Source organism: Abrus precatorius, unplaced genomic scaffold (genome assembly GCF_003935025.1).
Source record: "Abrus precatorius isolate BTA unplaced genomic scaffold, Abrus_2018 Scaffold8, whole genome shotgun sequence".
NCBI lineage: Eukaryota > Viridiplantae > Streptophyta > Magnoliopsida > Fabales > Fabaceae > Abrus > Abrus precatorius.
Window position 1 is genome coordinate 8948113 of NW_020874428.1, and position 72089 is coordinate 9020201.

At 33.4% G+C, this 72089-nt stretch overlaps 2 protein-coding genes across 2 annotated transcripts; both read right to left on the minus strand.

The window, feature by feature from the left end:
- Positions 1-3141: 3141 nt before the first annotated feature.
- On the minus strand, positions 3142-4788 carry LOC113846021 (2-alkenal reductase (NADP(+)-dependent)-like). The gene is made up of 5 exons (XM_027473814.1): positions 4504-4788; positions 4218-4395; positions 3843-4009; positions 3670-3752; positions 3142-3588 (listed from the first exon to the last, which is right to left on the minus strand). Exons 1-5 carry the CDS (start codon positions 4726-4728, stop codon positions 3210-3212), a joined length of 1032 nt encoding a protein of 343 aa, XP_027329615.1. The 5' UTR covers positions 4729-4788; the 3' UTR covers positions 3142-3209.
- Positions 4789-13658: 8870 nt separating this feature from the next.
- LOC113845890 (nuclear pore complex protein NUP205) lies at positions 13659-59295 on the minus strand. The gene is made up of 44 exons (XM_027473569.1): positions 59051-59295; positions 58866-58961; positions 57676-57750; positions 57248-57352; positions 57041-57151; positions 56200-56359; positions 55956-56041; positions 49834-49956; positions 49510-49737; positions 47266-47355; positions 45938-46099; positions 45487-45603; positions 45183-45389; positions 44826-44927; positions 44546-44689; positions 39519-39649; positions 39313-39432; positions 38927-39050; positions 38194-38391; positions 30713-30831; positions 30435-30585; positions 30230-30342; positions 30071-30152; positions 29844-29930; positions 29652-29729; positions 28577-28780; positions 26147-26239; positions 25888-26001; positions 25541-25767; positions 25372-25444; positions 25056-25246; positions 23825-23951; positions 23654-23731; positions 19229-19393; positions 18296-18460; positions 18082-18219; positions 17728-17871; positions 17303-17425; positions 17096-17191; positions 16834-16971; positions 16639-16736; positions 14382-14501; positions 14020-14152; positions 13659-13835 (listed from the first exon to the last, which is right to left on the minus strand). The coding sequence occupies exons 1-44, from the start codon at positions 59189-59191 to the stop codon at positions 13752-13754; spliced, it is 5661 nt and encodes a 1886-aa protein (XP_027329370.1). The 5' UTR covers positions 59192-59295; the 3' UTR covers positions 13659-13751.
- Between the last annotated feature and the right edge of the window lie 12794 nt (positions 59296-72089).

The window sequence follows — 72089 nt, forward strand, 5'->3', positions numbered from 1 at the left end:
CATAGATCAATGTGTCATACAACATGAGTCTTGACGTATAACTTAATGTATTAGAATACATGTATTATGAGTATATCATTTGATGTACCACAATACCTGTATCATAATCCCATCCATCAATCTATTCTATCTCACGTATTATAATTACATTTCTCATAATTTCACCATCATGTCATATCATTTTATTTCCTACACAGAACTCTTTCTTCATTTATGAATAGTCAAACACTTTTCATCAATAACATAGTTTCACTTATTTTGACATACTTTAGCTATCAAACAACATATATATTCATTATATCATTTAATAGGGAAATATCATCAAACAATTTCATACTACACAAGCTAATACAATGTGTCAAAGGTCGAACACCTCTAAACTCAACCCAATCGTACAATCCAACATACACACTTTCTCAGTAATAACAAAGTCATCTATCCTAAAGTCTGGCATCACCCAATATTCACTGTAAATTTATTATTCTGAAAATGTAAAATAGTAATCTTACTACCTCTGAACCATGTTCCTTAGTAAAATCCTAATATTCTCAAAATGTTTCTTTTTAGAGCTTTTGCTACAATTTATATTTAGTTAGTTCTGAAAATAATCATAGGTTTTTCATGTCCAGCTCCCTATTTCTACACTTTAGATTTTAAGAAAATATTAGGGTTCTAGTAGAAAACTTAGTGTTTTCAAATTAAAATGCCAAAGAGAAGTTAGGGTTCGGGGATAGCCTTTACCTGGAAATGGGTCTCTCAGATCGAGTTTTCTCAGAGATCCAAGGGAGAGGCACAACGTCCCGGTAGAGAATATTGTCTTAAGGGTTAAAGTTTTCTTAAGTATCACAAAGTACAAAACTTTAGATCGGATAAAATAAAGAAATAAGAATAAAGTTGGAGAACTAATCTCCAAGAAATTTATTTGGATCTGAATGGTGAAACTCCCAAGCCCAGATTCAAAGGAAGATTGAAGTTTAGAGGAGAATTTCTAAGAAGGGGGAGTGAGAGGTCGGAGAGAATAGAGGAGGGGTCAAAACTTTGGATTGTAATCCAAGTTTTCTAGGTTGAAAGCCTTTAAATACTCCTCAACTCGTGATATTTTTGCTACAATGAGCTATCTCTCGCTACAGTGAAAAATTAGACAAAATTTTTCTTTGCTATCTGTCATGCTAGCTATAGCAAGAGTCTCTCGCTATAGATAGATACCCTACACCAAAATCCCTATTTTTCCATACAATGGTAGCAAAATTGAGGGTTAGCGAGATACCCTGCACCAAAATTCCTATTTTTCCATACAATGACAGCAAAATTGAGGGTGTTACATTAAGGAAATCATGTTTTATTGTAACTGAAAACCCTTTTTTCAACCAATTGTCCAACACTTAATAGGTTACATTTCATCCCTGGTACAAACAACACACTTTCAATTACTGTTGCTTGGCATCCTTCTTTTTATCACAATATTCCCAACACTTTCAACGGCCAAAGTCTTACTATAAGCTAAATTGACCTTAGTCTTTCTGCTAGTGTCAAGATCAATGAGAAATTCTTTGTGACTTGCTATGTGATCAGAGCATCCAATATTTAAATACCAAGATTCAGAAGGAGAGTTTCCTTCATCGATTGTAACCATAAGAAGAATTGGATCTAAATCATCGTGTGCCACATTTACCTCTTGACCATTCATCTTTTGTTTCTCTTTTCCTTTTCTCTTTCCATGCCAACACTCATCAACATAATGCCCTCATTTTCCATAGTTGAAGCATTGAATCTTCCTCTTATGTTGCTTCTTTTTGCTACTTTTGTTACCAGATCCCTTCTTCTATTTGAAGATTCGGGTTTATCTTCAACCTTAGATTTGTCTTTGTTAGAACCTCAACTCCCTTTGTACAATTTTCTCTTTGCTTTCTTTCCTTTCCACTTTTCAAAACCTTTTTTCACCTGTGATTGCAGAGCTTGATCTGCTTGCCTCACTTGAGTCCTCTGAATTAACTTCATTTCTTGTGCCTATAAAGAACCTTGAAATTCTTCAATCTTCATATCCTCTACATCTTTAAAATCCTCTATAGCAACCAGATGTGATCAAAATTTTGATTCAAAGTACGCATGATCTTATCAATTATCATCCCATTTTTTATCAGCTCACTGCATCCTTTCATCAAATTTGTGAGACTGAGTACCCTATTGAAATAACCTGCTACCCTTTTACATCTTCCATTTGTAACAAACTATATTGTCTTCTCAAGAACTAGAGACACACCTTCCTAATCTTTTCTCCACTAGTAAAGAATCTCTATAATATGTCCCAAGCTTTTTTCACTGTGGATAATTTAAAAATTTAATCAAAAATGCTTGCATCCACATTGTGATGAATCATGAATAGTGCTTTGTTATTTCTCTTCATTGCATCCTTGTAAGTTGTAACCAACCCTCTAAGCCTCACTGGGATTCTCACCCAATTATTGATAGCTAGACTGCATGATATCAAGCACATCTTAAAATTTAAATAAAACCTTCATCTACACAATACATCTTTCCCAATTCTTGCCATCGGAAATCTTGCATTCTCAATCATGGTTGTTAATCTCAATTTCCCAGAACCTCACAAGGCTTTAATGTCAAATCTGTTGGAATAAAGACGCACACAATATGAATTAACTGTAAAGAACAGAGGGAGAGAGTGATAAATTAAAATGTTTATTGAATCACGTACACGTAAAGAATACAAGTGTTCTTAGCTATTTTATATATGGAGTTGTACATCACATAACTAACAACCAAAACTAAGTAGCAAATCTAATTCATACTTTGAATTAGTCTACAACAAAATCTAATCTTTAAAAAGAACGCTGACACAAAAAATTATTTGCTCCTTCTCTTCGTTAAGCTAAATATTATGGTCCACATTGCGGATGAAAAAGTATAGAACTGTGGATTGTGTTAAGGATAAGAGTGTAAAGCATATTTGGAATTGTGTTTCAACATATTTCAAAATATAAATCTATAATTATTCAAATGTAAATTCAAACTAACACACCTGTAATTTCAAAGCATTTTCAATCAATTCATATAGATTTAAAACATATTTCATTAAATCCAGTTTGGCAAACAACACAATATTAAGTTCATCGATCGCACACTTTTAATTTGCAGACACGAAATAAATAAAATTTTAGATATTATTACTCATCACCCGTTTTACTCCTTGTTTACTCTTCTGCTAATTTTACAATTTTCTTTCCAACATTATCGCCATTGAAAAGTGCAACAAAAGCAGAAGGGATGCTCTCCACACCCGTTGATATGTCTTCAATAACCTTTAACTTGCCAGTACGAAGGTAATGTGATGCTTTTGCCAAAAAATCAGGAAAAGAATTGATGAAGTCAGATACTAAAAATCCTTTGATGGTGATTCTCTTATACACAATATCCAGCATGTTTGGAGATGCTCTCTTTCCAGCATTAGTATATTCAGATATTACTCGACAAGCAACCACTCTTCCAAATGCTTTCATATTAGCAACTGCTGCCTCTAACATCTCACCCCCAACATTGTCAAAATATATATCAATTCCATCAGGAAAGTACCTGAGACAATATAAAACAAAACAAGCTATTTAAATTCAGAAATAGGCTCATGAGTTTTATGATCTGCCATCACTAGCAAACCTTGTAAGAGTGGAATTGAGGTCTGTTTCTTCCTTGTAGTTGAATGCCTCATCAAATCCTAGCTTTTCTTTGAGCAATGCCACCTATGACAAATTACTCATGGATTAGGCGTTTTTGTTGAGAATTAAGCCCAAGTTAGGTTCCAAAGGGCTGTAAATTCCTAAAAACCTCACCTTCTTTTGGCTGCCAGCACAACCAACAACATAGCAACCCAAAACTTTTGCAAATTGGCCTACCAAATTTCCAACTGATCCAGAGGCTGCTGAAACAAAAACCTTTTCACCCTTTTGGGGTCTGCACACTTCGAAAAGACCAACATAGGCTGTCAGTCCACTAATCCCTGCATTCAAAGAAGGGCAATTTAGGTACTGTCACTGATGTTTACTTATTAAAATCAGAAATTAACTTTGACCTTAAAAGAACATGGGTAGCCTTCCTATTAAAGGGTAGATTTGTCTCTTTTTTGTTCATCGGGACTAAATAAATTGCATTGGCATTTGATAAATATCCTTTGCCTCATGATGCAAAATGATAACTGTTATAATTACCCAAAACTCCAAGATGATAAGAGAGTGGAAATTCAGACGACTCTATTTTGTTTATTATGCTTCCTTCTCTAACCAAACTGTACTCTGCCCAAGTGAAACTTCCCATAACCAAATCATCCTTCTTAAATTTAGCGTTCCCAGAAGCCACAACTTTGCCAATAACAGCGCCTTTAATTGGCTGGAAAGTGAATAAACAAATGCTTACATAATAAATTCAATGAACATAAACTTAGTAGTACCAATTACTTAGCATATACTTGGTGAAAAAATAATTCTACATTGCTACCTCTCCTGGATTTATGCTCGCTATAACATTCTGGGAAGGGCTTTTGCTCTTCATGCGGTTAATTTGATACGGGTCAACAGAGATATACAGATTCTTCACTATGATGTCATCAGATCCTGCCGCAATTGACAGAGAAAAAGCCTCAGTTTTTAATTCAAAATTGGATAAACCTGGTGCTCCTTCAATGTGACGCTTTATCACTGCGTATTTGTTGCCCACTTCCATTTTTCACCTTCCTCAGTTCTTCTGCTATTCTACCTCCCAGTGTTGTGTAAGCAAAGGGAAGAGGAAGAGGAAGAGGAATAAAACGACAAAGCAATGCCACCACAATAATATTAACAACAAATGAAAAGTTTTCGTTGAGGCTCTTTCTTCCGTACATCACAGTAAATTGAAAAAAAAAATCAAATTCGTTATTCTTTTTCTTGTGAACAATGATTAGTCACGAGATTAAAGCCAATAACAAATTTTTTTTTTAATTTTAAATAGAGATATATGAAAAAGGTTGAATCAATTTTATTCATTGATTATAGGAGTATAAAAAAAATGATTTAGAAGAATTTTGAATACAATTATACTACTGAAAGAGTCTAAAATAGATTATTAACTTATCTATGATTAATATATATAAAGTGAGTATGCGTTGATAAAATACTAATTATTATCTGATAAGAGTGTGACATCAATCTTTAATTCATATAATCATAATTATTTATGCTAACGGTTATAATGATAAAAAAAAAATTTAATGGCAAACAAATATATAACTAAAAGGTACAGAGGAATCTAAAATATAACTCATAAATTTGTTTTAGCCATAAAACTCTTCGTATAATAATAAAAAAAAGTCTCTTAATAGTAGTGTTTACGTAAGATTAAGATGGAAATTGAAGAAGTTTTAAAATTCTATTAGGCCTTTCTAAAATAATGTCATTTCTACGTAGCGATATTAACTGTAAAATAGTAAATCAAATAGTATATTATGTCAAATTTACCTTTTTGGATAAGTGTATTTCATCGTATAGAAAATGATCTTTACTTTTTTTTTCGAGAATAGATATCACTCCTAATCATGCATAATAACCATGGATGTCAGAATCAAACCAGACCAGTTGGTTTAATTGGAAAACAGCGAACTAGTTTAGTGACCAATCTATATGGACTTAGAGAGCTATCTACATACAAAACCAGTCAAAAACTGTTAAAATCGGCCCAAATGGTAATTGGCAGTCCTCTGGTTATAAATGCTTTTTTAGCATAAATAATTTGTTGTTTGATTATTTGATATTTGACTATGAATCTATTGACAAAGTTGATTTTTGGGTAACTGAAGAAGCACCTCCTAAGTTTGGTATTGATGATATTGAGATTAAGAATGTTATTTATATAGATAATGTAGTTTCAATATTCGGTGAATCATAAAAAAAAAATAATGAAAGTTATAATTGTATTCAATATGCTTCATATTGTAAAATATCGTACATTTATATTAGAACTAAGTTTTTTTTCCTTGTTAGATGCAAGTGATTTTCAATTTGGAAGTAGAAGCGGTGGTGGATCTAGTGATACTAACATATTGAAATTTAATGAATTCAACCTTAATAAATATTATGATGATTGAGTATAATGTTTGATTATTTTTTATTTTAAATATTTTTATCATTAGTGGATATTGTTTTTTAATATTAAACTAAGATAATGTTTACTTTATGTATAATTTGTAACGTTCTTAATTTTTTATTTGAAAATATATATAATTTTTTATGAGGCATAATAATAAAATAAATTTATCATAAATTAGGTATTTTGAATATACAATAACATTCAAACTTTCTTGTAACTAAGTTCATACACAAAATTTATCAAGGTATTAAAAATAAGGAAAGATAAATTGTACCTTAACGATCACACTTATACTGAAATAATAGAAAGTATACAAGTACTGAATTTAATTTATGTGCAAAAGTTTAATATTTACAAATGGTTAATAAAAGTACATTAGGACTTAGAATACATTATTACAAGGTCAAAATAAATTAAGTCTTAAGAGCAATCTTTATCTATGTCCAAAACACTGAGGATTTGGTCCTAACCATCATCCTGAACCAACCCTCTATCTCTATTTGTTCTTCTGCAGTCAAGTCCTCATATTCTTTGAGGTCTTGAGAATCAGCCACAACTTCGATGCCAATCTCCAACTCCCGGTTAAAGGTACGTGGTCTACCCATTTGGTCATGATCATGAAAGGTATACACGTAATTCACCACGTCTAGCATTTGGACTGTTCCTCGATATATATATATATATATATACACACACACACACAAGTTAAGCATATGATTAATCCTACTACTAGCTGGGTAATCAAAAGGGATACTATACCCTATATTCATCTCTAAGGTAAATACATCACCAAGTTTATTATTTACAATAAATTTATAGTGATACAACCGTTGTCACTCTCTAAATACATAATTAAGTCTATTATCTACAAAACACCAACCTAATGGTTCTCTGCAAGTCTATCATTCTTGTTCCCTAAAAATATTTGTGTGGATAAGTTCCTTCCCCATCCCTAAGTAAGGTTTAAGGGAGATTTTACGAGGGAAAAGAGTGAGAAATTAGAGAAAATGACAAGAATTTCGTAACTTAGATTGTAACTCAAGTTTTCTAGGTTGAAAATTCTTAAATAGCCATCAACTTACGACATTCTCATTACAGCAAGCTATCTCTTACTACAAGGAGCCATTTTCTCATTACAGCGAAAAATTAAACAATATTTTTTTGTTACTGTCTGTCATTCTGGCTATAGCGAGAATTACTAGCTACAACGAGAATCTCTCGCTGCAGAGAGAGGGTTGTTGAATCCTCTTTATCCACTTCTTACTACAAGGAAAACGCTCAAAAGAACCTGGATGATTTGTCTCGCTGTAACGAGAGATCCTACAGCTCTCACGTTTAAAACTCTCCTAATTTCAAATAATATGCATAAATAACTAATATAAAATGCAATATTAATAAATAACAAAAGTAAGAGTATTACATAATTTTGAATGTTTAAAACTTATAATGATGTGTAATTTTTAATTTTTAATATGTAGTCACAAATATTATGTTTTTTAAGTTATTATTTATTTAAATTAACAATATTATTTAAATATCACCAGTTCAACCATTGTTCAACTTTAGTTGAACCATTGAACCTTGAACCAGTCTACTGACCGATTCAATATCCAGTCTAATTTTAAAACATTGATAATAAAATATTTATAAGTATTTATAATGAAAGAGTCAAAAATAAATTATTAACTTATTTATGATTAATATATACAAATAAAGTGAGTCTGCGTTGATAAATTACTAATTATTATCGAGTAAAAGTGTCATTAATCTTTAATTATTGTATCTGTTAATCATTATTATTTACGCTAATGGTTTAATGATAAAAAAAAGTAAAAATTTAATTATTATATCAATTATTAACTGATGAAATTATAATTATTTGCACTAATAGTTATAATGATAAAAAGTCTTTTTTCAGTGGCAAACAAAATATATAATTAAAGGTATAGTGGTATCCAAACTTTTACAAACAAAATACAACTCATAAAACTGACTCATAAAACCGCTTATATTTATGGGGGATCCCATAATTTTAGCATTTATCTAAGACTAAGTTAAAAATTGAACAAGTTTTAAAATTCTACTCAGCTTTCCTGAAATTAATGTTAGTCTGACACAAATAGAAATTATTTCACTTTTTCACAAGTATGCTAATATCATTTGAAAAATAAAAAGTTAGCTGAAAAAATACTCACGAATCACTATTAGAGACACTCCGAGTGAAAACAACACATGTACAAATTATTTAGTTAAATTGATAGTTTTTTTATATTGTAATTTCCAAAATTGGGTTTTATATAACACCTTATAATTATAATTTCTAAATAAAATGAGTTTCGTAAAACTGTTAACAAAATAGAGGTTTTCATTCAAAAAGTAGTTCAAAAACTCAATTTCATAAAGTGGTTCTTAAAAGGAAATGATTACAAGTTTGTTTCATAGCTTGGTACAGGACTCAAATATACATTAAAACTTCCAAAATAAACTTCTAAGTCCTATAGTAGTATCATTCATCCTTCCTTCAGGGGGCCCGGTGCTAATCGTCTTGGTTACCTGAAAAATAAGCGTAAGGGTGAGTCCTCTACTCTAGCATAAGCACACAAATAAGCATAAGACTCACCTGAACTATCTCACTTAAGGCACACACAACAATCACATGCAGGTGCACTCACTGCACCGACAACCAATTACAAATACATGCATTTACACAAACACACGTGCGCTCACTGCACGTAGCCACGCTCACTATGGCACTGTGATCACAGATTCCTGATGCCCTCAACCTCAGGGACTTACTTAGTTATGCTATGGATGGTCGCCCGAATAGCTCCCGCTCCATGGATACAACATGTACGAGTTAGGAGGAGAGTGTGTGGCCTATGGTGCACACACGCTCACTGTTGGTGTCACCACCACTCCCTCCCTCTTCCCCAAGGTATTACTACCGTCCCCATCTTCCACACCCCCAGTGTTTCTCTGAACCAGTCATAGTTCAAACACTCAAACACATCATCATTCATTCAACATGCCATCCACACTCATTTTCAACCATTCACATTATTCAAATTTCAATCTAGGGCATGCCAACACAATTTTATTCATATTACAACCAACCATTTCATCACAATCGTCACACATCATGCTCAACCTATTCACAATCACATTTCTATCATACACACATCATTTCCTTGCATCCAATGGCAACCAACACAAGCATATCACTCAATTCCACACAATATGCCAGAGGTCAGGCACCTCTAGACTCAACCCAATTCGTACAATTTATCAATACACATAACCTAATCTTCTATTTCTATCACATTACTATATTCATTCAAATAAACTCATTCCTAACAAAGATAACTAGAGTAAAGTACTCCCCTTACCTCAAAAATGAAGATCCAACGTGATACAATAGTAGAATCGGCTCCCCACACGAATTTCGTCCCTAAAACACACAGAAATTCCAAGGAAACTTAAGGAAAACCTCAGGAAATGAAAGGGAGGGACGAAAATTGAAACCCTAGCCATAGAACTTACCTCCAAGAGCTCCAAACACTTTCCCCGATCCTCAATCTAGCTTCCAACCGGTCTTGGAGGGGTCCCAAACGGTCGGAATAAGCTGGGTGGAGAGAATCGGGAAGGAGAGAGAGGGAAATCATGAAAATAACCCCCTCCTCGAATCCTAACCCTTCAAATACTCCTCTGGTCGCGATACGCCCTCTCGCTACAGCGAAAAACTTAGACATTTCTGCACTCTGGTTTCCTCAAAATCTTGCTACAACGAGACTCTCTCGCTACAGCGAGACTGCACCCAGAAATGCACCATAAATTGTCGCTTTGTCGCTACAACGAGACGTCTCTCGCTACAGCGAGAAGGCGATAGTCACATGCCTTCCTCCCAGGAACCTCTAGCTAGCGAGGATTATCTCACTACAGCGAGATTGCTCTGCACCAGGACTTAACCTATTTATTTCAATCCAAATTTCAATCACACACACACACACACACACACACACACACACACACATATATATATATATATATACATTTGTATATATCTGTATTCACACACATTCTTATTAAACTAAGGCACATCCTTACATCCCTATCACCATCAAATCAGTCAACACACCACAAAATAAAAATAAAAATATATATATAAATACACGATTAATTAATAATACAAAACTCGGGGCGTTACATTTTACCTCTTATAGATTTGAGATTACTTCTTCAAGTTGAAGTCTCATATTTTATATTGTAATTTTTTCTTTTTTTTTTCTTTTTTTTCTTTTCCTTTAAAAAAAATTGCAACCTTATGGTTGGTTTTTGAGTAAAAAAAAAAAGATAGTAATATTTTATTTAAAAAATTATTTATTATATAAAAATATTATAGTATAAAGAATATTGGTTACTAAATTAATCATCGTTTAACCTCTCTCTGTCCTAACCATTAAATTTGATCATAAATAGTTAAAATTAAAATATTATGCTATGTAACATTTTAAAATAATCATGTGACAAGAAATTAAATTATTTGAAAAGTATTGGTATAAATTGATTTGTGTCACTTATTTTAATTTATTTTTTGAACAATCTTTTGCTTATCATTTAAGGTGTATGTAATTTAGTTTGAATAAATCGAAGTAAAAAGTCATATGATGATATTAAAGAATAATATTAAAATCAAACCAATGCATTTTTTTTTTAATTTTGATTAGACTAGTTATCTCAAATTTTTAAAGGGAAAACACATTTATTTTATTTTACTTTATTTATCTAACAACCATTAAATTTCAATAACTAGAATACAAATAAAGTTCAAACAAGTACATAAATTTCTTAGATTACTACATTTGCATACGTGTTTTGTATATATATATATATATATATATATATATATATATATATATGTAAGGAACATTTTAAATGAGAGAAATTTGTTATTATGAGAGGTGAGAGGCATTAATAATGGCAAGAGGCAAGAGATAGAAGAAAGTGGATAGTGGAGTAACAATATCAAATTTAAGCTCTTTATTTGATACAATGACCATTATTAATATCTCTCACATCTCATAATAATAAATTCTCACTTGAAATGCTCCTATATATTTGCCTCGGACCTATTCTAAAAAATTTTAGGCATTTCGAATTGTATGTTAATATAGACAAAGTTAAGGAAAACTTCTAAGATTCTTTTTATATTGGACCTTGGACATATCATAGTTCCGAATCGAATTTCTTCAGAAAGATCTTTTGTGTAATGGTAGCCTGCTCCAATTCTCTTACGAAAATTTTGTTATTGGGTTAGCCATACACTTCACATGTTTCTAGCAATTCACATAGCATTATCAAATGATATAAGTCTTGGATAAGAATATTATATATATATATATATGAACAAGATCTTCTCACACTAGTGTAAGTTTTTAGACTTACACTCAATCTGAGCCTTTCATTTAGCTTATATTTAATGTGTTATAATTTATTACTTCACTGACTATTAGATGTAGCAAAAGACAGATTTATTGCTTCTCTTCAACCTTTATTTGCCCAAAAGGTCATACAAAATTCAGAATACAAATTTATGGGAGGGACAATCCTTTATGAGTAATTGACTTATGGTCAAATACATAATATAATAGTTGAAACTTATTAAAAATATGTACAATACAAAATCAATTATGAGAAGAGAAACTAGTTCATCAAAGAATAATGGACTCTCTTGCCATAACTTAGGTTTTCAACCCAAATAAAGCACTTAGCAAATGAAATAGAAAGGTTAGAAAAATATTTAACAAGAAATCCAATTATTTAAATAGGCAAAAGCCACAAAAGTATTATCACAAACAACAAAATTAAAATTATCAAAATAAAAATCAATAAAAAAATTGTTGAAAATATGCAAAATCATGTCACATTGTTGAGAATTGTTGAGTTCAACAAAAAATTAATTCTTTAGAAGATAAAGAATTAAGATTAGCTCTAATGATTGGTTGATAACCAAATTTATCAAGTAGACAACTTTTCATAAACTAGCTCTAAAAACAATAAGATTTTTTCTAGTATTAAGATTGTGCTATTGCAATGATTGCAATACTCCACAAATTAATATATTAATATAAGATCAAATAGAAATTCTAATATATATTATGGATAGATAATAAGACTTTCCATTAAGAACATAATTCATTAGCAAACTTAATAAATTAGTGCAAAAATGGAATAAATTTATAAAAAATTCAAATCAACATAAATGAAAGAAATAAATTATAGGTTCAAATACAAATAACCTTAGAATCAAGTAATTATAAAAGATTGAAGATATATTACATCTTTTTTTGTGTTGCAGTATTGTAGCATATGATATTTGAATGATTTAGTGTCAATTTATGTTTACCTAAAAATTTGCATAAGACATTACTAAGCATGTGTGAAATTCAATGTAAAAAAAAATTGAAAAAAGATATAATAGTATAATTTACAATAATATAGATAATTTAACTTTAACAGAATAATATTCTTTTCAATAATAACGTGTTAAATGCTAATAAAATGTTTAATTCTATTAAATATCGTTATTGAAAATAATTTGAAGCAAAATTTTTATAAAAACTAATTAAATATTTGAATAGAATTAATAATCTCTTATAATTCTCTTTAGAGTTATAACGAATTAAAGTATCCCATACTCTAAATTTATCTTTAACAAAATGTGGATGTTTAGCTAAAAAAAAAATAACTAAAATATTTACAAAATAAAATTAAAATTCTAAAATTACTCTAAAGTATAAATTAATTTCTTTAGAAGGAAAATAATTAATAGAGCAATAATCTAATCTAGCATAAGAAAAAGAACAAAATATTTTTCAAATGCAATTAATAAGTTTGATCACAATACATAAGTGGTGGTGTGAGTTAACCTTAGTAGTGAAAAAAATGAAAAATTTAAATCCAATGCACAAACGGAATGCTTTAAAAATACTACATAAACGGTAACTAGTGTTAATAACAGCAAAATGATAGTTAACTACAAATTGACTAATACAAAGATTCACCAAGATAAAATGTTTTACAACATTCTTTGTAATAATAAAAAATGAGTAACCAAATAATTTTAGGCACGCTATTTTTAACATTATTATATTCTCATATTACTAACATAAGGCTTACTAAACAAGTAGTTTCAGTAGTCATATTAGTAACGTTATTATATTCTCATATTAATACATCTTTTTGACTTTTAACTTTCAATAGTCAACTTTCCCACTTTTACATATAATTAATTTAAATAAATTTTATAAAATACAATTTACAGTCAATATCTTATTTCCATTTTTAACATCATATAATTATCAGATGTCAAATTCTTATATATAATTAATTTAAATATATTTTTTAAATACAATTCAAATTTTTATATATTTTTTTCCATTTACATTTCATAGCCATTATATAAATTTTAGCAATTAAATTCAATCCATTATAATTAAATTTTCTCTTATTTTTTATAAATTATAATAATTATAAATAAATTATAATTTAAATTCATATATAGTTAAGTGATGTAAATCATTTCATAATATTTTCCAGTGAATTTTATATAGATACACTTAATATATTTACAAAATCAAATTTTCAATTGCAAGCTCTTTGGTAGAAGTCGCTAATCTGCGGAATACTTTGAGATTGTGCCCCACTTTCTCCTGAAAAGAAAAAAGCAACTGATGAGCATCTTCTAGTCTCCGATGAAATTTTGCAAGCATACTAACAATATTCATCTAAGGAAAACTTGATCTCAGCTGAATACATAACAATGTTGCAGATAGAAGTTAGAACTGACATAACCATTGAAATGTTAACAAAAATTAGTTATTATGAGACCCATACCTCACTCAGCAACTCCAGTCTTTCAAGAGTAGGAACTAATTTTCCACATAACAAAGCAACGTCCTGTTGAACATTATACTTTGCACCATTTGTCATTGTTTTTGTAGACAAGGTAGAATCAAGTGCATCAGAGCTGCCGAAAGATAGATAGATTAGCCTAAAAGAGGAAGAAAAAGAAAAGGGATACATGTAATGACAACACCACAGTTCATTTTCTACATTAAGATTGCATCTGGTTTCCTTTTTTCCTTGGTTTGGCCATATAATACGTTAACATTCAGGAACAAACTACGGCTCTATATGGATTTTAGCTCCAATAACAATAACATTCTTATTACCTCTCCTGAAACTTAATGCCCTACCTCTCTCGAAGATGGATAAGGATGATATTTAGCACATGCTCAGACAGTGAGAGTAATAAAATGATAAGCTGATCCCTACTAGCAACAACTCGACACATTTCTACCATTGCAATGTATCTCCTGTAACACATTTTAAAAACCATAAAAGACGTTATCAAAAAAGGAGAAAGATATTAGAAATTAGGAAAAATATGGTAATATACAATATATATGAGCAGATGTACGAAGCAAATAATCATTGGAGCTCTAAAACTAAAGACTTCAGACAAATGAAATAAATATTGGTTTATAAAATCAGCAAGTTACGTGATCTACAGCTGAATCATAATGTTAGAAATCAATATATGAAAACTATCCAATAGTATCTTGATTATTTCATAGAATATCCTTATCTTTTAGCATCGGTATCTTATTCTTAGGGATTTTATCATATCTTAAGGAAGTTGTTTGCTTTTTAGGATTAAGAGTCTAGTATCAGTATAAAGTGTTTCATATTGTATCATCACAATGTAATACATTAACTCACGTGAATGATATTCAAATTCTCTCCTCTCTCTCCTTTCCCTCCCTCTATACCTAAAGCCCTATCATTTCAGCATGGTATTGATGATATAAATTAAATTATCTTATTTTAGGATTTGATTTTCATAAAAAAGGTTTCTAATTTAGGATTATCTTAGATTTTGTAATTTTTAGTTAATTGGATTATCTTAAATTTTATTTTAAGATTTGTTATATTTTGTTAGGATCTTATCTGCCCGATAAATTGACCTTCATAAACTGTTGACAAATTTTGAATAATAATTATCTTCTATTTCTCTTTTTGTGAGTTAAGTACCTTCCCTAGAGCAGTGCATTAAGTTTAATCAAGGGAGTACCATTGGGATTACAGTTCTACATCAATTACCCATCTTTTTATAACTAACCTATTCAACCATTATTCTACATTTACCTAAAATTCAAAGCTCCAATTTGCTTCAATGCCTTTTATTTCCTCAAAACCTAGTGGTTTCTTGAGTGTTTCCACTTCGGGTTTGACTATTCTAGGAGGCAAACTCTATAGACTGAGGTCCCCTGTCTTCAATTTTTCCAGCATTAGTGATTTCACACCTAGTCAGATTTTTCTGACCTAGGTGTGTGATATTTTGGTTGTTGGCTTATTGCCCTCTCCAGTGTCTAAGCTACACTTGCTGCCTTGCCAGCATCAACTCTCCTCAACTTTGGTCTACAGCTGTTTGTCAGCTCCTCCTGATTATGTTTTTCCCAGGTTTAGTTCTTGGGTATGAAATACTACCACCACATCCTTCGAGATGTCCAGCAGCCTCAGCAACTTCCCCCTACCTCAGGTGACATTTTGTTCAACTGCCAGTTAGGAAAGAAAACTGACTTATAGAGCACCAATGTGGGTTGCAGTACAATCAACATACAGGGGCAACTGTATTTTTGGTGTTTTTACCCAATATGGATACAATATTCATACAGAAACCATTTGACCATATCAGTGGATCACAGCTCTTGAGATACAACATCGGTACGAGTAATGACATGAACAAAGTAACTATTCACCAAATTATAGACATTCCCAATGCACGAGTTCCAATACTAGTGCACGTGAATCTGGATTCAAAGCACATGTAAAAAATGTGTTCTTTTCTAACTAGCCCTCTAAAGCTGGTGCATATATGTTATAAGCACCAAATGTGTCACAAATAAATTGAACATGGGGAACCCTAACAGATTTAGTAAATATATCTGCTAATAGATTGTTTGAGCTGACAAAACCAATTGTGCTTTCTCCTAAAAGAACTTTCTCTTTTATTTAACGGTAGTCAATTTCTGAGTTTGGTTCTACCATGAAGAACAGGATTAAAGGCAACATGTAGAACAGCTTGATTATCATAAATTAGTTTCTTGCTCTTGATGATACCTAGTTGAAGCAATTGTTTTAGCCACAAAACATGTTGCCTACACTACCTGGGCACTAGATGCAGTAATAATGTTCTGCTTCTAGCTTCTCCATGAGATTAAGTTTCCTCCCACAGACACAATATCTTGAAGATAATCTGATGATGATCCTACCCTATCATCATTAGAGTATCCAACAATTTCAGCATTGCCATTTATTCAGATAAAGTAACCCTTTTCCTTGTGCATTCTTAAGGCCAGTACCATTTTCAATTTTTATATTTCTTTTAGTTTCACTCTCAAGGTTATGTTCATTGCTGGATTTCTAGAAATACAAAGCATTGTGAATAACCTTTTCTGTATGTTATCCGAAGAAACAGAGTCTTGCTGGACGCACATATTGATGATTTCATCCACTTCCTGCCTTGATAATTCATTCACATCTCGAATCTGCAAAACCACATAAATGATGTTGCTTCCGCATCCATATTAAACAAACAATAACGTAACCAAAGCAGAATGGAGAAGATAGAGGTTCCATTTTCACCTTATTCAGTAACAAGGATTTCTCCTCAGCTGCCCTTTCAAGTGCAGTTGTAACAGAAGTAAGAAGAGAATTAAGCAAACTCAATGTGGGTTGTTGAAGTTCGACAGAAGTAGGGTAACTTGAGGAGCCATCTGAAGACTGAGATAGCATATTACAGAGGGAAAAGCTGTTAAACAAACGAGGAAAAAATTGCAAATACGCAAGATGAAGAGGGCAATTGCTTGAAGTCAAGAAAAAACTGCCTTCTTTATATATAATATACCTGTAATCTCAGGGATTTCTTTGTAACTAGAAAATACAAGTAAGAGCTCAAGTTGTGGCATAAATTAAACATCTGAAGTTCTGAATTCCTCCAATTCTGATCATTCATCAGGCAATATCACAAGATTAGGTTCATCATTGTGTAAACATAATACCAGAACATTCTTTTCCAAAACCTACATGTGAATTAAGCAAACTGCAAACTCACCTCAGGTGATATTCTTGATCGAACAAAACTCAAAACCTTCGAGTCACACGAGAAGAGAGCATGCATCATACCAAAAAGCCCTTGAACAAAGCCATACTCATCCCTCTCTTCATATGGCCAAACCTATAGCAAATAAAAATCAAAATGTAAAGCAGCATAAAAGAAACATCCCCAGTTCACCTCCATGTTGCATTAAAGTCAGTAATGAGTGTTTTAGAAGCCTAATTGGAAGTAGGCCATCATTGTGCATAGAATAAAAATTATTCTAAACCTGACAAATGAAAGGCAAAGTTCTCAAAACATTTGATTTATCTAGAAGCATAGCATCATTTGATTTCACCTATACTTACTTGAGGCAGAGAAGCCAGCTATCACACATCGAGTCAAGTTTTTAAATCCAGAGAAGGAACTTGATTGAACAATACCTTGCTAAGAATACCAACAACTAAATTGATCTGCTCCATTCTTAGTTCATCTGCTTCAGCAATGTCTAAATGGAGAACTTGATCAAATAGTGATTGATGCCCTTTGACAAAGTCAATTACTTCACGAACAATTTTATTTTTCACCTGGTATTATACATGAGTCAAAAAGACATATCACAATCTCTGTCAATGCAACAAAAATTGGTTTGTCCATTAAATAGAATTAAATCACAATTGAAATTTGAAATACCCATAAAACCAATAGGGAATCTGTTAAAACAATTTGCTAGCAGGGGGGCAAGGAAAATTCATAGAAGAGATAATATTTAAAATTTTGCAAGGACACAAGCGAACCTCCAAAAAGTCTGATGTATCAACCAAGGAAGTTAGTGAAAAGACTAATCTCAGGACTGGAGTTATAATCATTCGTTGTCTATCACCAACCACAGCCATATCTCTTCTAAGTCTGGTCTCAACCCACCTTAAACCTCCCTGTAGATTCATTAGCTTCAGTAAAAGTTAGTTGAAATGGAAATAGATGGACGTTAACCAGGAAAAACTCCCTCACCTGTATACTAACTGCCCTGCCAGAAGCAAGATGCTCCAATATACCCATGGAAAATAGTACCTGGGCTCCAGACTTCCCATACTTGTGACTTATCCTCAGTAGTACAGCAAGTTCAGCCTCAAAGGCACATGCCCTCTGCAATGAGTCCAGGGAAAGACTACCATCCTTGAACAAAACAGATAAAAGGAAGATGTATTATCATATCAATGAGATAGGAAAGTTTAATGAATATAAACATCAAGACTCTGCATTTTATTTTTGCTAGAAACATAAGACTGAATTTCAATCCATCAATGATGAAAACCCTTATCTATATCCAGGCAATAAAGAACAAGATGTAGTATAGCTACATTGGAGTCCCTTGGCATCAGCTTAAGCGTTTTGTAGAACTAGTAATCCAGTCTGCTATTGGAGTCCTCTTAAAGCTTTACTGCCACAAAGCCTTTCAACAACTACCAATTCTTTTAGAGACAATTTAGCAACTGTCTTTTATGTAAGCTGGTTTCCCTTCATTTCTAAAGAAAATGTAAATGCAACTAAAGGACCCATTAAAATTGATAAACTCAACTAAAAGTCCAAAATCCTTAATATAATTTCAATGAGCAGAAAGAATGATGGCATGTGTTGCACAGCACAACATTAATAACTATGGCCCAAATAAACATGCACTAACACAGACAAATAGATAATCTCAACATTCTAAAAATTGAAGAACCCATTGGACTAAAGATGTCATCTTTGTTATAAAATTAGAAGCCAAAAAAATTTTCTTTCAACCACCAAATGCATGAAATCACTTAAATAAATTGAAAATACTTAGTGATACAAAACCGATATAAACATTTAAAAAACTATATGTATGATCCTTGTGTAAAGGAATGACAGTCCACAACAAAAATAGAAGCCACAGATTATATTGGACAGAGCAAATACCTGATTGGAAACATTGCTTATGGCTGTAAAGCAAGACCTTAAAAATCCCCTGCTTTGAAGTTGGCTCAAGAAATAGCGCTCATGATCAATACTAATCAATGCATCAAGAACATAAAGTGATATTGTCTTTCCAGGTTCACTGCCATGGGATGCATCTTTTATCACCTGCAATGTCAAATTAATTGAAACGGTGAATAATTGACAAAGGAATATTCCTTAAAATAAAGAAACAAATAAAAAATGAATCTGAAAAAATTAATGACAAACAGACCAAAGCTTCACATTGATAGCACATGGAAGCAACAAGACCACAACATCTAGTAAGATAAAGAAGTTATAAGAAATTGATGTTTTTATAGTCTAAATGTAAGGATGGAACATTAACTCAATCTACAAAGGCATGTACACTACAGCTACAATAAAGTCTTAATCTCACTAAATAAAATCGGTTATGTGGATAATCGATGAAACCATAGTAGTCAAAACCGTGAGCTGGATTGTAAACGAACAATTTTACAAGCCTAGACCACACCTCTGTTCCAGCGCGCTCTCAAAATCGTAAACCACCAGGATCGGGTGGGATTGCCCAGCCAGACCTCAAAATCAGTAGGCTCGGACGATCTTGACGTGCTGAAAACCCAATTTTTATCCAAAAACATGCGGCAGTGCATGGTGGTGGCGGTGGCAGAGCAGCCTTTGACTCCCACAGACTTGCCACAGTGGAGTGTTTTCTTGTGGCATGCTGCTGTATTTGCAACCATGACAGCTTATTGAGTAAAAACTCATTCGCAGTCATTAGGGGGACCCTAAAGTAAAAATTTTAACTTTCCCTTTCTACTGCCAGAACAAGCAGTTTTTATGGTTTTTTAAGGGTAAAAAGGACTTTTTGTCTTTAAAAAATAAACTGACTTCCCCATTTTACCCTTGCTAGAGTAAAAGAGTTGTCTTTTTCCTTTATACCCCTAAAACAAAGCAGTTTTTAGCTTTTTAAAAGGTAAAAAAGACTTTGCCTTTTAAAAATAATCTGACTTCCCCTTTTTGCCCTTAAAATACTATTTTTTAAGGGTACAATAGTCTCCTTCCTAATTTTCATAATATATCACCCAACTCATTTTTTTTATCCTTTTCTCTTATTCTAAGCTCCCTTCTATTCTTTGTCTTTGTCTCTATTTATAGTGAACATGTCTATTCTAAGCTTCCTTTTTAAATGATTTTGCTTTTTGATCCCTCTATTCCTTTCACAAAGCTTAAGACCATCAATCAACCCTCCTCGCTAGCACCTCCAATGACCTTTGCACATGTCCAAACCATCCTAACCAATTATTTACCATCTTATCCATAAAAGCCACCCCAATATCTCTTCATTTACAAATTATTTCTTATCCAATCTTTTTTCATGTACTCTCATTTGTAATTAGTTATGATGTTAGTTAGGGACTCATTAGTTAGTTTGCATAAGGCACGTTGCTTAAAAATAAGAGGGGAGACTGGAGAGGAAGGAGATATGTGATTTGTGAGAGGAAATTGGGACCTTATTGGAATTGAGAGGTGCAGACCAACGTTGTCAAGATCGGGGATCTTACTTAGGATCGGAAGGGGATAAAAAATCATAAATCATAGATTCATAAGATAGATCGTAAAATCCTACTGAATATGTAAAATTATACTTAAAATTACATAGATAAAAAGCTAATATCTAAATTACCTAATTTAATTAAATATAAACTTAAAAGTCCTAGATTTAAGATTCAATATAACACATAATTAGTTAAACTAGCCATGCTGAGATGAGAGAACACATAACAGAACATAAATGGATGAGCATTTTTTTTAAAATTAAAAACATCAACAAGAAAAGTTATCCAACTTTAATTCTACAAATAGTACTTTGCAATAAATAATACTGAAGTATTAGCTCTAGTTAACAATGTTTGGATTTATAGTTAGATAGGTGAAGCTTAGACACTTATAATGCTTAATAGGTTTTTTTATAAAATATGATATTCATTAATTTTTAAAAAATTATTAAAAAATTAATTTTATACCATTTTACATAAAAGTAAGTTAATAAATGTTTTATTACACTATTTTATTTTAATATATAATATATTATTAATAAAGTTGAAAATTAATTTTAATAAAATTATTTTTAGGTAGTAACGCAATTAAAATGTTTATTTAAATTAACCTCCCTCACAGATTTATATTGAAAGTTTTATTTTTAACAAGAGATATAAAAATTCATCTCTACAGCCAAATGTGAAACAAAACTGAAATAGTAGCTCATGATATATCTAGAGAATAGAAAACACCCAGAAAAGGTGAACCCCCAACTGAAACGGGCAAACAGCAGCTCAAGAAGCACCAAAACAGAAAACACAAACTCAGAATACCCACACCCAAGGAACGCGAACACCACGCCTAGAGAATGTAGACCACCCTTGCAGAAGTACAAACACAAAGAAGACACAGTCATGCTGAGTTTGGTCACCGCATGCAATAGGGTTCCAGATCCTAGCGATCTTAACCAGGTCATTATATCTGACTTGAACCCTAGGATTGAATTGGATCAACAATCCCACAATCTTACAGGAAAAGATCGCGATCCTAGCGATCCTGGCTGATACCAGACCTGTTTACCATCCAGATCATGGAGGCTGAGCAAGATCATGCGATCGTGATCTTAACAACATTGGTGCAGACCCTCAAAGTTCTGCAGTGTGTGTTGTGTAATTGGGTCAATCCCTAATTCTTCTTAATAAGATACCTTTTTTCTATCAATTGGTATCAAAGTTCCCAGAGCCAAGAGTTGTGGTACAAGGTCCAAACACGAATGGAGTCTCGCTTGGAGTTGGAGGCAACATAGTAGTCAATAGCAGCTACTATAGTGGCAGGGCGCCGCTATGTAGACCTAGTTGTGTCGCATTTTAGAGGAGCAGTAATCGCAGCTTTTATTCCATTTGTGCTGAAATTTTGGATTTGCCCTTCTATTTCTGAACATTGACAACTTCTAAAGGGGACAATCTTGGGATTTTGTCTCCCTCTTTGTTTCTGATATCTTCTCCCTCCCTCCTTGCGATAACTAAACCCTCTCATACTCATCTCTTAATTCTCCTTCATTCTATTTTTCTATTTCCGTTTTCTGCAATTCCACTGCTTTCTGTCGAAAGCTTCATTGGACTAGAAGATGACCGGAGACAGAGACGTTCTTTGATCATCTTCTTCATCTCTGTCAAAAAGCTTCACTGGACTAGAAGATGACTGGAAAACGTGTCTATCGTGTCAAAAGCCTCGCCAAAGAGAAAGGACATGAGAAGCGTGGAATTGCAAAGAACGGAGATGCAAAAACAGAATTAAGGAGAACTGAGAGGAGTTAGTGCCTGTGAGGCAGGGAGAAGATATCAAAAACTAAGAGGGGCGAAATCTCAATATTGCTCCCCCTCTTTAAAAGTCGCCAACATTCAGAAACAGAAAGGCAAATATGGAATTTCAGTGCGAATGGAATAGCAGCTGTGACAGCCACAATTTCTCCTGTTTTTTGCCACAATTAGCAGTGACAACCACTCCTCTATAACGCGACACGACTGTCTCCATAGTGACCCCCTGCCACTTTGCCATGATAGCAGCCACTTTGGCCGCTATTGACTACTATGGTAATATCTTCATTAATTTCTCCATCACTCTATAAAAAAGATCTCAAATACTTCAATCTAAAAACTGGTGCCATCTCTAATTTTAGCCTCCAAATCATTTTCATTTCATTGCTTCCTAAAATTGCAATATTTATACTCTATCTTACTCCTATTGAGACAAAAACCCTTTGAATCCAACATAACACAAGTTTAGTATTATGATTAGTAATCAAAGTAAGAAATAGAAAGAAAATAGAGAAGGAGAGGGCAAAGTTTTGTAAAACTGAGATGTGACTTGAAAAAAAAAGAAACTTTATCTCCCAGAGTTAGAAAAAATAAATTCATAAACATGGGCTTTAATCAGAACGATAGACCAAATCAAATGTATGCCACTAATACTCTAACTGCAAAAACAATAGCAAACAAGTTTTACTAATTTCATGCCTTATCCTCCGCCACCTCTTTTATATCCTATTAAAAACATACAAAAGATAACTCATGCACATCAAAAACAAATTACGTTCTAATTATAATGAAAATGAATATATATATATATAAAATGATTCCAGTTGGAAAAACTTCTCAATAAATACCTATAAGAGTCAAAAATTAAGTAATAAAATGAATAAAACTTCTTCCATAAGTTAAAATTAACATATTTTTCTTGATTTTATTTTAAAGTCTTCTCATTTAACTTCGCTAAAACTTCTCATTTTTCATATTGATTTTCTCCTCCTGTAAGTATTTATCTGAAAGGTTATCAAATTATATCATAGTAAGAGTAGGAAATAACCAAATCCAAGATGCTTTGAGCCTCTTTCCTCAAAGTAGAAAAGTTTGCATGAGCCAGTTCTGCTTGTTCTTTGTCAATCTGAGCAAAATGGAGAAAAAAAAATGCAATGGTGATTTTAATCTGTCAGCAGTTAAGATTATTATAAAATGCACAGCATTCAAGAAACTATACCTTTGGGAGATCAATATATTCATTATCTTGTTCATTGAGCAGCAAGAATTGAAGAACAGTGGTTGGAACATCAGGATCAACCACATTTTGACAGTACTGGAAATAGCTAAGCAGAACAGCATATTGACTGTACAAAGACACGCAAATAAGTTAAATAAGTTTGTGAACCAAAACTACAACCAAATGTTATCAATGGTGGGTCAAGGCAGAAAGCCAAAAAGCTGCCATAAAATTATGGCGGATGCCATCGTAGTTTATAGTGGAAGCATCACTGCCATAATAAAACAATGTAATATATATATTATATCTACATAAATATATTGAAAAACACTACAGAAAATGATATAAAACCAAAAAATAACTAAACATGTCAAAATCAAGAATCTAATTGATGGAAAACCATCAATTAATATCATATGCCTCTAACAAGATCTCATAACAACATAATAGCCTAAATCTCAAAGCACAAGTTCAATACAAATTAAAAGCCATCAAGCCTCAAGTGAAAAAAAAAAAAAAGTGATAAAAAACAAGGAAAATAGACAAAATAATTGCAGAAGCTTGTTGGATTAATCCAATTAACTGCCCTTGAAGGATTTGAGGAGCTTCTTGTTAGGCTATGTTAACGAAAACTGCTGCTCAAACCAAGGCAGCAGTGTTAGAATAAAAAAAGATGAAAAACAGAAGAAAAACTCAGAAAAGAAAATGAAAAGAAAATCTGAGAAGAGAAAGAAAGTTGAAACAAAAAAAAATGGTGAAAGAGAATTGAGGAGAAATGTGGAGAAGGAAAAAGAGAATTACAATGAAGGAGAATAAAACAAAAGCAGCAACATAAAGACCTGCTCACTGGAAAATGAGGGTTGCTGGAGCTCACAGTTGTCAGAAGCAGGGAAGGTGAGAGAAGGAAAAGGGAGGTTGCTGTGAGAGAGAAAGACGTAGCTGAGGCTGATAACAGAGACCAACAAGGTTGAAAGTCTATATTTTAGGGTTCTTTATGTTAGGTCAGTGTGGAACTAGCCAACTAGGTCAAATCAGCAAGCCTAATTCTTTTATTTATTTGGCAGATTCCCAAAATTTCTGCCATGGCCACCATAATGGCCATGCAAATAGCAACTGCCATGATCCGCCATACTTATGGCAGATTGTTAAAAATTACCACCGTTTTCTGCCATGGCCACCATTTGATAACGCTGACAACACAACCAAAATAGTCACTGAACTAGTAACATACCGTCTCCTAAGAGCTTCCGATGATTCGTTTCTAAGAATTGCCATGATAAGCTTAAACAATATGGTCAGACAAGCACCGTTCGATAATTGCTTCACGACAATGAGATCTAGGCACGTGATATTATCAGAACTCAGACTCCCAGGGAACAAAAATCTTTCATCTCGCAGCTTAGCCATGCATGTCAATGCTACCTGGGAAAATTTTCATGTATTAAATATAAATCAGTATGACAATAAAGCTTATAAGAAAATGAATAAATTGGATAGTTGAAGACCTAATCAACATTTCCAAAAGATAAAATGATATAGTTGAAGACCTGTGATAGTATAAATGCCATCCTCAATGAACAGTCTGGAGAAGCAGATGCACTAAGAGATGCATCTAGGACCCTGCCAATGCAATTTAGCAGTTAGATAAAGAGCATCAACAATGAGAAGAGACACAATGCTTCTTTTGCTTTTTCAATAATGAAGTATCCAACTCACTGAAAAAGAATTTCTGTTCGATCTTCAAGCATTGTTAGTCTTCTAGAAGCAGACACCTCAACAATCTGAGACCAGGCAGTCAACATATGAAGTTGTGCAGCTTGTTCCTCAAGATTTTTATTGTATTTCCACCCCCATCTTACCAACTGTTGAATTGTTTCACGTGCGTTATTTAGCTCGACTTCACTGCTAAGGTTACTCGCCTGAGCATATGCAGAATTATATTTCTGCAACAAGAAAACAGATTAAATTTCGTATAAACACATTTACTGTAAAACTGCAATCCCAGGAATAAAGATAGAAAATATCCTCCATACCGAATTATCAATATTTATAAGTGGACCAACCTGCCAAAGTTTGTCATGGAAGGAACCAAGGTCAATTAGCCGGTCACCTCTCTCAGAATAATAGTAGACACCACCCTTTCCAGAAATCCCTGGATTTCCAAGAATGTCTTCTGCCTAAAATTAGGTCCAACCGAAAACAGGCATAAACAAGATGAAAATAGTTGAGAACTAGAATATCATTTGTAACTTGGATTGCATACTCATACTTTTTAAATGAAATAAATATAGTTCTAATGTGTTTTAAGGAGTAGTATCTCACCAGCAAGTCATATTTCATACCAGCCACAATATTTGAGAGGTTTGTAGTGGAATCTGGACATCTAAACTGGATGATTTCAAGCAATTCTAAAACCTGAATTTCAAAGAAAATTGTTGAATTTAGGAATGAGGGAAGAGAATGGAGAAGAGCAATTAGAAAGAATTTCTGAATGATAATGATATGTTATTCAGTACAATGCAGAATGGAAAAATATCCCATATATATAGACTATTAATAGACTAAGTGGGGGGACTATTTTTAAGGCTAAGGGTAAATGAGTGCAACTTCCTAAATGCTAATTCCTATGAAAATTAGGAGCTGGCCAGTTATTACAAGGAGTTTTATTTTTCCTTTATCTGTGGAATTGAGATATTTGTGGAGATATCTTCTCTTCTCTCAGACAACCTATAGTTGTAAGTTTTTACTGAGAATAATAAGCAGAACCAAACTCTTCATAATTTCATATCTAATTAAAATAAAAACCTATCCATCTACATCCCTCCTTTGGGCATTCGTTTTCCTTTGCTGCCCCCCCCCCCCCCCCACACACACACACGTATTCATCATTTATGCTTTCTTTGGATGCAAGATGAAATAGAAAGGAAAGAAATAGGAGAGAGAGAAATAAGAGGGTGAGAAATAAAGTGAAAATAGGGAGAAAAATATTAGATGTTTGGATGAGTTGAAATAAGAGGGAAAGAAATGATAAAAATTCATTTCACTTGTTTGGATATGTTAAAAAGGGTGTCAAAACAAATAATTAAATTGTATTAAAATATTAGAGAATACAACTCAGTTGTATTAGTTTTGCATTTCTGTTGTATTAGTTTTTCTTATCTTCCTTTCTTGGATTCTTTTATGGTATCAAGAGCTTGTTTTGATCCTTATTTTTTTCTCTTTTCATGGCTTCTGCAACTAATGATGACACTTGTCCACAGCCTCCCACACTGCCCACACCACCAACTATTCCATTACCTGTTCCAACTATGTTTTCCCATACCATCACCACTAAGCTCACTGATTCAAATTACCTTCTCTGCCGCTCACAGGTTGAGCCAGTCATCAAAGGCCATGGCCTATTCAGTTACATTCTTGGTTCACAACTTCCTCAGAAATTTGCTTCGATCCAAAATCGGGATCGCAATATTCTTACACCTGAATATCAGTTCTGAGAGCAACAGGATCAATTGCTCTTTTCATGGTTTCAGTCAACAATCTCCAGCAGTTCTTCCACATCTTATTCACTGCTCCACGTCGTGGCATCTCTAGGACAAGTTTCATGAGCATTCTCTTTTCATTGCTCGTGCAAAGAAGAATCATGGTGAGCTTCGTACAATTTTGCTTAATAATCGCACAATTACTACTTACATTCTTCATATTCAGACTTTACTTGATTCTTTGCTATCCATTGGTGATTTGGTTTCTCTGAGTGAACACATTGACATCATTCTTGAAGGACTTCCAAACGAATATGACACTGATTACAGTTCTTGGTTCAAAAATGGAACCTCACTCTTGATGAGGCTTCTTCACTTCTTCTTGCACAAGAATCGTGCCTTGAAAAGTCTAAAAAAACATACTTGATACTGTGAATGGAGCTGAACGTACCCCCTCTTTCTCCCAAGATTCTACAGCTCAAGCTAATTTCACCCAGGCTTCCTCGACCTCATTTTCTGGTTCTGGTTCTGGATTTATCTAATGCTGCTCATGGCCGTGGTGGTGGCCGCAATCTTAGTCATGGAGGTGGACATTATGCTGATGTCCAGTGTCAGATTTGTCACAAGTATGGTCATGAGGCTTCTTTTTGCTATTACCACCATGATGATAACCATGTTCCGTTCAGCCCATACAAAATAATTCACCCTGACCTTCACACAATAATTTACACTCACCCAACCCACCCCCTCCCCAATTTTTCATTCTTTCTTGGATTCTTTTATAAAAATACTCATAAAAAAATGAAAATAAAAAACCCTGTCCCTGTCATCCCCCTCTCTGCTGTTCATTTCAACCAAATTCTTTTGTGTGTATGTGTGTGTGGATAGGGGTGGGGGTGGGGGGTTTGACCCACAGAAAAAACCTCCCTCCCCACCCACATCCAAAAAGTGGAAGCTTTTATCTTCCACTCTATTTCTCTCCCTTCCTCCTATTTCCATAACATCCAAACAGGCAGTTAGGTCATCATTTCTCTCAACTTATGCTGTAATTGACACAATTGATTTTCAGCAATTCTCAACATGATTTGTTTTCTTCACACAAAAAAATAAAAAAAAAATTAAGCCATCAGCCATAACCAAAGCAATCCAGCAAAAAAGATTTTAGATATATTAGCAATTTTACCAACCAGTTTCTACTTTAATGACAGTGAAGTTGTAGCAAAAAGAAACATAATAGCAATGGAATGATGAAACACTTGATGACTATCAGTACCTTACTCTTACTGACAGTTCTTATAGCAGCACTTTCCAAAGTATCTTGAAGCAAAAATGGAGACATGGCCTGGCCCCCAACAATGTCAGCAATACTTTGTCCAAAAAGATGAGAAAGGATTATCTGACAAGCTTCTCTATGTTTGGAGCTACTAATGTCACCAGCATGTAATTCAGCAGCTAAAAGTTTCAAGAGCCATGCTCTCTGAGAAAGCAAGAGAACAAAGCACCTATATCAAACCCAGTATTATATGCATGTTGCATAGTTCAAAAGTAATATAACAATCCAATTCCTTCCCATGTAATTCATTGCATTGAGACAAATATTAAATACAGACATAAATAAGGTAAACATGCAACATTTAATGCAGGCGATAACAATGAATCATTCACAGTTAATCTTTATGCCCCTCTATACTTGCAAAGATCCAAAAACAATGAAAAGAAATTATAGTTATAAAGGTGTTACTTATGCTTACCAGGTGCCCCTTTGTTTCAAATTTTAATAGAAAAATTTGTATTAACTGTTGAAATTAATTGGGATTTGGGCCCAAATTAATCTTGCCATGGATTTTACATTATAACATGTATAGAATGGTAAATTGATTTTGCTTGTAAACCAAAAGAGCACTACACACTTGAGTAAACTTTATCTCATTACTTCAAATAAAATTGGCATTTTATAAAAAATTATCAAATGTCATGCATCAATACATCTTGATTAAGCTCCAAAATTCATTATATATAAATGTTTGCATCACTTTAATTATTGGAATATAGGAAACATCTAACAGTTTAAGATGTTATTTGAGTTGCACGTTCTTATCAACACACAAAATAACTGGAAATCCTAAAGGTTTGTGCACCACATAAATCTCTCTCCAACATATATGTGTTTTGGGCTGATCTAGTTTTGGAACAACTACTACTTATTATTCTCTTGATACTACAGCACCACTTTTGTTTGGAAAAATTTGTCTGGAACCTTTTATAAATATAAGCTGCATCAAGTTTTGAATTAGTTCTTGTTAAATTTACAGATAGATGATTTGGAAGGAGAAAGTCGGGAAAAAAACCTGATGAAGGGAACTGATACGAAGTGCTTGGTTGCTATTCCGTTTAGGAAGTGGAGCAATACCAATGGTATCAATGTGCTACATTTTAGCAAGAAAAAGAGTTTCAGAGATATATCTCTCAATGAATTAATACAGTCATATAGAACAAATAGAAGCAAAAAAAGGTGCACAAATACATCAAATACTTTTTACCTTAATAAAGAATTGATATCTTTTATTTGACAACAGATCCATTGTCGGTGTACATGTCAGTGGATCTACACACAGCTCATACAGGAGCTACATCAAGCAAAAAATCAAGATTCCTTTTAGGAAAATGTGTAAATGATTCATTAGTTGGGGGGGGGGGGTGTTCTGAATTATGTTATATATTTTACAAATTAAATCAATTAAATCTGTTAAAGATCTGACATTCTGACCTGAAAACCAAATTCATGAAGTAATGCATTTACATCGGGCTTCAATTGCTTCTCTAGGATATCAAGAATAACCTTCATGCAACTGCAGATACCATTATAAGGGCACAGTTGTACTTACAAGAATCTAGATGTCAAGTACCATCAGATAATAGACAAAACCTGTAATAAAATTTAGGCTGTAAAACTGTCCTCTCAATAGGCGTGTCTAGATCAAATTTAAGTAACAAATGAGCGATATTTGGAGCTGGCCTGCTGATGTTGTCAATTAGAAGCTGAAAACAAACAGGTGCATACACTATTTTAGGAAGATTATACACAAGGAAAGATGAAGCAAGACAAGCAGTTGACAGGAATGAATACAAACTTGCATAATAAGAATGCCTGGATCATCATTATTATTTTCAAGATTCTGAGACTCTTCAGACCGCAACTCAAGGCAGGCTGCATAATCTTCTATCAAGCTGTTTGAAGCACTGGATTTTAGCAATAGTTGAACAAGCCCAACCATGCGAGAGCTGTCAGAAAAATTATATATATATATATATATATATATATATGTCAGTCACAGATTGAGTATTATATTCTGTTAGTAGTACTTATTAACAAATTGAGGATACAAAAATGGAAAAAGTATTTAAATGCCTTAAAATGCTCATGATTTTGATGGAGGATTGCTGAACTCTTGGCTGAAAATCATATCTGACATACTCCAATAGAGCTACTATTTGGTTATGATCATGGGAGAGTATAATATCCAATGGCTGCAAGCAGATCATAATTGAAGGTTAACCCAATGCTACATACTTAAAATTAGATGCTATAATATATCAAATAAGCTATATGTGGGGTTAAAATAAACCACAACAAAAAAGCAAAACAAATAAACCACAACAATAAACATATACATTCATATATACATGGTAGTTAAAAACGGGAGTTGAATCATAAAATCGTAAGATTTTACAATTTATGTCCCCCAAATGATGTAAGTCGCAGCAAAAATCGTATCTGTTTGAAATCAGAGTGAAATCGGGATTTAAATTGTAAAATAGGTGAAATCCCGATTTGATTCCGATTTTGTGCAATCGCAGGTTGGATTTGGATCTTGGCCCAAATCCTTCATAACCCTGACCGACTTATATATAAGAGCGATCTAAGTCCTGCACTCCTAAATCCTTCTTTCCTTTCTTTGTCAAACCTCTAGACTGAGAGTAACTTGGTTTGCAGCTTATAATGACATGTTCTTCTCTGCCCCAATAGCTCAATAGCTGCTTTCTCCTCATCTTGCTCTATTTTCTTTGTCAAAACCCTAGACATGCTGTTTTCTTCATCTTGCTCTGTTTTTTTCTTATCTTTTCCAAGAAGAACTTCAAACATGGGTGGTGGTCAAAGCACTGGTGGTGGCAGTTCTGGTCTGTCCCAACTGCAACCGACAGTTCCACTGCTGTTGGCTCTTCAACCGTGCCTCATATGTTGGTTCCCCGAAATGTTTTTAGTGAACATGGGTTTGTCTCAACTGCAACCACCACTGCTTCACTGCTCCAAGAATATTGATTATTTAAGTGTTTTTAGTGATTTAATTTTTTTAAAAAAAATTTAGCTATTTTATATGCATGTGTATATGATTTTTGTAGAATTTTTGTTGGGTCTAAGCCAAATGGACCCCCATTAAAGACATATCAAAGGAGGGGTAAAAAGGGAAAGTTGAGCAAGGAGGCCATTAGGCCAGATTATAACAGCCTAACAAATTAGCATACGTGGAAGGAAAGAGGGAGGAGAGAGGCAGCTGAGGAGAGGGGATATATGGAGGCTGGACAGAGGGCAGAGGTAGGGATTATCAAGGAGGTTATTCAGGGTAGCTGCTGTCATAGGAGGAATCTCATTCTCTAGCAGCTAGTTTCCTTTTTGCTATCTATTTTTATTTGTTTGTACTACCAGGGTTATTCCCTGCGTTTGTTCTTTAAATTCTATAGTACAATCAGTTCCTATCAAGCTAGTATCAGAGCTCCCAATCCCGAGTGCGCCTGATGGTAACCATGCGAATGGAGAATCGATTGGAAAGTGTGGAGCGTCAATTGGAGGGCATGCAAGCTGCCATTCAGGAAGAATTTCGGAGGCAGATGGATGACCTGTTGACGATGATGACAGCGAGGTTTGAGACAGCCTTGCGGGTAGTACGAGAGGAGAAGGAAGGAGAAAATAGCAACCAGGAAGGAGGTAATGGAGGCGGCGATTCTTGGAGGAGGGAGGAACGAGTAAGGAGAGTAGAGGTGCCCTATTTTGCGAGAGAGGACCCTTATGAGTGGGTGTACAGAGAGGAAAGATACTTTGAGATCAACGGCATACCTGAGATGGAGAAGGTGGACACAGCGCTGGTCTGTTTAGAGGGGAAGGCACTCAATTTGTATCAATGGTGGGAACCAAGAGTTCCAACGTCCACCTGGCCTGTCTTCCGACAAGCTTTGTTGGGCCGATTTCGTTCGTCGTTGTTGGAAAATCCCTACGAAGCCTTGATGGGATTAAGGCAGCAAGGAACTGTGATCGAGTACAGGGAGCAGTTCGAGTTGTACTCAGCCTTACTCAGTTTTGCTGATGAGGAGTTCATGATAGGGGCATTCCTCAACGACCTTCGAGAGGAGATCAAGGCGGAGGTACAACTGCGAGATTCCGGCGACCTGTGTTCCGTCATAGAATTGGCGCAAAAGATGGAGGAGAAGAATAGAGTGTTGGGCCTCACTTATGGGTCAAATAAAAGAGCTGGTGGGTCAACGAGTCTAAAGCCAAATTGGGCCTTAAGAGGAGGAGCCCAAGAAGTGAGTAAGACGAATTGGGCTGGGAAAAATGAACCCAACCCGTCTGCAATGTTTAAGACCCAAGTTCGCCTACCTAACGAGAATCGGGTTGAGATCCAAAGCAACCGCAATAACACACTAGACTTATTTGCATCGAGTTCAAACCGAAGAGGGTTAGGGTTCAAGTGGCTGACTAAAGAGGAAGAAAATGATAAGAGGAGGAGAGGGCTTTGCTTCCGCTGCGACGAGCAGTTCACTCCCGGACATGTGTGTCGCAACAAGCAGCTTCATGTGGTCTTGCTGGGAGAGGACGAGGTGGTCCAAGCTGAAGATTCCGGTGAGGAAAATGACGAAGAGGAGATGAATCTGCAGCTGAACGCGAGCAGCATTGCAGGAATGACTTCCAAAAATTCTCTGAAGCTGTGGGGCACAATTTCGGGTAAGAAAGTGATAGTCATGGTTGATTCTGGCCTCCCATAATTTCTTGTCGTCGGGACTAGTAGAGGAGTTGAAAATACAAACGGAGGCTACAAGGGGATATTTTGTTGAGGTAGGAGATGTTCAGAGGTTGGGAAGTCACACAATGTGCAGGGGCGTTGTACTAGAACTGCCAAACCTTCAAGTAATCCAAGATTTTTTTTCTATTTGATTTGGTGGGGGTAGACATGATTTTGGGGTACGAATGGCTTAAAAGTCTAGGGAAGTTCAATACTGACTTGTGGCAACACTTGATTGAGGTGCAGAAGGATGGAAGGATCATTGAGATCAAGGGGGATGTGGGGTTGTCCCGAACCGTGGCCTCACTCAAGGCTATAAGAAAGGAGTTGAGGGGTGAATTGGGCATGATGACCGTGGGCTGCACTGAAAAGCTTACTCCATTTCTAGATACCACACTTGCGGCTTTGAGGGAGTTATTAAGAGAGTTTGGAGACTTATTCAAGGAAGGAACTTCTCTTCCACCAGAGAGGGAGTACAACCATGCCATAGTCTTGAAGGAAGGAGCTACCATCCCTAATATTTGGCCCTATCGACACCCGCATCATCACAAAAAGGAGATTGAAAAATTTGTAAAGGACATGCTTGTAGCAGGGATGATTAGGCTAAGCACCAGCCCCTACTCTAGTCCTCTTATTCTAGTAAAAAAGAAAGATGGAAGCTAGCGTTTTTGCGTGGACTATCGCGCTCTCAATAGCATCACCATTCCAAATAAATTTCCAATTCCTGTTATTGAGGAGCTTTTGGATGAGCTGGGAAGGGCAGCAATTTTTTCCAAGCTCGACTTGAAATCTGGATACCACCAGATACGTATGAGACCTGAAGACATCCCCAAGACTGCATTCCGGACACATGAGGGGTACTATGAGTATGTGGTCATGTCTTTTGGACTAACCAATGCTCTCTCTACCTTCCAAGCACTGATGAATCAGGTTTTTAAACTCGTAAATTTGTGTTGGTGTTTTTTCATGACATTCTAGTGTATAGCGCAGATTATGCATCACACATTAGTCTCCTGCGCCTAGTTCTTCAACAACTGAGAAGCCAGGAGTTGTGGGTCAACGGCAAGAAGTGCAGTTTTGGAGAATCAAAGTTAGAATATCTGAGGCATATAATTTCCTCCGCTGGAATCTCAGCTGACCCTACAAAAATCTCTGCTGTGAGACAGTGGCCAAAACCTAAAGACCTTCGGAGTTTGAGGGGTTTCTTGGGTTTGACAGGGTATTACCGGCGTTTTGTACGAAATTATGGAATTATTGCTAAACCCCTAACGCAATTGCTGAAGAAAAATAATTTCAAATGGTCAGAGGAAGCACAAGCAGCATTTAAGGAGCTCAAGCAGGAAATTGAGGTGTTGCCAACCTTAGCAATGCCAAACTTTGACTTACCATTCATGGTCGAAACTGATGCTTCAGGATATGGATTAGGGGCGGTTTTAATGCAACAAGGCAGACCATTGGCCTTTATTAGTCAAGCTCTCTCGGACCGAAACAAGGTGAAATCGATTTATGAACGTGAATAAATGGCGATTGTTTTTGCTGTTCAGAAGTGGCGACAATATTTGCTGGGCCATCATTTTATCATTCGGACTGACCAAAAAAGTCTGAAATTCCTGTTAGAGCAACGAGTATTGGAGGGGAAGCAACGGAAGTGGGTAACTAAATTAATGGGACTGAATTTTGAAATTCAGTATAGGCCTGGATTGGAGAACAAGGTGGCAGATGCATTGTCCTAAGTGATGAATTATAGTGCCATATCTATGGTCACCAATTCTGACTTAGTAGAACTGACTGAAGAGGTTCTGGGAGATGAGCTTTTAAGGGGGATCATGCAACAGGTGGTAACACACCCTGGTTCTCACCCACACTACTCAGTGTCTCAAGGCTGCTTGTGGTATAAGCAGAGATTGGTCCTGCCTAAGGGATCTGCCAGGATTCCCCTATTGCTGATGGAATTTCATGCATCACCTTGAAGTGGCCATTAGGGAGTGACAAGAACTTAGAAGCAGTTGGCTATGATTTTCTATTGGACTGGGATGAAACAAGACGTGGAGAGGTTTATGGCTAATTGTCAAGTGTGTCAACAGAATAAACACGAAACCTTGAAGCCAGTCGGGCTCCTTTAGCCTCTACCAATTCCGGTGCATGTGTGGGAAGACATCTCAATGGATTTCATTGACGGATTACCGAAAGCAAAGGTAGCAAACAGCATTATGGTAGTAGTGGACAGATTAAGCAAATATGCCCACTTCATTCCCCTACTCAATCAAGGAGGTAGCAGCGATGTTTGTGAAAGAAATTGTGCGATTACATGGATTGCCCAGTTCCATAGTTTCAGATCAAGACAATTTTTATTAGTTCATTCTGGAAAGAGCTATTTCGTCTCTCAGGCACAAGGCTGAAATTCAGTTCTGCTTACCATCCTCAAACGGATGGCCAAACCGAAGTGACCAACTGCACTATTGAGGCATATTTGAGGTGTTTTGTGAATGACTACCCTCATCAATGGGTGAAATGGCTACCGTGAGGGGAGTTTTGGTTTAATCCATCATTCAATGCTTCCATTTAGATGACCCCCTTTTCAAAGCACTGTATGGCCGTGATCCTCGCATGGTTATTCCCTACTGTCGAGACAGCATTGTTGTTGCTGAGCTAGATCAGTTGCTCCAGCTCCGGGATAATATCATAGGGGAGCTCAAGCAACAATTGATTAAAGCACAAATGAGAATGAAGGAGCAGGCGAATAAAAAGCGACAGGAAGTGGAATTCCAGATTGGGGATATGGTATATTTGAAGGCCCGCCCATATAAACTGAAAACGCTAGCCAAGAGGATCAATGAAAAATTAAGTCCCAGATTTTATGGCCCTTTCCGAGTAGAAGAAAAGATAGGAGCTGTTGCGTATAAACTGCTGCTGCCGGAATCATCCCGTTTGCACCCCATCTTTCATGTATCACAGCTTAAGAGGACCCCCCCTACCAGCCAAGCTAGCCAAACATTACCGCCATTTTTAACAGAGGAATTGGAGCTACAGGTTGAGCCTGAAGAAGTGCTAGATACTAGGAAATTAGTGAATGGATGCTGGAAGCTTTTGATTAAATGGCGGAATTTACCTAAGGAAGATAGTACTTGGGAGGAATTTGAATTGCTGCAGGCCATATTTCCACATTTCAACCTTGAGGACAAGGTTCCTCTCAATGGAGGGGGGCTTGTTGGGTCTAAGCCAAATGGACCCCCGTTAAAGACATATCAAAGGAGGGGTAAAAAGGGAAAGTTGAGCAAGGAGGCCGTTAGGCCAGATACTAACAGCCTAACAAATTAGCATACGTGGAAGGAAAGAGGGAGGAGAGAGGCAGCTGAGGAGAGGGGATATATGGAGGCTGGACAGAGGGCAGAGGCAGGTATTATCAAGGAGGTTATTCAGGGTGGCTGCTGTCATAGGAGGAATCTCATTCTCTAGCAGCTAGTTTCCTTTCTGCTATCTATTTCTATTTGTTTGTACTACTAGGGTTATTCCCTGCATTTGTTCTTTAAATTCTATAGTACAATCAGTTCCTATCAATTTTACAATTTGATTTATGATTTTACAATCTTTACTTCTCTTAATGATTTGAAGTAAAATCCTGATATTAACTCCCTTGCATATATACACATAACATGTGCTTATAGCAAAGATGATTCTTTCCATCTGAACATAAGTTAATTTCACATCAAAATGACAGGATCATATAATGCATCTATAGTTACTATCAGAGTTTAAAATGACACTCCTATCATTGGTGATGGGTCAATGTCCCAATTAAAAACCATAGCATGCCATACACAACATATTAAATAAAGTATATATGGAGCAACTGATTTCCTCGACAATTCCCACTTACAATATTTAGCACAAAGCAGTAAAATTTGAAGAAACTCAAAAACAAAACAAGAGGACATGAAACAAGCAACTTCAAATATATAATTTGAGTCATAGAAGTCAATCGTGCTGGAGTGGGGTAAAGCGGCTCCCTGCTGCGATTCAAAGCTTGTCACATCATGGTATGAGTAGCTGTCATGACAGCGCAAATTGCAACCGCAAACAAGCTGCTATATTGTGCAGGACAAAAATTCATGCTTGCCCTCCCTTTCTAAAAGTTAGAACACTTCTAAGGGAGGCAATCGTCAGGATTTTTAACCCCCACCCCCCCTTACAATTTTGTTTCTGTGCCGCATTGCTCAAAGCCTCAAAATCAAACCCTAGGTGTTCCGCCCTCCATCTTCAACAAATTCTCCTAGCATGCACTTTGCGGCAGCCAATGTTGTTTTCCATGTGAGTCACCATTTCCAGCAAAGTCCAGTCGTCATCTTCATCTCCGGCGAAACCAACTGATTTTCGATGTGACCCATCCACATATTTTTTATGTGACCCATCCACATTAGCGGCTGTTTTCTGGCACTGTTCACTATAGCTAAGTTCCATATATTTTCCAGCAATACCCAGACATTTTCTGGCAAGACCATCTGGGTTAGAGCGTTTTTCCAGTGAGAGACCACTGTATTTTCTGTTTTCCTTCTCTATTTTGTTTTTCTTTGTTCTTTTCTGTTTTTCTTCTCTGAACCCTACCGACCCCTCCAAATTATGTATAGGTCATAATTAGTGTATTAATTTTTTTTTTCAGCATATATATGTAGCTTAATCTATATTAGGTGTATTCAAATCTTCAGAATAGCTGTCATCTCACTATCTACAATCCCACTAGTGTTTTTGGGGTGGGTTGCCCTGCGCCACTATCCAGGAGTGACCACTATTATTTGAGTACAAAATGATGACTATCATTCAGAAAATTGAAAGTTACCTGGTATAGAGGACGCCAATAATCAGAAAGAAGTAAATCCTTTTCAAAGACAAGAATTACAATTTCCAGAGAAACCTGCACTGCATTCTCTAAAAGCTGCCCATATAGTTGACTACTGCGTTCAGCAATAACAGAATTCACCCCTGGCAGAAGAATACTCATTATGTTCCGAAAGGCTGTCTTTCCACTCATGAAATCCTGAAATGACCAAATTTTTTAATAAGCGTAACAAGTATACTTAAACAATGAAAACTAGAATACTATACATAAAAGTCATCAATGCATCAATTGACGGGAATTTTTTATTGAAAAAGATAAAACTCATAATAGCATAATAAATTTGTATAGCTGATAGTTGCTTAATAAGCATAACTGCACAAGCACTGATCTATAAATATCACGATGCCATTGCTATGAGATTTATTATAACAAACAGTTTACAAATTCAAAAACATGGAAGATAAACATTAGTGTTGAGATATTCACATTAGATATTACCCAGTCAATATACAGTTTTGAATTTGTACTCCTAAATCATTTCCTAGTTTCCGTATGTAGTTTATCCTAATCCTAAACTTAATAGATTCATCTTGTTGGCAATGTATATAAATATTGTACAGATCATGTAATGCAATAAACAATTCTAATTATTCTAATTCAAGTATACATTTATGCATAAGAAATAACACATGCTACTTAGTACACCTGAACAACAATACTACAAGTCACATACTTTGAGCAACTCTATAACTGGGAGCTGTGTCTGAAGTGGTAATGATTCTTTAGTTGTTGAAAGTCGTGACTGATCAACTACACCCTCGTAGTCCTCATCCTTGATGTCATACATGCTTAGCACCCTGCAAATTTAAGTTCATGAAATAACATTCTTGATTTACAACACGCATCTCATACCAGAGCTGGCCCATTGTTTTGAATAGAGATCAGTATCAATCAATTTAATTATAAAAAGTCCCGTTAGTCTCTCAATGCCATTCAGATAAATGCTAATAGAACGAAACGGAAAAAATCAAGCAATACAATAATCAGGATGAACTATATCAAAGACAACAGAAGCATATAGCCAATTTATTCTCAAATCACAGAAACAGAACCACTCACATGTGAAAATGTTTAAGGCAGGCACCAACCAACTGCCATTTTTCACAGGGATCTGCATAGGCTCTCTGAGGAAATGGCCCAAAAACATGATCATAGATGAACCTAAAGATTCCAATAAATCTGGAAAATAATTGAGAATTTTAGACATCAGAGCACTCGCAAAGCATGAATTAAAAAAAATCAGCAAAATTTTGAAATAACAGTACCTTTGCCCTCTATCAGACAAATCTCTTTCTTCTGCAATAAGAGCATTTATCAAATTAAGGAAAGATATAGTTGAAGGATATTGCTCTCTCCTTGCTTCAATTTCGTTCAATTCAAATTGCATATCATAAACCTGTTGGAATTACAAGTTCACAAGGACATGAGAGAGAGTAAATTAATGTGAAGAAAAAAGGCAGACAGCAAAAGGGGAGAAAAAAGGAAGAAGCAAATAAATAAAATAAGAGAGCTTACATGAAAGATAAATCAAAATTTAAAAGGGAGGATTAACCCTATTTGTTAACAGTGTTTGTTTTGGTAGTATATAGATCAATTTTTAATGTCCTTTATTAATAGTTTGCACTGATGTAATAAAAATCAAGATTCTACGAAGAATCAAAAGGAGAGAAACGCATAAACCACAATGTTATCAAATGGCGGATGGCAAATAGCCAAAAAACTGCCATAAAGTTATGGCGGATGTCATGGCAGTTTATGGTGGAAACATGGTGGTTATTAAAATTATATATACAGAATAAAACCAAGAGGGGAAAACGGTTTGAGGGGGAAAAAAAAAGAATGTCAAGAAAAGCTGAAATAAAGTGGTTTAGACAATAAATATAAGTATGTAAGTCAAGGAAATAAACAATTTAAGCCTCTAACTCAATGTCTTTAAAGTAACAAAACATTGAAAACCAAATAAAATTAAAACTGAATGAGGAGAGATCTAGACAAAATAAATAAATCAATCAATCAAAAACGAACAAAATAGCTGGAAACTAAAACAAAGAAAAAGATGAGAAGAAAAAAAAAAGGACAATGAGAGGACAACAACTTGGCAAAAAATAGCAACATAAAGAGAAAAACAGAGCACTTAGCAGATAAGACAAGGGTCAACAAACAGTGGTTTTCCAGAAACACTAAAAACTGGCCAGAAAACACCAGGAGCTCACCGGAAAGCCACTGGAGAGCAGTGGGTTGATGGGTAGCGGAAGACTATAAAGGTAAGAGAAAAGGTGCAAAAATGCGAGGCCCAATTGGTTTTTTTAAACCCATTTGAAGCCATTTTAGTTTTGACCCAAAATACCCCCCATAAATGGTTCTGCAATGTTAAAAATTTAGGACATTTTTGGGTCAATGAAAAAGCAACTTCCACTACTACAGTGTCTGCGATGGCCACAACAATGAAACGCAACACAAACCTAGGTTTTAGGATTTTTCTTTTCACAGATCACTCTGGACCAAGTCAAGTCAGAGGCCCAGTTCACTTCTTTCCTCAAAATCCGACATTTTCCACCATGGTCACTAGGCACAAAAAGGCCGCCGTGGCCAGCCATCCAAAATCTGGCATTTTTTGCCATGGTTATGGCAGTTTGGGCAAAAACCACCACTCACATCCATGGCAGCCATCATTTGACAACACTAATATACCGTAAGATTATGACACGGAACATAAGATCCTAATTAGGTCTTAAAATATAAAATTATATTTGATTAATATATGCATATAAAATACCATAAATAAACAAAGTAACCTTAAAATCATAGTAGTCAATCTCGGATAGCAGCACGGAGCGGCCAACCTAAAAAATGCTATAGCGGGAATAGTGGTAGCAGGATGACCGCTATTCTGAAGTTTTAATACACACATACATGCTGAAAAATATAAAATTAATATACAAATTTGGAACAAAAAAAAGGAAAACTCAAATTAGAGAAGGAAATAAATAACAAAAGGCAAAGGGTGCAGGAGCAGCCATTGCTTCTACTTGAAGCTTTGAAATTTGAAACAGAACAAAGTAGGGGAATCAAAAGAGAGAAAGAAATAGAAAAAACAGAGAGAAAAGAGAAGAAATGAAAGGAGAAATGAGAGGAGAGCTGAGGAGAGAGTTGAAAGGTGAGTTGAGGGGCTAGGGTCTGCAAGAGGGAGGGAGAAGATTCAGAAAATAAAAGGGGGCTGAAATCCCAATATTACCCCCCTTAAAAGCCCCAAATGTTAAAAAAACAAAGGACAAATTCAAATTTTTTAAAGAGAACAGTATAGCGGCCGCTACAGCTGCGATTTCTGGCCGCTATTCGCGACGCTATAGGGTTGCCATAGCGGAACTGCGCTGCTCCGCTCCGCTATGCCGCGATAGCGGCCGCTATTGATAACTATGCTTAAAATCATAAAAAACATTTAAATAAAATTTAATTAGACTTAGAATTATATGTCGCAACCCACAAAAATTATAAATATATAAAAAGATGCAATTTTATTTATTTACTTGTTTTGTATTGGTCACACAGCCCATCCCACACCTTGCAAAATGAAGATGAATTGCCAACCCAAAAAAAGTAGGAGCAGGAAACTTGCAACTTCAAAAAAATAAGAAAAAAACAAAGATGCAGAATCAAAAACAGAACCGAGTCAAATACAAGTGAGAACAGACAGAGAGGGGCGGTTATTCAAACAACTTGATATAATGTTGACAAAAAAACAAAACAAGAATGAAGATGAAACTAGTAACAATCACCACCCAGCACCCAATAACAAGACGAACTCAGCTATAGCAACCAAGACAGTTGCAAGTTCAACATGCAGGTACAGCAGCAACCAGCATTGTCACCAGCATTAGAGGAGGTTGCTGACATTGAGGGATTGGTGTTTTGAGAATGGAGTGCAAACTGAGAAACTTGAAAGCATGTTTTAGGGTTCTATTCTCCGAAGTTCACCCCAAATGGGTCGTGGCTCAAGCAAAACAAAATGGATTTTTGAGGCACAGTGGGATCGACCATTACTGGCAATTTCACAGACCAACTCGACCTTGATCCCACCATTTCATGATCTTGCATGCCAGTCAGCATGCTCAGGCCACTGAAGATCATTGAGTCACACAATCTTACGATCTGACTCACCATTTTAATTACCATGGTTGTAGACTAGTATTACTGTGCTAATCAAAATGTAAAAGGTAAAGAAATAGTATTTAAAAAAATTCTAGCTTTTCAATATCCACATAAACTTTAAGGCCCACTTGGGCATGACAAATTGAAGAAAGGCCTAGTTTCTAGCTTTTCAATATTCTTCATATAGCATAAAGAGGTTTAAAATTTGAATCAGTCACCATAATGCATTAGGTTACATATAGCACTGCTTTTGCAGATCCAGTGGTAACATTATTTATGAAACATAATCTACATATTTAAGTAAAAAAGTTTCTCAGGTATACAAAATGAAATAGAAAACATGCACTATGCAGTGCAAGTGCAGGAAAAATATAAGAATCAACACTAGTAGTTTGAGGACTGCAACAGATATCCCCTGGAAGGAAATATGAACAATCAAGATAATTGCATCCATCAACTTACATATTTACAATTTTACAGTGTTGGTATCACACTAATAGGGAGCATTTGGTTTCAGAAAATATTATCAATTTTCATTTTCTGAAAATAGTTTTATTTTCATTATTTTAAAATTTAAAAACATGTTTGTTTTATTGTCCTGTTTCCTATTTTTAGAAAATGAAAACAATGAAAATGTCTTCAATTTAGCTATTATTAATAATTTCAAAAAAATTTCCTACAATAATATATTTATATGTTCATAGAACTAATAACCATCACACACCACCATTATCCTCCAACACAGAATTGCATGTCCCTCACCATTGTGAACCTGACCAACCACGATAATCTCAAACCACCTGACTAAACTGCCATCAACATAACACCCCACCACTCATCAGAAACACCTCTTCAACACTAGAAAATGTAACACCAAGCACCAGTATCTTCCCCCCACCACAAAACTGAACACCACCCCTTCTGCATCACCAAGAACCTAAAACCACTCACCCATCTCTAAAGTAAAAGGAGGCAAAATCCCAAGATTGACCCCTTGAAAAACCTTCAATTAGTTCAAAAAAGGGTAAAACAGGCTTTATGCACACAGACAGGATAGGATCTGGATGGTTGCAATTTAGCGCAAAAGCATCCACGAGTCAGCCACATTGCCTTCAACACAAAGTCTGATGCTATGGGCATCAAGGGAGTGGCCAGGGGACTGCTTCTGCAACAACACTATTGTGCCACTATCGTGCATGATTAACAACTATGGTTAGGCTCTTGTTTGTCTCTGGTGATTGTCTCCCTAACAACCAAGCACATACCTCATGAAAAGAAAAAAGGGAAGATGACTATAACATATAAGATTTAAGAATAGGAAGGATAGAAAATGTCACTAAGAAGGAAGTTAAAATTGGGATTTTATGTTAAATTGGAAAGGGGAGGGAAAATCATAAATTGTAACTTGAATCTTAAGATTTTACAAAATTCATATAAGTGCAAATAATAATAAAGCATAAATTGGTGTTTGCGGGGGGGGGGGCGCCCTTAAATCACAAAAAACACTTGGATAAACTTTCATTCATAAATCATAATCCTTATTCCACAGAAAAGTCATGCATAAGCCATAAAGTACTGAAAAAACTTAATAACTCAAAAGACATCAATTTTTCTGACAAGTTAGAGGACATAAAACTTAAACACCCAAACCAAATAGTTAATAGTAGTATTCTGATTCTAGATGTCTAGTCTAGAAAATGTGCCACATTATAATCATAAGGGAAATCACACAATTTTATTGATTTTACAATTTGAATCATGATTTCAATACAATTTCACCACCATGTGTGATTTGAATCACTAAGGCCCTCCAAAACTGTCAAAGCCCACAATTTTACTATTCAACTCTTGACATAAAGCAAAGCCTGTTTCACCATGTGGTCAAGATTTGGGAGTTCCATCCCATTCTTCATAAATAAAACATTCCACAACACATTGTGCTTTGGAAGGGTTTTTTCTACAGTCTGCAGTTCAAGCTCAAAATTTTAACATGGGACGGTGTTTTAGAGATACAAAGTACAAGTCATTCAGCCTGCACCTTACAGCTTAAGCTTCTGGTAGTGTTGATTCTGTACAGTTTTGATGGAAATAGTTTCTAAGGTGGTGAAAAGTAATGACTTATTCATCAGACAGATATACCCACCTGTGTTCCCATAGATTGTGGACTGTTCTGGACATCAGGCCCAACAACTACTGGCAGATCATATTGATCAAGATAGGTCCATATGCTATCCTTCAGTACTGGAGACACATGAATAAATGTGGCTATTGCATTCCTTAGAGCACCCTATATTAACAAGTAATCTTGTTTAGTAAAGAAGAGTACACACTAACACTTCTACTGGAACTCCTAGCTCTCAACAAAATTAAGAAACTAATTATACTTCTAACCTAGCAAGAACACTGTGATACAGCCCACATACCTTAAGATAAGGGGGTACATTTTCATAACTAAGAAGCTTGAACAGTGGTTCAATATCAGGAAACCAGGTTTTCCTTTCTATCATGTTCCCATTTTCCACAACCTGTATATACAATAAATGCACAGTAAAAACATCATTCCTTTCAATTGGATAAAAACTGAAAAGGTGAAATCTTATACAACAATGAAATATTAGACTGTGCATCAAGTTTATTAAACCAAGAACTTCTTATTGAACATCTCCCTGTCATCACACCGAACATAACAAATCACCTTTTATCTTAGCAATGGCAAGTCTATAGGTGAAAAATTACAAGAAATTCAATACAAGCTGACATAATAAGAAGTAAAATTGAACCTTCATTAGCACATTTAAGTATGCCACAAGTGCTTTGGCATCCCCCTCCTGAATTTCAGGTAACATTGCTCCAGCAGTTTGAAGAGACTGTTTGAATTTCTCATCATAAATAGTTAAGCATTCAAATAATGTGCTCCACCCAATTGAGCGGAATGCTTTACCTTGCAGCAACTCATAAACCTTTGATGCACCTTCTTGACTACAAGCCTAAAAAGAAGCATCCCAAAATGCTATAGTATAAGAGAAGGTACAGAGCATGATTAAGTTATCACATTGAAGATGATCATAAATTTCCTATCCTTACCAAGGTGCTCAGCATATTCAAGAATGCCACAAGTGTTTGGAAATTTGTATGGTCCTCTCCAGCAAAATTTACAAATGTCCACAACACATCATTGCCTGACAAGAGCTCTGGTTCTTTCTGATAACTTATGACAAGAGTAAAGGTCATGATCACAAGCAAAAGCCTTAAAAACCAAGCACATTACACTTTAATGTGATTTAAAGACTTAAAAAACACCAATGCATACAAAACACTACCAACCCACATAGCTTTTACAGAATTATTTTTTCAAAACAGAAAATATATAGAATTTGCATAAATATTTGGAACCAGGATCATTTAATAGCAGCAAAAACTCAATAACTGGCGTCAACAATCTGAATCTTTTGATCTATTCAAAACTTGAACTGATTACTTAATATAAAAATAGAATTTTTTTTCTTATATTTAATTGCCATTTGGTCAAGCTGACCTGATATATTTTGCTCACAAAGTCCAAGATTGAATTAAATGGCAAAAGGCCCATTTCAGTGCCACGTAGAGAACTTGAGCTACTTTCCTTTGCAAAATCATGTGATCCAACAACTCGGTATGGACTAAGCACACTCATAATTCGTTCTTTAGATTCTTTTATCTGCAGAAAGTATATGCATAAACATAAGTACAAAACAAAATATTTTTAATACAGGGGATGTACCAGTGTAATATATATATATATATATTACAATAACTATCCAAATGGTTTTTGCCATAAGTATTTCTAGTTACACCAATTTGGAATAAATTGAATGTAATTGAAAGAACTAAGCTTTACTATAAGAATAGAAATTAATATTTAATAATGATTTGCAACAAAAAGATCAACCTTAAGGTGCAAGTTAACAAAAAATTCATAATAAAAATTAGAATCAAAGTCAAACAGCTACCATTAAACTAATGCATTCTAAAGCCAAAAATGGATTGAAAGGCGAGCTTTTGGGAATTGCATTTCATTGTCCATATATGAAACCATGTACAAAAATGAGGAATAACCAAAAGAAGAATGATGAAAAAACACTTTTCAAATATCAATTTCCATTTATTTTGAATGAAACAAAAATGCAGCTGAAACCTAGCCATATATATATATATATATATGAAGGTACAGAGAACAGGGGAAAAAGAAATATAGAAGTTAGAGATAACACAACCAATCATCATGATTCATGATATCTTAGACAATAATCTGGTGATTCATCTGCTATACTCCGTCCAGTCTCAAATATAAGCAAGTTGTTCTCACATTTAATGTTCTTTATTTTATTTAAAAATAAATAAGCTTAATATACTCTTCGTGATATTTATTGCACAGAAAAACAAATTACTTAAAGATGATTTAACTTTTTTATTAGCACTAAATGACATTAGTTAATGGTTTAAATTCCTATTTTAAATCCCAATGCCAAATGTGCAAAATAATTTATGGTAAGAGACTTAAATTTTGAGAATTTGTTCAAATTAAATTTTCTTTTTCCATTTTGAAAGTAGTATGAAATTAATGATATCATATCTTGACCTTGAGAATAAAAAAGTCATTAAAAATAAAACTTGAATTAAGGATGCTTTAGGAATAATTTCATTAAATAGTGTGGAATTAATTAACATTTGCTTATATTTGAGACTGAAAGGAGTATAAGAGATAAGAGGCTAAATAGAGTAATTAAAAAAGTTTGACAACCAAAACCAAATCCTAGTCAGACTTGTGCATTCAATTATCCAAATCAGCTGTTTATGTGATACGTAAGGGAAAAATCAATTAACCTTGTCTCTTGCAAGAGGGTTAGATAAGAAGCATGTAATCAGCTTGTGCAGATAAGCATTGTACATATAGATCATATCTTCGTCTTCAGTCTGTAAGACAAGAAGCAGCTGTCTCAACAGTATACGAATAAAGTATAGTCATGAAAAGCTACAGTAAATAAGTAATTACAAAAGCTCTGCTACAAGTGATATTGCACATTCAAATCAAGATGACTGACATGCACAGAATTATTTGTAATCCGAGACAATAATCCCATCCAACACAACTTTCCAAAGTGGGATCTACCCCCCCCCCCAACAAAAAAAAAAGCAAGATCAGAATGAGTAGTTAGTAAAACTAATTTGGATAATGTAAATGATTAGCACATAGCAGGTTAATTTTCGTAACACTTTAAAACTAGAATTTAGTATCCCACCGATTACCCAAATGTTTTAAATTTAAAACTATATATGTAAAGTTGATCAAAAGACCAGTTTCAAACTTCAAACTTTTCCAGATTCCTATTATAAATACATGCTCCACTGTGTAGTTTAAACATGTAATCATTTTATATCTCCCATTCCTCTTCTTTCTCATAGAACCTAACGTGAGATAACCTGTTCAGCTATTCACTAATTTATCCAGTGGACCCAACGTTCTCCGGTGGAAATTTTTTTTCAAAAACTGGGCTCCACATTTAGTTTTCAGATTTCCACTCTCTCAGACACTGCTGCTGCTCCTTACTGTTTCAGCGAATGTTTGGTGACTGTTCCAGCAAGTTTTCTGGCCACCATCCTCAGATCAGGTTCACCCTGCCCAGTTGGTCTGTCCCCAAAATTTTGTGCCAAATAGACATAGACATCCCCCACGTCTTCTCTTTGTTGGTTTTCTCTCTCCTTACTGCACCACTGCCTGCGTGTCCAGCACTCTTTCTAGCCATTGCTTATTCCGTCAGAGTTGCCACACTTTGCTCTACCCCAATCTGTTGTTTCTTGTTTGTTCCAGGTTGCAGATTACTCATTTTTCGGTTATTTGGCACTGCTAGGGTACTGTTCAACACTGACAAAGCTGCCCCTCTACCCCTCTGGAGACAGAGAATTCCAGTTTTAGCAACTGTGTCACTACACCACCCTCACAGTGACTTCCTTCAATGGTATGGAGAATATCAGGCCTCTGGCCCTAGCAAGTCTAGTTCTAAACTCCTTGACCCAATCTCCTTCCTAGATTTATTTCAAGTTTTCTTGGGTCTCATGTTTTCTTGTGGTTCAAATCTTCCAAAAGCTATTCTTGATGAATTTAGAAAAGTTTCAATGATTGTGTATAATTGCTTGCCAGGAAATTTTAGCTAATGATTATTCCAACAAAGTAACTTCCTTGGTCATGCAACATTTCAACTAGCCTCTTCCAATTGTTGTTTGTTCCAACCATCTTTCTAAGTTATCTTTCCAACAACACTAATATCTTCTCTTCAACATCAACAGCATCCTTGTGTTGCCTTTCCATGTTTTGTGGAGTCCAGATTATTTACTTTCCTTTCACAAATTATTTATTTGTAACAAGCTTAAACCTTCAAAAACTTTAGCTTGAACACCAGTGCTAAAATATATAAATAATCTCACAATATCAACACTGTATCTAAGAATATGTTAAGAGTATCTTAGGTGATCTCTAAGAATTCGTTTTCAAATTTCCTTATGTTTATTTATGTTTCCTAATTTAATTAGGATTAATAATCTAGGAAAATAATAGAGAATAATTTGACTTATGTACATATCCTTCGCATCAAAATCAATAAAATTTTATGACTCTCAGTATTTCTCTCCTCTCTCTCTAATCCTTCCTACCTAAAACCATGTAAGCTCAATAAACAAGGCAAAAAAGGATAGTAATAATATTGAAATTTGTATATTGTATAGACTAATTTAAGTGCTTGAAGACAGAAAAAGCAAGCAATTCTTTCCTGAAAACTAAACTTATATATAACTCATTTAATACTCACATAGTGGAGAAAATGCCTTTATTTACCAAGTCAAAGAGCTACTCTCTTTCAGAAGTTAAAGCACATTGACTATTACAGGGTATTCATTAACAGATATGCAGAGGGCATGGACAGCTTTTCTCCATTCATGTTTTCACCCCTTTTTGTTGTATTTTCCTTTTTTACCTCATGACAGATTCCTTGTCCTCCAATGTTCTTGTAATATTCTTCTCTTTACAAAGAAATTATTGTTTTATCAAAAAAAAAAAATGGCAAGGAAATGAACCTGGTAGGCAGCAGTACCAAGAACTTCATCCAGTAAAAACTGAAAAACATTATTTGAGAAAATGATTTCCAAGCATTGACTAAGATAACCGAGTTCATTTGATGGACCACTTGAAACAGTCTCCCTTGCGGCAATAACATCTTGTATTAACATCAAATGTACCACCCAAGCAAGCCTTGTGCCACCAACGAAGCCCTCAACAACTGGATCATTTCCAGTAGTCATTACCTTAAACACAAAAGTACATCAAAAGCATCCAGAATTGATACCAAATATTTATAAACAATTAGTACACAAAATATAAAGAATTATATTTTGCCTTACAAGTTCATGAAATTCACGTCTAAATGAAGTATTAGAAGAAAGGACAGATGCTTTATCAGGCACTGTACTCAAACCATCTGAAACAAATGCAATCACGAGGGCAAATAGAAGACAAAAGGTAATCTGCAAAAACAAAGTAAAAATCAAAATCGAGCAATACAAATTAAAACCAGAAGTCACCTAAGTCCAAAGAAAAAAGTGCTTCTTGATACTCGTGGAAGTATGTATGCCTCAAATTAATAAACTTTATCAGATATTAAACTTGTCATTTTCTCAAAAAAATATAAAATAAAATCAACAGAAAAAATACAACAAAGGAGTTAGTCATTTTTCACCACGCTAGTCTAACTGTTATTTTGAACAGAATTCAAAATATTTCAACGATGAATTAGAAATGAAGCAAAAGGTGCAGTCTTTGTTAGCTCTTATATTATTGTACAAAATCCAATTGTGTACCCAGCTATAGAATCTACCTCTGAACCATGGGTACGGCACTTCCCATGAAGTACCGCTACCGGGTACAGGTACTTCGTGGGTATGTAATAGATACGTACCCAAAAAAATTTGCAAAAAAAAAAAAAAGTTGGGTACGGGAAGTGGGTACGCAGGTGCGGTTTGGGTACAAAAAATGAAATTTTTTTAATTAAAATTTTAGAGTTTTAGGTATTTTTTTCTCCAAAAATCTAATTTAGTTGTCTCTTTCTTCCTTCTAACTTCCACATATCAGTACTTTCTCCAGCCTCCACATACCCACAGATTGCATACTGTTGTTTTTCTCCTCTCATCTCAAACTTCAACCATCAGCTTTCACTGATGAGTGACAAACAACGTGCAACAACAACAAATGACAACGGTGGATGGCAAGCCACAAATATGCTAAAATTTGTGTACTTTTATTTTATATACAGTATTTTATTTTACAACATGCAACAACAACAAATGGCAATGGTGGCAAGTTTGGTGACCATCTCTTTCGACAATGGCAAGTCACAAATATGCTAAAATTTGTGTACTTCTATTTTATATACAGTATTTTATATTTTATTTTATATACAGTATATATGTATATATATTTATATTTATTTATCCCTATTTTTTTAGAAAACGAAGTATCCCGTACCCGTATCCATGCAACATAGGAATCCACTTGCTTACCTGAACAGAATTCAAAATATTTCAGCGATGAATTAGAAATGAAGCAAAAGGTGTAGTCTTTGTTAGCTCTTATATTATTGTACAAAATCCAATTGTGTACCCAGCTACAGAATCCACTTGCTTAGCTGAACATGCTTTCAAGTTGCTCAGATTCTTTCATTTCCAGTTATCCTATCTCCCTTCATTTTTGCCCCTCACTTTACATCCAATTTCTTTTAACTATGGAATAACAGATAAAAGTTCTTCACTTTCACATCATTGGTTTCATTGACTTAAGTTAGAGAGTTAAGATGACAATAATATAATATGTTTACCACCATGGCATACACCATAATTATATGGCAGTTTTTTGGCCATCCACCATGACCTCTCATCCGCCATTGATAACATTGGAGTGAAGTACTTGAAGCTAAAAATGAAGTTGGACAACAGACCTAAGCGAAGAACAATAGGCTGTTTGGAAAAGTGTTGACTGCACTACAATGACAGATGGGCTGATTGACAAGAGGAAGAGAATCACACTTAACTTTTTAGTGATCAGCTCTAAAGGTACAGTATATTTTAAGTCAATTAATCCTTTCCACATTAACAAAACAGCAGGGAAAAAAAAAATTTAAGATGCTTGATGAAGGAGAGGAAGAGGTTAGTAAGAAAAATGTGGTGCAGGTTGTGATTCATAATACAGCAAATTTCAAAGTTGATGAAGAGAGAGAGAATTTATGTTAGATTCCTTGAGCAGCACACTGCATTGATATAATGTTTGAAGATTGGAGAAAAACATACATTAAGGAGACAATTCCAAAGGGCAAAATATCACAATTTATATCTATTCAAGGACTTATCTCATTTCCCTATTGCAACATTTCACAAAAGGAATAAACCTGGTGAGATTGGGTGTATCAGCCAATTTGCCACATCATATTTAACTGTAAGGTTCCTTCATGAGAATAAAAGAACTTTGGAAATGAATAGAAGGCTTGTAAGTTTGCAAGGATGAGATAGGGAAAAATTGTGAAAAAAGTTGTTTTAGATAACTAGTTTTGGAAGAATGTTTTGATCAGTTTAAGGGGTGCATATCCATTAGTTCAAGTCCCTCATTTGGTTGATTTGAATGAAATGTCAGCCATGGACTTCATTAATGACAAAATGGACCAAGCTAATGAAGCCATCCAAATAGCTTTCAATGGTATCAAGAAAACATAATTAATTATCCATCAATCAAGTATAAAATTTAGTTAAAATTGAAATTTTGTAGTCTTTTACTCATTGTTTGAAAATTAACCATTCTATTTTTTTCTTTAGTTATATGTCTCTATGGAATATCATTGATGATAGATGGGACAAACAGCCTCATGCCTTTGCATGCTCCTGACTATTTTTTCACCCCTTAATTACATTGTAATTCTAGATTTAAAATTGATTTTAAAGTTAAACAAGAACTATATGATTACATGGCAAGGATGCTACCTAATATTGAAGAAAAAGTCAAGATTGATGTTCAAATTGATGATTTTAGGAAATATCAAAAGTTTTTGGTGGTCCCTTAGATTGAGCAACAATTGAGAAGAAGACTCCAATTGATTGGTGAAAGTTATATGAAGATAAACATCCAAATCTTCAAGGGTTTGCCATTTGCATATAAAGCTTAACATGTAATTCCTCTAGATATTAACATAATTGGAGTGTCGTTGAAATTGTAAGGTTGTTAGCATGTGAAATATGCATTACAATTCACTTTTTAGAATTAACTTCTAGCCTAAAAATCTTACCATCTCAAATGCAATCCAATTAAGTTCGTATCCAGAGGAACTTCATGTTAAACTTAATACAGGAATGGCAGACTTTTGAAGCTTTAGATGTTCATCTCTAAACGACTCCCACCAATCTTGTTCTGAAGTGTCGCTCTAGCTAAAGGGCTACCGAAAAACATTTGTTGTTTCATGAAATCATCAATTTCAACATAAATCTTGGCCTCTTTCACAATATCAAGTACCATCCTTGTCATACAATCATATAGTCCTCGTTTAACTTCAACATCAACTTTAAATCCAGGACTATAATGTAGTTGAGGGTTGAAAAAATAGCCAACAACATACAAAAGCTTATGAAGTTGTTTATTCCATCTATTATCAATAATATTCCATAGAGGCATGTAACTAAAAAATAAATAAAATGGGTTAATTTTCTTAAAATGAATAAAAGGCCACTAAATTTTAATTAAAACTAAAATTTGATAGATAATCAATTACTTCTTTTTGACACAATTGAAAACTATATGATGGCATCTTCAGCCTTGGTCCATTGTCACATAAACAAAGCCCATGACTGACTTTTCATCTAAATCAAACAAACGAAGGACTTTAAGTAAAGGATATGCACCCTTTAAACAGATTAGAACATTCTTTCAAAACCCATTGTCCAAAACAACTTTATCCACCAATTTCCCTTCTCTTGTCCTAGAAAACTTACTAGACTTTCATTCGTCACACAAGAACGTTCTTAAAAGAGCTCATTTGTTCTCATGAAGGCAATGGCAAATCGAGTGATACCTGGTCTCACCAAATTTTTCCTTTTGTAAAGCATTGCAATAATGAAATGAGAAAAGTCCTTGAGTAAAAATAGGTTGTGATTTTTCTTCCCTTTGAAATTGTTTCCTCATGGAGGAGTATTTCCTTTTTCAAAGTCTTCCAGTATTAGATCAATGCAGTGTGCAACACAAGGAGTCCAATGTAAATTCTTCCTTTTCTCCATCAACATCCAAATTTAAGATGGCTTCAAATGAAGTGCATTATTTTGCACTGCATTTTCCTCACCAACCTATTCCACAACTTCATCAAGCATCTTAAATATTTTGTAAGTTGTTTTAGTGATGTGGAAAGCATCAATTGACTTCAAAAATATTGTACCTTTATAGCTGTTCACTAAGAAGTTCAGAATGGTTCTCCTCCTTTTGTCAGTCCACCCATCTGTCATTATTGTATAGCCAACACTCTTCCAAACAGCCTTATGTTCTTCAATAAGTTCCATTGTCAACTTCACTCCTTGCTTTAAGTACTTCACCCTAATCTCATGATAAGAGGGTGGCTTAAATCCTAGACTGTGTCATGCAATTAACTCACATAGCAGGAAATTTTTCACTTCTTATCACATTGAAAGCTATGGCATTGTAGAAAAATCTTGCAATTGCTTGACATGCATCCTCCCTTATACACTTCTTGAATATGCTGTTTATTGTGGCCTGTGGACCTACACCCCTTTTCTTGCAAAACTGTCCAATCCCAGCACTCTCAACTTCAGCACCTTCAATGGCTTTTCTCTTTTCACCAATTTCCAAAGATTCATCTTTGTTAGCTGTTTTTTTCATCAAGGAAGTAATAATCTCCATCATCTCCTTATTCGCGTCCTCAGGAACAGATTTGCAAGCTTCAACATTTTGATTTTTTTTTTAGCCAAGTGGTGCTTCAGGTGATAAATACCTCCATTTAGTACCTTTTGGCAGAATTTGCAATGAACCTTCACAGTTCCTTGAACTGAAAATACATATTTCCATCCCACATCACCCCTGTTTTAATGAGCATTCCGGGGAAAAAACCTATGAGGCACGCTTGAAGAGCCCATAGCAATGGAGTTGTCGGTTGCAGTTGGGAGTAACCCAAAAATGCCAGCCCCTGAGCTTTGACCACCAGCCATGTTTGAAGCCATCCTCGAATAAGATGAAAAAAAGAAATAGAGGAAGAAGAAACTAACAAGTCGTCGTCGCCTAGTCTGGTCAATTTAGGGTTCCACAAAGAAACCAAAGGAAGATGAGAAAAAATAGCTAATGAGTAGGTTGGGGCAGAGAAATCGCAAAGAAAAGAAGGATTTAGTTAACAATGCACATGAAATCATTCTTAAACAAGTCTAGGGTTCAACGAAGAAGAAAAGCACCCGAGACTTCCTTTGCGCCTAATTAAAAACCTGGGTTGGGCTCGGGTTATAAAGGATTTGAGCTGAAACTCATATCTGACCCGCATTTTTCTGAAATCGGAAGAAAATCGGGATTTCACCGATTTCACGATCCGAATCGCAATTTCACTACGATTTCACCTTGCTCCGATTTCTGTTGCACTCTGAATCATTTGGCTGGGAAAAATCATAAAATCCTACAATTTTACAATTCACATCCCGATTTTAGCTACCATGATTATACATGCATAATATGAATTAATGTGCATGGATATATATATATATATATATATGAATTTTGTAAAATCATACAATTCAATATTTATTATCCTACCATTTTTACTCCCCCTTACAATTAGAAGTAAAATCCCAATTTTAACTACCTTGACCAAAACTTTTCTCTGCTCTCTTTCTCTTCTCTAACTGCCTTATCTCTCTCTCTTTGACCCTGTCCATCTATTTTCACAAAGATGGCATCATCCCCAGCAATTTTCCGTGATGCAGTGTACTGTTTCCTAATTGCATTCCCATTCTCTCCTCTCTCTCTTTCCTCTTGAAATGCTTTCACTACATCTTCTAATCTAAGTCCTCATCTTCAACAACTTTATCTTCTCGTCCATCTTTTTCTCTTCCACACCTTGTATATTCTGCTTGCTTAAGACCAGACCACACCTATGATCTTTTGTTAATAATTATACATAAGCTATTAAAAAATTTGAGTATTTTTTGGAAAATTTTGAGTATTTTTTGGGCATTATATATGTAATTATATGCATATTTACAGAAAAAAAAAATCTATATAAAAAATTTTAAAATAGTTGTCATAGCTATGAGCTATCCTGCTAGAACACATTTTTGGAGTCAGCCACTATCCAGGATTGATAACTATGTTACCATGTGACATTTATTGGACTGTTTCAACATTTATGAAATTAGAACTTAAAAACCATGAAATTACAATTTAAAAAACAAAACTTGAATGCTCCACCAAAAAACATAAAAGCAAGAGTACAAAAATGTACCTGTTGTTTTATGGTGGCATTGCTCTCACTAACTTCCAAAGCACTATCTTTCAAAACAGAGAAAACATCTTTTACATCCTTCGGACCTGAAAATAGGGATTGTCAAAGACCTTCCACTTCTGATATTGATCAGGTATTTTCAGATTGTACATTCTTCCATAGAATACAATAGCAGACAAAGTAGAACTTCAGTAGTCACATTAACCATCAGAAAACAATCAATATGAAAGATCACAAACCATACTTGTCCGAACAACCAGGACTGAAAGTACAAGACAATGTCCTAGAATAAGTCTTTCTCTAGAGACCACTGCCTGCCTCTCCACAAGAGAACCTCTTGAATCAAGAACATAGCGCTCACATTGAGGACCACCTAAACCAGAAGGTTCTTCTCTATTGAGTTCCTACATTCAGAAAGAAAATTTTTAAGAAAAGATAACTTAAGGTTCGCGATCAAACACAGAAATGTCCTTCCAATATCAGGCATCATCCTGAAGCTTTTTTTTCTTTTGGGGGAAGGGACGGGGGAAGAGAGGGTCAATCCAAAGGCTACTTATATACTTCATAACATCAATTAGATAGTCTAGTGAAATTAAAAAAATGAGCAATTACAGCTTTCAATGAAGTGATAACTTGGTAATGATATGCTTTTAAGATCATACAGTATCAATCATGTTTCTCCAAGTGCTACTTATACAAGTTATGCACATACTGTATCAGTGCATAGCAACCAAAGAGTGGGCGCCCAGAATGTAGTTGTGTATAAGACAATGACAAGAATTGTGAATTTACAATCAATATAACCTGCCAGTTTATGAACACCCAGAATTTTGAAAAACAAATCTCTACCAATATATAAATATGAATTATTAAGATCAATCATGTCAGTTTAATGAATTAAACAGATTCATCACAAAAAACAGACTCGTTATGATACAACCACTAACTAAAGGAAAAACTGTAAACTCTCTAATGATAGCTTGCCACTCATTGCTACTGACAATAAACAATACCACTTTGAAGAGACTTTACCCTAAATCAGAATTTATCTGGAAAGCAATATAATAACTTATTACAATGCAAACCTTGATAAGAGAAATCAACCGCTGTCTAAGTCCAGAGCTGATAAGATCTTCCAGATACTTCTGAATGTCAACCAATATATCATCTTCAACTCCCTGATCAAGCACCACAGCCTGTAAAAAAAACAACAAAAAGCTATTAACCCAAAACTAAAGAGCTAATCTAATAGCCACGTGAACTTGAATGATGTCTAGGACAGCAAGAAATACCCTTAAGAGCAAATGGAGAGATGTTATCAGATCTCTTCTCTCTGTATACCACAGTCCCACTGCAAGCCGTAGAATTTCCAGTGGGTCCCTTCCCATCAAGCCCCACTATACATGATCCCAAAATAAATAATTAAATAAATAATCATAAAAGATGTCTGTGTGGATTGACACTATCATTCATTGTCTCCTGCTCTAATAAAAACCGAAAAAATCCACCAAGTCACCACAACTAAAATTAACCCATATCTAAACTAAATTGCGTTCAATATTTCCACTCACTTCATACTTTTCAAAAAATTGCTTTAAAACTAATTTCTTTGCTAAAATTACAGTTTAAAATTTAAAAAGTATAAGTTATCATGCAATCATGAATCAAAATAAAATATAATAAGTGTGTTTACATATATAAAGGAGCAGCTGAAATATACCTCTTGATTAGCTGATACAAGCAAACGAACACAATCTACTTCATTGAGATGAAGATCATCACTCAATTTGAGTGCCTATGTCTCACGAAAGCATATGTTAGAAACATAAGGGGAAATGAAACAGCAACAACACTCCACACCACAATGAGCATACATATCTCCAACATAAACAATGTTATTATTAGTGGCAAAAGTAATATTCAAAAAATTGCAAGTCTTCATCAATAAATCCTAAAGATAAAAGAAGACTATGAAAATAGCAATTCAAATGGGGAAAAATAGTCAAAACATCAATCTAGGAAACAGTCATCAGAAAAATGGAAAAAGCAAAACAAAAACCACACAACAAAAGATCAAAACAAAAATTGTACAACTACAACACATCCAGTGAAATTAGCCTTAGGCGCTAGGCACACACTTTCTGTGCCTTCAGGAAACTTGTGCATCATAATCAATAATGCACCTCAAATGAACATGTGACTTAAAACAGTGGATTTGGCAAAACCCGGTCATTAAAAATCTCAGGTTTAAATCTAAAAGACAGTAGAAGCAAGGTGTCATTCAATAATTCAAGCTAGGTGAAAATTTGTTCTAGCAGACGCATCTTGTTAATTTTTATTTTGTTCTTCTATTCTTCTGTATGTGTTTCAGCATTTTCTCAGATTTTAATGCTTTTTCTCTTTCAATATAAAACTTGGTTTACTTGTGGCATGCTCTGCTTTTTGGTTTGACCCCTCTTGCTTAAGGTTATAAAAGCACCTAGTGCCTAAGGGCACATATTGCCTTTTTCCCTTGACACATCATATTGCATCGTATCAACAAGCTATTTGACATTAAGTTTAAAATGACTTATACCCTTTAATCAGAAAATTTGCTGTTTCATCGCAGGTAGAGAATATTAACCTCTAATTCCCTAACTTGCCTTAATAATTTATTATCTATGTTGCACTGGTACAGATATGAGTATCAGGAACATGTCAATACAATAAATTAAAAAATAAAAAGATACAAGTACCACATAATCAATTAAGTAAAATAACTTATTTATATAAATTGCTTATATTTTATTAATTTATTTTCTTATTTTCATTTTTTTAAATATAGCTAGTGCGTGTTTGATTCAACTAATTATGGAGAAATGATTGATTTTTCTTTGCTATGAGTGTAAAAAGTAAAGAGTGGAGCCTCACAATGTGCACATCCTGGTCGTCAAGAGAAATGGGGGGAGAATCTGGAAGCCGAACTGACTTTGACTGAACTTGACTTCGATCAGAGGGCTTTGGGGGCTAAAAACAAAACAAAAACAAAAAGTGAAGAGATAATCGATTTGTAACAAAAAGAGAGGAAATGAACCAAAATGAAGTGAATGGCGTACAGGAAAAGAAAGAAGGGATTGGAAGGAAGGGCGAGAGGTGCGAATGGCATGCAAGAGTTCGACTCGTTGTGCCGCCGTTGGAGGCGAAGCGCCGAGAAGCGCTGTTTCGATGGTGCTTAGGAGCTGTTTCGGAGACACCATCAGTGCCTTTTACCTCTCTGTCACTGATGAAACCCTAGAAGTCCAAAACCCCAAGACAAGCGTTCACGTAGGGCGGGAAATGACTGAAATTGCTCACAGGGACAGACAAGTGCTGTTGACAAACCCCTATGCACCGCAAACCCCTTCATTAAAAATGTTTTAAAGAAAAATCATAATATACTTTTTTATTATTGTAATAATTTAAAATTTTAAGAAAATATATTTTATATTATTCAACGGTATGATAAATTTATTGGTCATGATAATTTTTTAAAAAATTAAACATGTTAAGTAATGTATTAAATAAGCACTGCGTAAGTTTTTTTATACTTTTTTATTGTTTGTTTAAAAATTATTTTTATTTTTTATTAATTTAAAAAAAATTATTTAATAAAATCATGATGCGTATAAATACCATGCGCAGGTAATATATTTTTTTATTTTATAATTTTCATGACCACCATCAAACAATTTAAAAGAATTAAATCTAATCACCATTTTAGTTATTTTTATTTTATAATTTTAAATTCATTATAATTTAGCTTTGTCCATAGTTATCTCAATATAAATATGTAAAATTTTCAGTGAATCATATATAAATATATAGATATAAATCCAGCAAATTATAAATATATATATATATATATAAATTGTTTATATAAAACAAATAAAAATATAATTATAAATATACATTTAGAAAATAATAATTAATAAATACCTACATAAATCAAAAATAAAAAAATAAACTACAATTAAATTACATATGATATATAATTATATATTTTAATTTATCATAGAGTTAATTTTTAATATATTTGTTGGTTTGAAATGACTTTATAAAAAATTTAAAAATTATAAATAGAAAATAAAAATGAAAATATTATTTTTTATTAATTTATATGTAATATATAATTAATTATTTTATTAAATTTGTCTTTTTCATGTGTATCTTCTTTTCTCATACTAGTTTTTGTTTTTTTTTATTTTTTAAATAAATTTTGTTTTTATAAATTAAATTTAAATATTTATCATTATTTTTATTCTTTTCAGATAAAAAATTAGAATACAAATTATTTCATTTTATCATATTAATTCTAATATTTTCTACAAATATAAATAATATAAAATATGTATAACCACTTGTCAATATTTTTTAAATTTATTTTTTAGATTTTTATCTTCATTTCAAATATGCTCATCTTTTTAGTTCATATTACTAAATCATTTTGTTTAATTAATTCAATAAACTTATTAGATGTTGTATTTGTTGATTTATTTCTTTTGAAGAAATAAGTAATTATTAATATATATTGTGAAGAATTCTAGGTAAAGATAAAATATATTATTTTTTAAAATTTATTTATTACATTTTCAATATCTTAGAATGTTACATTATAGTTATAATATCCATAAGAAATTATTAATGTAATAAAATATATTATTTCTTGAAATTCACTTAGTTTATTTTTAAGACATCAAAGAGTATTATATTATCGTCGTAATGTTCATATGAAATTACTAATACAATTTAATATTTATTTTCTTCTTTAATAAATATGTAATATTATTTAGACTTCATATCAAACTTTAAAAATATATTTGCTTTGTTAATCTCTTAATTAAATCTTGTTTATTAAGTAAAAAGTACCTAATCTATTTTAAAATTTTACTTAAAAATTTATAATTTATTACTAATATGATATCAACCAACCATACAAGGGAGCATGTATTATTTTAATACTTGAGAAAAATATACTATTTAGTATATATATCCTATAAATCTTGATGATCTTTGATTTTATTAAGAAATTTGTTAAAAGGTGTTAAATTTCTCATAGATAATAGTAGATAAAATATAGAAATAAGAATACAAAATAAGGAAGAAGTGGGTGTTAGAAATTTCTCATTTGAACCATATGGGATTTTAAATAAAACTCAAGAACTATTACATCATATTATCAAATAGAAATAGGAGGTGTTAGGAATACCTGGGTCCATTGACGTTGATTGGATGTTGCAGTGGAATAGTCTTTTGATGCAATGAGCTTCGAGGTTACAGTGGAATAGCCTTTTGGTGCAATAATCTTCCTCAACCAAAATCAATGGATTTCTCAATAGGACTTGATATTTCTCTTGTAATGGGAAGAAAGAGAGATATTACTTATTTTGACATAGTGGAGACCATAACCAACTTTATGAATTTAAACCCGTTAGGATTTTCATCGATCCTTAACAAGCCAAATCTAATCTCCATTTATTGAGCTTATATTCTTTTATTCATATTAATTATTTTAATTAGTAATGTAAAGGCTCACCAAAATTATATCACTTTTATTGAGCCTAACAAAATGTAAATAGCTAATATAAATGTTATAAATAATAGGTATTGTCAATATTAACTATTAGAAATAAAATTTCTAACAGCAAGAGCTTTCTTATCTAGACAAAATCTTTCTACATAACAAATAAAAAATACATTACATAATTGGTCTATATCGTAAATAAAAACCTAAAAAATATATAGGTTCTCATCTTTGGGGAACAAAAACCAAATGAACAATTATATGTAGCACAATATTCATAACTCGAAACAACAAATAATAAAGAAATATAACTTTTAGAAAACAAACTACTTGAGAAACATATATAAGATAGGTGTGTTTTATCCATTTAAGATTAATTCAAGTAGTAGCAAAACTAAGATTATATAAAATATAAGATTCAATAACAGTATTAGAAAGTAACTTTCATGATGGTCTAGTTTTCTTTAATTGTTATCTAAATTTTTCAATGAGTTTAGACAATAAAAAATAGCAAAAGCTAAAACAACTTTTATCAATTATCCAGAGTATGTTATAAATGAAACTATAGATCCTTTTCACATATTTTACAGAGTATGCTACAACGTTACAAATTTCAAACCTTTGAGATAAATAAAGAAAACCAAAATAATAATGGTAGAAATAAATACAAAAAGAAGTATAGTATAAACCTCTAAAGGTCACAAAGAACTAAACAATAGGATTATGAAAGAATGGATCATAAGAAACACAAAAAATACATAATACAAATATAAAAGAAATTATACAATAAGGGTTAAATGTTCATCTCAAGAAGAATAGAGCTAACTCTTCGAGAATAGGTAAACCCTTAACAATAAGAAAATTGTCTAGAAATTCAATAAATAATTCTAAGATAAATATGTATCTAAAAGGATTAAATAATAATCGTAGACCAAGAATTTCTATCCCAGTCTATAAAAATTATGAAAAAGATTCAAACATTTCTCCAATAACAATACAAGTAATCAATACTCTAACAAAAGAATAACTTTTTGTACAAGGTTTGGATTAAAGAAAATCTAGATGCGGAACACAATAAAGAGAAAAAAGAATGGCTTTTCTCAATATACTAAGACAAATAAAAAATAGAATTTATGACAATTTTATAAATATTTAAATTAAACAGGACAAAATTATTTATTTCTTTGATTAGTTGAACAATATTAAGGAGAAGTATTTTCTTTCTCTAAAGAAATATGTCCAATAGATAGTGTTTGTTAAGAAAGGCTGTTGCAATAGAATTATAAAAAAAAAAAAGATTTACTACTACTCTTCAACCTTTATTTGCCCAAAAGGTCATACAAAATTTAGAATCCAAATTTAATGGAGGGACAATCCTTTGTGAGCAATTGACTTATGGTCAAATATATAATATAATAGTTGAAATGTGTATAAAAATATGTACAAATACATAATCAATTATAAGAAGATAAACTAGGTCTTCAAAGAAAAATAGACTCTTTCTTGCCATAACTTTGGTTTTCAACTCATTAGAGCACTTAGCAAATGAAATAGAAAGGTTGGGAAAATGTTTAACAAGAAATACAGTTATTACAATAGGCAAAAGCCACAAAAGTATTATCACAAACAACAAAATTAGAATCACCAAAATAAAAACCAATCTAACAAAAAATCAATAAAAAATAATAATTGTTGGAAATGTACAAAATCATGTCACATTGCTAAGAATTGTTAAGTACAACAAAAAATTAATTCTTTAGAAGATGAAGAATTAAGATTAGCTCTACAAATAATCATAATCAACTCAGATCCTACAAGTTTAGATAAAGAAATCAATGATTGGTTGATAACCAAATTTATCAATTAGACAACTCTTCATAAACTAGTTCTTAAAAAGAAACAAGATTCTTTCTAGTATCAAGATTGTGAGATTGCAATACTCCACAAATTAATATAAAATCAAATAGGAATTCTAATATATATTATCGATAGATTAGAAGACTCTCTATTAAGAACATAATTCATTAGCAAACTTAATAAATTAGTGCAAATAAGAAATAAATTAATCAAAAAGTTAAATCACTAGAAATGAAAGAAATAAATTATGGGTTCAAATAACCTTAGAATCAAGTAATTATAAAAGATTTACAAAATGAAATTATAATTCTAAAATATGAATTTAAGAATTAAAACAAAATAATTAACTCTAGAGTATAAATTTTTTTCTCTAGAAGAAAAACAATTCAGAAAGCAATAATCTAATTTAGCATAACAAAAAGAACCAAGAATTTTTCAAATGCAATTAATAAGTTTGATCACAACACATAAGTGGTGGTGTGAGTTAACCTTAGTTGTAGAAAAAGAAAAATTTAAGTTTATTGTACTAATAAACTTTGATGCAAATGTAAATTATATCCAAGAATAATTAATTCTTACGAAATGCTTTAAAAATACTACATAAAAGGTAACAAGTGCTAATGACAGCAAAATGATAGTTAACTACAAATTGACTAATGCAAAGATTTACAAAGATAAAATATGTTTTACAATATTATAATAATAAAAAATAAGTAACTAAATAATCTTAGGCACACGCTATTTTTTATATATTATATTCTTTCATATTAATAACATAAGGCTTACTACTCAAGTAGTTTCAGAGAAATAATAACTTTTAAAATTTTAAAAGCTCCTAGAATAAAAAAAAGTATCAATATGTCTTTTTTGTATCAAAGCCTAAGTGGTAGGATAAGTTTAGGTTTTTACATTAAGTATTAATATGTAAAAATCATTAATACGTTGGTTAGCCCAACAGTCTTGCATTAACATATTTTACAAGATTTTCAATCGATTGTATTTTTTTGCAAAGTAATAACAAAGTTTTACAATATTTTATAAGTTTAAAACTCAAACTCAAACCCATAAGTTAAGTTGGAACAACTAGTAATAGTAAATAAAACTACATTCAATGCATCTATTTTATTTATTTTTTAACCAATAAAAAACATAAACAAATAAGCATACCAAACCAAACTCAATGTATAAAACAAATTAAGAAAATAATATTAAAATATAATTTAATAATATACAAAATAATAATATTGTAAGTGTGATACTATATTTTTATTTCAAATGTATTAACATTTTTAATACATATTTTTATTATCTAGTATATTAATTTAATCAATAAAATTATTTAAATAAAGACAATTAAGGTAATTAATACTTCTTTTTTACTTTTAATATTCAATAGTCAACTTTCCCACTTTTATATATAATTAATTTAAATAAATTTATAAAATACAATTTACAGTGAATATGTTGTTTCCATTTTTAACATCATATAATTGTTATAACGACCTTTTTTAGCGACGAAAATATCTAATTTTTTTTTTGACAACTTAATTTGATTCTTATACTTAGTGAATCATTCTCATACAGTCTGTCATATGTATAGTCTAATAAAGCAAATACACTTTTAGTTACAAGCAACTTGTTAGATTTTCTTCCTTGGTAGTCCTAGAGACTGACTTAACATTCGAATAAGGTATAAGGCGTCTCATACCACTTTATACCTTGTACTTTAAGGATCTAATGCGTCCCATACCACATTAGTTCACAAGGTAAATGTTAAATCCTTAACTAGTATTATACCAATTTGGTAAAATCCAACATCAAAGAATTACTCACCTATTAACTCTAATGGAATTTCATACATGCATAAGAATCCCCTTGTGCGACCATGATTCGACTGAAACAACTGTGTTTCTCATTGTAGCAATCTTGCTAACAGAATCTTCTTATAATCCTCGAGTATGCCTGTGCTCCTGGACACAACATTGAAAATTTTCAAAACAAGAATAAAAGAGATAGGTGAAACTTTTTAAATACTCATAAAAGCAGTTAGGACTTGAAAGGAAGGAAAGAAATAAATAGGAGAAAATATAAACATATAAAACATTTATTTTCAAAAATCAATTTAACCAATATAATATAAATAATTTCATTCATTCACAAGCAGGATAAGGTCAGGATAAAGAAGTATCGCATGGAGACTCCCAACCAAAGTTCTAAGGCCTATGACACTCATAGGGCTATTGGTAAGCCACTCAACTCCATTAAATCTCTTAGACGTCTAGGTCCTCCCTATCTTTCACCAACAACAGTTATAAATAACCTCGTGACTTCCTTCATAAGGGAGAGGTATCCATACTCATTGCCATCTGAATAGTTCATTTCTCTTTAGAGCTCAATCTCCATGTCACGTAGATAGGCGCCAATTCAAATAAGGATTAATATCCCATCTCGTTTCACATCGCACACTCAAGCATTGGTTTAAATCTATGATCAACATTCCATGTTCAACTATTCAGACAATTTCCACAAGAGATGGACATATACTTATACCAATGCTTTCAAGCATATCCACTAATGGTTCCTAGCTCACTAGCCTTGTCTCTTTCTTTGAATTACCAATTTTATTCACTTAGTTAGTTTACTACTTATGATTGAAAAGATGTTAGATTTTTATAAACATTTGCTTTTTTTTATTCAATCATTAAGGTTCTATTACGAATTTTATGTCTAAGACAAGCAAGTGGCTAGACTCAATAGTGTGGTTATACTTACATGTCAATTCTCTCTAAGCGTTCTCATTAACGCATACATACTCCTTTAGGGTCTCATAATCACAATGGGGGCCTCAATCCACCTGCCTATGCATTTCTACATGCTTTGAACTAGCTATGAGTCATCAATTCACATGTGCCAAACCAGACTTTAAAATCATGCAATGATCACATTCATATTTAAATGTCACAATGTGTGTAAGACTTATGCATATACAAATAATAGCATATTCAAAACCAAAATGCCTTAATCATCACCAGTAAATGTGGATTTTATTCTTATAGGCATCCTATATTAGGTTTGTCTAAGTTTTTTTATGGCAATTTATTCAATCTTTTCATCAAACACTTTGATATATACAAGGACTTTATTATTATTATTATTATTATTATTATTATTATCCACGGGTATAGTGAACGTGACTAGTATTTTATCAAACATAACCTAAGTCATTTTGTTCCTATTCTATACCACATTTAATTAAATTTTCTAAAGGTAAAGGGTCAGATACCTAAATCAAGACTTCATTTTCTCTTTCTTTTTCATCTATTATTGGAATATTTGTTAAACTTGTTCAATTTCTTGCTTATTACTTATTTTAATGAAAATTATAGATTAGGGTGATTAAACTTAACATGACTTAAAGTCATAAGACTTGCTAATTCATTGGATTTTCTAAGCAATAGTTTGATTAAGGGGTCATATCCTTTTTCTAAATTATCAAGAATCAAGTGTCTAGGTGTTTCTATCTAGCATAGTCTAGTTTGATTTTACTAGGTGATAGAATATACATGTCAATTTATAGCTTAGTTCATTCAACTAGTTTTAGTGTATTTAGTGTTATGCTGTAGGAGACAATTTTCATTCTCTTTGGTATTTATCAAGTTTAAGAGTCTAAAACTTACCATGAAATTTTGTTTAACTTAACATTCAATCATACAATTTTACACATATATGTACACTATAGTAACACCAGCAAACATAACAATCTCAATATTTAATATATGTGTATAAACTCAAGAGAGTGAGGAATTCTCAAGAGTTTTCAACCACATACAACATTCATAATTTTATTAAGTGTATTCTTATTCATTCCCTCAACTCCTAACTCGAGTCATATGAATGTTTCCCCCCCTCACCTTAGAGAGTAACTCAGTTTGGTGAAAAGACGCTCCACTTCCAGCCTTGTTTGGATTGTACTCGCGTTTTTCTCAACGGGATTGATAATTGTCATTTTTGAGCTGTTCTTGCGATTGAGCCCATAACTTAGGCGTTTAGAATCCGAATGATGCATGAGGTATCGATGCGTTTCTGATTCAAGAATACATACACAAAGCTCATTAGATGAGGTTTTTAACTGAGTTAAATAATTTTAGTTAGCTAAACATAGTATTGGTACAACAAGGTGCTTAGTTCTGAACAACTAAAATTTTAAGTTTCGGTACACTTACCAAATAGAGGGTAATTGAGTGATATGGTGTCCAAATCGAGGTCAACTGTCATGATTTAGATAATGAGTTGTTGACTTATCCTTGTTCTTTGGGGAAGCAAATGAAATCCAATTCAAACTTGGAATAGCTTGTTAGAAAGCTTATATAACCTAGAATACAGGAACATGGTTAGGAAATATTTTCCATATGCATATTTTTTCAGAAATTAAGAGAAAGTTGCGTGCTGCATGCAATTTTAGAAAACATTTTTTGCGAAATTTTGCATTGGATAGCTTGGGAGTTTTGGAACAAAAGAAGGGGAAATGACCTCCAAATTGAGTTCTACAAAAAAGGATTTGAAAACTAACATCCTAAGGATTATAGAGATGTTCTTAAAATAATTTTCCATGTACGCAGGTGGTACAAAATAACAATTTTACAGAGATGTATTTCTGTTATCATGTATTATTTTGGCAGATTTGAGATACTTAGTTCATGCATGTTGTTGAAAGATCGAATGGGCTTCAAATTGCACACAAGATAGCTTTATAGAAAGGTTATGTCATAAGGAACACAAGTATGTCAATGCATGTCAATAAAATCATATGCAGGTGGTTGAAAGAGAAGACTTTTACTGCTATTAGCAGAGAAAATGCAAATTTTGAGACAACTTCATTAAAAATTCATATCTCGTTGATTTGTGATCCAAATTACGTTCAACAAATTTTGTTTGAAAGCTAAGACATTGAGGTTTATAAAAATGTGCTCATTCAAATTTTTGAAAATGTAGATTGGTTGCAGCATTTTGACTTAGCAAATGAGATCAAAAATGGGCTAAAGATAACTTATTGAAAAGATCTAAATACAAGGACTTCATAAGTGTTTATGAATATTCATAAAGTTAGATGAAGAGGGATTTAAAAACGCATTATTTTCACTATTTTCATAGATTTTTCAAAATCGAATATAGAATGGTAAAAGTAGTTTTTTTGTTTGATCTTTACTCTACATCTTACTCCGAAAGTAGCTATGGAAAGCTAATGAAGTGTACTATATGAAAAAATAAGGTCAAGTTAAAAACAAGGAGGTTTAGCAAGCGAAATATGCAAAACAGATTGCATGCAAGGTAAAAAAACACAGAATTTCTTTATGAAGCTTTGAACTTTGTATGCGTCCATTTTGCATATATCTTGATCAATTGAAGTTCGATTAACGATCTGCAAAGTGAGTTAGAAAGCTAAGATAATAAGGAACAAGATGGAAGGTTTGCATATAAGTTTCTCTATATGAATTTTTTCCAAAAATTCAAGAACAGTAGCTGTTGGACTAGTAGAATTCAGCTTGGATCATACTTACGGGATTAAATGTTGAGTGGTAAAATAAACTCCGAATCAAGCTTGAGATAGTGCGTCGGAAAGCTATCTTCATATAGTTTATGAAAATCAAAATCTCAGATTAAAAGAGATTAGTACAGAGGGTGTAAAAGTTGATTCTTTACACTATGTTTGCATAAAAACATAAGAATGAAGGTACTCACGTACTTTAGGCGATTGAGGAGGCAAATGATGTTGGATTAAGTCCCACGCTATATTGTTGTAAAGGTATTTCTACAAGAAATACAGAAGGATATTTGCATGTCAAGTTTGGAACCAAAGAAGCAAAAAAAGTGGCCTCATTTGCTGTTAAAACATAGAAATGTAGAGCAAGGAAGAGATCTCATTGTTTTCACCACAACTTGTGAATTCGATGTCTGTTTTGAGTGAAAGTATATGCATTTGAAAGCTCTTCCACTGCACAATTCAAATATTCAGTTATTGGATGCAGAAAAACAAGTTTAGAGGGTCAAAAATATCTCACAATGGATGCAATGAGGGAGGTTTCAAACTTTTTTATGGAGGGGGTGCAAGAACCTTGGCTTATGCATGGAAAGGGAAATATTTAAGGTTTTGGCCGTAAAGGGTGGCAATTTCCAGCCCTAAGGTCAGCGAAAAATGAAGAGAAATGGTGGAGAGAAGAGAGAACCATGAGAGTGTGTGAGAGAGCTTACATGGTGAGGGAGAAAGGTTTGTCACCAAATGTCACATCCCTCACCAAATGTCACATTCATTCGCCATTCAACACATGACATTCTCACCAAATGCCACATTCTTTCCTTTTTTGGCGCATGACATTCCTTTCTTCTTCAACACATGCAAAGGCACACATGGCTCATGCAAGGGCTCTTTCTTCAACACATGGGCATTTCTTGATGAATGCAGGTTCTACTAGGTTTTTATGTAGTTTTCTAGGTTGTTTTTGATAGAAAATACAATTTGGAAAGTGAAAACTGCACAAAAATATATAAATGTTTAATAAAGTAAATTGTTGTCTCTAGTATTTTAAATTGTGTGAATTTAATAGAATTCTGATGTAATTTTGTTAGTTTTGCAGGAAATTCTAAGCTAAGAGTCTTGAGGATAAGGATTCAAGAATAGGAAATAGAAGAAAGTAGAAGAATTGGGTTTAAAAAGTCAAGAATCAAGTGATATGTGTTGGCTGTTACAACTTTGGGTGCATAAAGTAGCAACTCTAGAGGTTTTCAGAAGTGTAGAAGTTCAAAATGAACACTTTAAGTGTTCAAAGTTAACACTTTGAAGAAGAAAATCCATGAAGATCATGTAAGTAACAACTTTATCTACTGAAAGTGATAACTCCAGCAGCAAAATATATGAAGAGGCTTGCATGTAGCAACTCTAGGTACTGAAAGTGGTAACACGCAAGGCAAAATCACATGAAAGACTTGCATGTATACCCACTAAAAGTGTTAACGCACAGTTGGGCGTATCAACTTTACCCATTGAAAGTACCAACGCGCAATAACAGAATTTGGGAAACCGCTTTCAAGTGTCAAATTTAGGCATTTAAAGTTCTTACTTCAGCCTTAGAATCTTCTAGAAGGCCTTCTACGTTACAACTTCAAGTGATTACAGTTCTAACACAAAGAGAGGCGAAAAAATTATAAAAAGCTAGAAAATCATATCTTTTGCAATATTTTCTTATTTTTTTTCATTTCCACACCTTAGGAGGGTTAGAGAGGGATATTGGGGGCAACTTCCAAGCTCTGGACCTTGAGGAATCAGGTTGGGGATTGGATTTATGAAAAAATTCTATAGCTCTTTTTCTTCTACTCTTTCTTTCTCTTTTTCTTTTAAGAATATGTTCTGATTTCTTTTTGTTAAGGATTAATGGATCTGATTTTGATATTGTAAATTGATTGTGGATATAGATTTTAAGACTTTGATTGTATTGAACATTTAATTCTTTTCTTAATGCAATTCTTGGATTAGCTATTCAATTGAATTGAACCTAGAGGATTTTCATCACTAGAAGTTGAGTTAATTTCTTAGATCTGAATTGAATGTCAAAGTTGTAACGTCCTAATTTTTAAAATTTTTGAAAGCTGCTTATTCCATTTATACAACTCAATATACTATATAATATTTCATATATGAAAAATATTGTAAGTATAAATAGATAAAATACCTATTTATAATTAAGGTTATTTACAAGGTTTGCTAGTACAAAAATCATTACATAAATAGCAATAAACATAAATCATAATTACCTAAAATAAATTTTTACAACATGGTACAAAACCTGCAATAATACATGTTTCATATAATAATTTACAAACTGTTTGGTAAAACAAGTGGGACTCAAAATAATATGTTCATGACTAAAATAATTACATCTAAAAGGTAATTTAAGTCCCAGAGCAGTCCCAAAATATATTCCAACACTAAAAATCCAGTACTAATTGATTCCATACTAGCTTTTTATCTCTTCCAGGTCTTCAGAATCAAGATCGTTGTCTGATCCAAGATAAAGATCGCCTGGATCAGCTGTGACTTCAGTACTAGTAACTCGTTCAAAAGTCCATCTGGATGGTCTTCCGACATGGTCATGATCGTGATAAGGAAACAAACTACTAGAGTCCTAACGGTACTAGGGAATATATGTACACACAGGGTGTGATGTATTCTACTTACAAAAAAATCAAAAGGAATACTATAATATAGTTTCATCTCCATCATAATGATATTTCTAGGCTCATCGTCAACATGTATAACAATCCTAAAGTAGCATAATCTTTAATATTCATTAAAAAATAGTTAAGTCTATTATGTACAGAACTATCTATTAATCTAATTCTTTCCCGATGCTCCGTCATCCTTGTTCCCTAAAAATGTTAGTAAGGATGAGCTTTTATTTTATCATTTAAACATAATATTCATTTAAAGACCAACATTACAGCATAATCACAATCATAGAACACAAGGCAAGGAATCATAATAACATAAATCTCAAAGTAATATATATCACATATACATATATTCCATCACAACTTATTACATTTCTCTTTTTTGGATACGCACTCTCAGTGCACTGTGATCACAGATATACAATGCCTTCAACAGTTCTTGAGGTCTTATACAACTAGGTAAATTATCACTGGTTAGCCTATGCATACAGATACAATGTATACAATAACGAGCC

Excerpts from the sequence above, each read along its gene's own strand:
- LOC113846021 (XM_027473814.1), bottom strand. The coding sequence starts at position 4,728 with ATGGAAGTGGGCAACAAATACGCAGTGATAAAGCGTCACATTGAAGGA. Across the intron at positions 4,396-4,503 it reads CGAGCATAAATCCAGGAGAG|CCAATTAAAGGCGCTGTTAT; the intron begins GTAGCAATGTAG and ends TTCACTTTCCAG. Across the intron at positions 4,010-4,217 it reads TTATCATCTTGGAGTTTTGG|GGATTAGTGGACTGACAGCC; the intron begins GTAATTATAACA and ends CTTTGAATGCAG.
- LOC113845890 (XM_027473569.1), bottom strand. The coding sequence starts at position 59,191 with ATGGTGTCTCCGAAACAGCTCCTAAGCACCATCGAAACAGCGCTTCTC. Across the intron at positions 25,445-25,540 it reads CGAACAGAAATTCTTTTTCA|GGTCCTAGATGCATCTCTTA; the intron begins GTGAGTTGGATA and ends TTGCATTGGCAG. Across the intron at positions 17,426-17,727 it reads TTGTTGGTATTCTTAGCAAG|GTTTGGCCATATGAAGAGAG; the intron begins GTATTGTTCAAT and ends TATTTGCTATAG.